Source organism: Liolophura sinensis, chromosome 10 (genome assembly GCF_032854445.1).
Source record: "Liolophura sinensis isolate JHLJ2023 chromosome 10, CUHK_Ljap_v2, whole genome shotgun sequence".
Classification (NCBI taxonomy): domain Eukaryota; kingdom Metazoa; phylum Mollusca; class Polyplacophora; order Chitonida; family Chitonidae; genus Liolophura; species Liolophura sinensis.
In genome coordinates, this window is record NC_088304.1 from 36,123,114 (window position 1) to 36,195,202 (window position 72,089).

At 40.2% G+C, this 72,089-nt stretch overlaps 5 protein-coding genes across 6 annotated transcripts; 2 read left to right on the forward strand and 3 right to left on the reverse strand.

The window, feature by feature from the left end:
• Window positions 1–427: 427 nt before the first annotated feature.
• LOC135476809 (uncharacterized) lies at window positions 428–13,097 on the reverse strand. The gene is made up of 5 exons (XM_064756940.1): window positions 12,785–13,097; window positions 8,235–8,376; window positions 4,895–4,968; window positions 3,142–3,286; window positions 428–1,184 (listed from the first exon to the last, which is right to left on the reverse strand). Exons 1-5 carry the CDS (start codon window positions 12,818–12,820, stop codon window positions 766–768), a joined length of 816 nt encoding a protein of 271 aa, XP_064613010.1. The 5' UTR covers window positions 12,821–13,097; the 3' UTR covers window positions 428–765.
• Window positions 13,098–19,824: 6,727 nt separating this feature from the next.
• LOC135476570 (ribosomal protein S6 kinase-related protein-like) lies at window positions 19,825–35,944 on the reverse strand. The gene is made up of 14 exons (XM_064756635.1): window positions 35,785–35,944; window positions 34,033–34,239; window positions 33,648–33,731; window positions 30,388–30,456; window positions 29,560–29,632; window positions 26,283–26,390; window positions 25,886–25,926; window positions 25,489–25,516; window positions 24,939–25,028; window positions 23,533–23,621; window positions 23,134–23,244; window positions 22,336–22,437; window positions 20,988–21,086; window positions 19,825–19,956 (listed from the first exon to the last, which is right to left on the reverse strand). The coding sequence occupies exons 1-14, from the start codon at window positions 35,842–35,844 to the stop codon at window positions 19,903–19,905; spliced, it is 1,215 nt and encodes a 404-aa protein (XP_064612705.1). The 5' UTR covers window positions 35,845–35,944; the 3' UTR covers window positions 19,825–19,902.
• Window positions 35,945–38,869: 2,925 nt separating this feature from the next.
• LOC135476671 (cytochrome c oxidase subunit 6A2, mitochondrial-like) lies at window positions 38,870–46,240 on the forward strand. Of its 2 annotated transcripts, none has more exons than XM_064756775.1 (3): window positions 38,870–39,013; window positions 45,586–45,731; window positions 45,953–46,240. In XM_064756775.1, exons 1-3 carry the CDS (start codon window positions 38,935–38,937, stop codon window positions 46,031–46,033), a joined length of 306 nt encoding a protein of 101 aa, XP_064612845.1. In that variant the 5' UTR covers window positions 38,870–38,934; the 3' UTR covers window positions 46,034–46,240. The 2 variants fall into 2 exon arrangements, with proteins under 2 accessions (XP_064612845.1, XP_064612844.1); XM_064756774.1 differs by lacking the exons at window positions 45,586–45,731; window positions 45,953–46,240 and adding exons at window positions 41,712–41,860; window positions 42,835–43,129 and having other exon boundaries at window positions 38,880–39,013.
• A 1,541-nt stretch (window positions 46,241–47,781) lies between these two features.
• LOC135477173 (hornerin-like) lies at window positions 47,782–57,351 on the reverse strand. The gene is made up of 3 exons (XM_064757328.1): window positions 57,201–57,351; window positions 49,057–56,328; window positions 47,782–49,004 (listed from the first exon to the last, which is right to left on the reverse strand). The coding sequence occupies exons 1-3, from the start codon at window positions 57,349–57,351 to the stop codon at window positions 47,782–47,784; spliced, it is 8,646 nt and encodes a 2,881-aa protein (XP_064613398.1).
• Window positions 57,352–65,959: 8,608 nt separating this feature from the next.
• On the forward strand, window positions 65,960–71,320 carry LOC135477174 (structural maintenance of chromosomes protein 1A-like). Its single transcript, XM_064757330.1, has 4 exons — window positions 65,960–65,997; window positions 67,585–68,977; window positions 69,963–70,085; window positions 70,870–71,320. The coding sequence occupies exons 2-4, from the start codon at window positions 67,654–67,656 to the stop codon at window positions 71,043–71,045; spliced, it is 1,623 nt and encodes a 540-aa protein (XP_064613400.1). The 5' UTR covers window positions 65,960–65,997; window positions 67,585–67,653; the 3' UTR covers window positions 71,046–71,320.
• Window positions 71,321–72,089: the final 769 nt, after the last annotated feature.

A 72,089-nucleotide genomic window follows, 5' to 3' on the forward strand; every position in this document is an offset into this window, starting at 1 on the left:
ATGGTAGATAGGCGGGTTTTGCACGGCGGGGTACTGGTTGTTGACCAGCTGTTGCTCTTTTCTCGGTTTACATGCCGGCACACGTGATTTTGCTTTGTCTGGCTGCATGATTTTCCTGTCAATGGCAGATAAGAGCTTAGGACAAGAAATTGTCTAAATATCCGTTTACATACATGTGTGTTGTTGGAAGGCGGGTTTTGCACGACGGTGTAGCGTTTGTTCATCTTTTGCTCTCTTTAATTTATATTGCTTACACGCTTGGATTTTGGTTAGTTGAAGAACTGTAATGAACTTTCTTTTGCTAAAGGGTTCAGAAACGATTGCTGTTTGATGGTTGTGTTTATTAACGAAAGATGAATTTGTGTCAAAAAAGGAATTAACCGAAAAAGAGAGTGTTTAGTTTTTTTTTCAAATTATTTATGGCTTTATTATGCTCCTCGACACAAATGTGTTATGCAAACAGTCTTGGTGGACGAGGATGAAAACCCAAATTCTTAGTTGCCTTCAGTAAATCCAGTATTGAATTTCGTTATTGGTTATTGCTTTGTAAAGGTGAAAACATATTTTTAAAAGTCAGTTTTTGTTTTTCCAATACGATTAATACAAAGTGTGCAGCACCTTTTTTGTAATACTATTATACGTATAATTCTACATATCTGTTTAGAAATACATACAATTTCTGCTGTAAAGAAATAAATACATTAACGGATAGTCTATATTCCGCAGTCAACACGAAAACAAATTTTACCTTCTGCAATAAACAAATCACGTCACTAGTTTGGGTTCTGTGTTTTCGAACAAACATTTGGAGCCCGCCAAAATTTCATCGAATACTCGTTGTGTGTCCCTTTGGATGGTTTCCATTGCACTGGGAATTTTCCGTATCTTTGAAATATTTTCTACACAGTTCTTCATTGCCTCTGGTCCTGCGACTGGGCCTAGATCTGCTTTTGTCACCTCCTTTCGTAAAGAGTTCTCGTCGTTGAGTATGAGCTGTACGGATCTGTTGACGTTTGGAGCTCGATCCATGATGTCTTTCGTCAATTTGTTAGCTCTGTTAAACAGTTCCAGAGCAGAAATTACCACTTCCGGGCGCGGACCAGATTCTTTGCTTACTTCGTGTGCGTCGTAGTTTATCTGAATGCAATATTTACTTTTCCTTCCGACGGAGAGTTGAGCGTTTCCTGTAACATGAGCAAAGTTTATGAATGATTGATTGAATGGTGTATTCAAACACATTTTAGTGAACTACCGGACTTTGACTGGCAAATATTACAATGTCCCACATGTCAGGTACAGATTTGTTTATCTCGGAGAGAGCTCAATATGTACATAACTTTGGTAGAGGGCAAGCGTTTTAAGTGAGCTTTATTTGTGAACAGCAGGAAAGGAATAACCAGGCTGAGCAATTACTGTGCGCCTATATGAATCCATTTTCGATAATCGTAACTCAAGCGGAGTAACTACTATCCCTGTAGCCCCCTTTGTTCCGGAAACTGTGGCCTCAGATAACCGGGTACGCGTTTTAGTCGATCTTTGGTAACTAAAATCATGTCAGAAAGACGGGACGGCGATGCATTTTGGGGTCACATCATATATAGTGTTGGTGTCTGGAGGCATGAAAACAACTATCCCAGTCGGGACCACTTGGGGCCCGTTTTACAAACCCCACGTTGCGCTACGTCCACATAAGTACCATGAGGACGTAATACCAGCACAGCACTGGTCGCCATGGAAGTTAAGTGCACCTAACGTTACGCGTGATTTGATAAACGAGCCGCAGAAGCCGTTTATGCATCGGTTCTGGCCTTTCAGATAGAAGCGGGCGCCTTTTTTCTAATGATTTTGGTTGCTTAAATTTTGTCACGAGACTGTCGGAAAAAAATTGTCTATTTTCATTGAAACATCTTATTAATTTTGGGATGCTGTGTAAGTGGAACTATGCTGTCCCTGCCCTATAAGCGAGGGCCTTGGGCTTTCCTGAAGGCTGTAACCTTTCAGATAGCCGGAGACGTGTTTTAGCCGACTATAGCTTGTTTATTTTAGACAATCGCCTATATTTTGCTGTTTGTATAATCAGTCGTACTCGCTACAAAAAATTGCCTTAGTCAGTGACACGTAGCACAAGCTCTACACATGGATATGTTGAAATTTCATTGTATCATGTCATAAATTTCATATGCCGCTGTTTTTTAATTCATAATTATGGCGTCAACCGAGACAATGAGTTCTTGCCGTCGAAGCAGATGTTAAGCAGTTTAATACTATGGATTAGAAAAAGTTCTCTAACTTCATGTTCTTTGTAATGATATGGACGCTTAATATGTCGATTGTGGTTTTACGTTTCATTGAAGAAAGGCAATTCTTGTAGCTGGTATAGCTAATTTTTCAGAAAGCTGAATATAGTCAACTTGTTAAAAGAAACAAACTACAGATTCATAGTTATAAGGTGGGATGAGCAGCTAGGCCTTTCGTCGGCGCCTCATATACTTTTACGGTTTTGAGGTAGCGAAACTACCATCCGGCTGCCTAGGCCTGAGGCTACCCGGAAGTTCTGGCCTATCAGATAGCCGGAGGCACATTTCTAGACGAGCTTTGGTACCTTAACTCATGGTTTACCAATTGTGAGCTATAATTTACCTTCAGGGTTAATAATCACAGACCAATATCCAACACAACATAATCCACTACACTACTAGAGTTCGCATCATTGCCGACTTGATTGTTATATGCCACCATGCTCAGGAATGTTTCACTTGTGCAACTGTGGCCAGCATTGTGGGTGAAGAAACAGGAGTGTCCGTGTAAACCATTGATCCTGCATGGATAAGTCACTGACAAATTTTCCTCATGTGACGAGCAGACATGAACGCGATATTGGTTTAAGACAAAACAAGTGGTTTCCAGGCAACCCTGAACTGAGCAAATAGCCACACGAACTGTGAGGTTGGGGGTGTGGAGGAGGGATGGGATCTACAACCTCCCTGTCCATCTGAACCTACTCCTCGCTTGTCTAGGTAATTCAAAAGCGAGCGCCATACACACTCGCTCAAGACTGAAAGTCAAGGAATAATAAGATAAAATCAAGATCTTTTTTCTTAAAGCTAGATGTGCCCTTCATTTCCGGGATAGATTGCTTACCACATTTGTCCTTCATGGCCTGGATGCAGTCAGCCATGACAGGGATTCCAGCTGTGTCTGCCAGGAACAGCTCCTTAAAGTCGTGGATGATGGATCGTAGAGAGCGATGGTTGGCCAGCACTGTATTGTGAAGTCTCGCGTGGTCCTAAACAAAGACAAACACATGGACAGTAACACACTCAGGTCTAAGCCAGATTGACCGTTAATGTCTTATAAAACACGAGTACTACATCACCAGTTTGCGCACAAATCGTCATCGCAAAGCACTATTGAGCAATAGATTAGACAGCGTGGATCCGAACTATTTCATAAAGGAAAGGGGCCCTATTATTGTCTTCGTCCATTGAGTGGCAACTAGCATCTGGATTACAGTACGATGAAAGACGGAGAAAACAGGTATGAAGAACAACGTGTTGGTTGGGGAGCGTTGCTTTTAAATATCTCTTAATAGCGATATTCATATGTATATTAAACATGGTACTTGTTGCTGCCTCGCATTGCGCTAAACACTGAGATGTTAGCGCAAGAATACTGGACTGGTTGCCTCTGTGTCAGTATAATGTGACTGGGTAAGGTGTCATGTTTGGTGTCCTCGATATACTTTTGTGGCAGCAGCATTTTCGCCGCATGAACTCGCCCTGCCATAAGAAAACACAGTATATGCACATACACCTAATGACTCCCCGCCCTCATATAACCGAAAGATGTTTAAGTACGACGTAAAAATAACAGTGAAATATTCTTGATTACGGCGTGAAACACCAATCGAACAAATAAATAAATGTTTCGTTAAGCATGTTAGCACTGAGTTAAAGTCACACTGAATTTGATGTTGTTTGGCAGGTGTTTTACTGTGTACTGAAAAATATTTGACTGATACGACCAGCATTATGGTGGAAGGAAACTCACACCTCACGGATTACCGACAGACCTTACCACGTACGACCGGAGGTGGACGGCATGAGGTGGACTAAAACTCACAGTGACCGCATAAGTGAGATGCTCCTGCGTCACTGCGCCATGTTGGCACGCTACCCACCTCGGCCACAAAGTCATACTGGAAGAATAGTTCTTAAAATTCAGAGCGCTTTATTATTTTAGAATAACTTCCTGTTTTACCACTAAATAAGAGGCTTCTTATAGAGGCAAAAAATCAACTGTTTCCTGTAATTACCTTTCACAAAATATAAGCCTCATTTGTGCGAGATGGTTCATAACCGGCAATAAAGTTTGTGAACTTTATAATGCAGGCTGGTTTATAAATTTGTAAAATTTTAAATCATTCTAGCACTACCAATAGTACAGGCACAGGTCAGATATTAACTGAAATTCAATAACTTGTCATCTTGCTAAATACAGAAAATTTCACTTGATCAGTAAATATGGATTTTTGGCCATAAATCTCCGGTACGGCCTCTTTAAACCACGCTATGGGAACCCAGTTTATCTAAAGGAGGAAAGCATTTATTCTTTTAAAATGCTTTTGAGTCCTTTCTTACAATGAACCCAGACAAAAACATCTGGGGTTAACATGAACCAGGTATTGTCGATGTTGTTGAAAATGTCTAAAGTGTCACAAAAGCTGCACAGTAGGACTTTTTTACCTTTAGCGATAGAAGAGTTCGAACTCAAAACTTTCTACTGAAGCAAATGCGTGATTAATGCTGAACTCATTTCTCAGGAATCGAATACGTACAAGCTCAATGAAATCAACTGGTTTGTCAAGAACGGCCATGTGAGTTCTGCCACTTACCATAAGAGACTTGTCCAGGGTGCCAAGTGTCGTGGGCTCCAACTCTATATCTGCTAATTCCTCTACTGACGCCACTAATAATATAAACAGCACAACAAAAGCATATGTTAAGATAAAGACACACGAGTAGATTTGCCTTGTTAACATTTTCTTACACGACATCATGAGAATTGGCATTTGAATATCACAATACTGGGTTATCCTACTGCAGTTGTTTATTGTTTTTTTTTTTTGTCCACTGTGCACCTATATCATCTAACCACATTTGGCATTTCTCTGCCAGCGAGGTTGACGCAGCGGTAAAGGTTTCATAAACACATTGCTTTTACATACAAAGTGTAGGACAAGCTTACTCTTTCGATAGCCAGTGGTATTGCGGACCGCGTAAATCCGCCATAGAATTTTCAGCCAATCACTGTTCGTCCCTTATAAGTTTGCACTTTCTTCTTTCGAAGGAAATACATCTACGTTTGGATCTGATTCATTCCTTGACGTACCAACACGTGTGTGGCTCAACTGATCTGACGATGTACTACTGCTCGGTAAGTTAGTACCTTGTTAAATCATTTACCAGCTTCAATCGTGGAGCAATCATTGACGCAATATTAAACGTTAATTGCAATTTATTAGACGTCACTGGTCTAGAATTTCTCAAAATGCTGTGTTATCATCACATTTAACATACAATCACATTAAAACAATGCAAAGGGACCAGAATTCTGGGATGATTAATCCACCAGCAGAATCCTGGCCTATGCAGGAATTCAATATAATTAAAGACGCACAGCATAGAGAGTAAAACCAGATCAGCGATGACAGTGTGATAGCTGGCAAGTGGTCACACGTAAACGGTAAAATACGGTCTCTTGTCAGTTTACCTCAGTCAGGGTTTCGTTCTAAGTGTTCATGTAAATGTATAAATAGTAGCGATTTACACGCCCTTAGCACCACGGCTTAAGCAGAATTAGGTTTGAAAAAAATGTAGAGATGTTTATTGCAATTGATTAGACGTCACTGATATGGGCCAGCAAATCAAGGTAGATGATGGTGGACATGGGTAGCTTGATTAAATGAGGATGACAATTGGAGGAAATTGTCTTCATAGGTACGGTGTGCACTCTATTTTTCCCTACATGCTGCAGTCTATTCTGCTGTACCCCAGACTTGTGCCGTTGGACCAAAGACTCCCTTAGGCATGATCATGATTTTTGTCATGTAAATTAAATTATTAAATATCAAATGACATATGCGATGACAACACAACGCTTTAAGTAATTCTGGTTCAGTGATTTATAAAAGAAAAAGATTCCTTAAAATATAAGGAGTCATGACTGAATAGACCACTTAAAACATGCATACATATACTTTTATTTATTTTTTTAGATTTAAGACGTTGAAACATTTGAATTCCAAGGTGGGCTTTATGGGCCATACTATCAGAAGTTAGGAATTCTGACGTCAGAGAAAGTTTTGCCAACTCTAAAAACGACGCTGAAATGTTGGAATACCCTTGAGTAAAACATTACTGAAATAATGTTCCCAAAAATTCGTTTTTTCGGGGGAAAATGAGGGGGAAAACGTGATTTGACGTCAGAGTTCCTACATACCGTCAGTATGGCTTACAAAGCCCACCTCAGTATTCAACTATTTGAATACCTGTCAACACTCTTAAAAATATCTGAAAAAATAAAGATTTTTACGCATGGTTTCAGTTGTCAGTATGATGAACCTTACTTCAGTTTTAAGCTTTCTTTTACTTATTACATATTATACACATATACTCCTATATTTTCACCGGGGCCTCCGTGGCCGAGTGGTTTGGGGCGCAAGAGCGAGGTAATGACCCATGAGCCTCCCACCAATGCGGTCACTGTGAGTTCAAGTCCAGCTCATGCTGGCTTCTTTTCCCGCTGTACGTGGGAAACCTACGGATAGTCCCGGGTTTCCCACAGGTTTCTAGGTGGTTTTCTCGCACTATTATGTTGGCCGCCGTCGCATGAGTGAAAAACTCTTAAGAAGGGTGTAAAACACCAATCAAATATATATTTTTTCACCTAATTCTGCCTAAGCCATGGTGCTAGGGAAAATGTAAGTTGCTACTTTTCAAGCATGTAAATGTTCATTAACTTCTTTGATTGGTGTTTGACGTTTTGCTGAGGGTTTTTAAGTATTACAGGGTGTTTCACGTATCGCTGAGTGTTTCACGTATCGCTGAGTGGTTTACGTATCGCTGAGTGTTTCACGTTTTGCTGAGGGTTTTTAAGTATTACAGGGTGTTTCACGTATCGCTGAGTGTTTCACGTATCGCTGAGTGTTTCACGTATCGCTGAGTGTTTGACCTTTTGCTGAGGGTTTTTAAGTATTACTGAGTGTTTCACGTATCGCTGAGTGTTTGACGTTTTGCTGAGGGTTTTTAAGTATTACTGAGTGTTTCACGTATCGCTGAGTGTTTCACGTATCGCTGAGTGTTTCACGTATTACTGAGTGTTTCACGTATCGCTGAGTGTTTCACGTATCGCTGAGTGGTTTACGTATTACAGAGTGTTTCACGTATCGCTGAGTGTTTTACGTATTGCTGAGTGTTTTACGTATTACAGAGTGTTTCACGTATCGCTGAGTGTTTTACGTATTACTGAGTGTTTCACGTATCGCTGAGTGTTTCACGTATCGCTGAGTGGTTTACGTATTACAGAGTGTTTCACGTATCGCTGAGTGTTTTACGTATTGCTGAGTGTTTTACGTATTACAGAGTGTTTCACGTATCGCTGAGTGTTTCACGTATCGCTGAGTGGTTTACGTATCGCTGAGTGTTTCACGTATCGCTGAGTGTTTCACGTATCGCTGAGTGGTTTACGTATTACAGAGTGTTTCACGTATCGCTGAGTGGTTTACGTATTACTGAGAGTTTCACGTATTGCTTAGTGTTTTACGTACTGCTGAGTGTTTTACGCATTCCTGAGTGTTTTACGTATTACTGAGTGTTTTACGTATTACTGAGTGTTTTACGTATCGCTGAGTGTTTCACGTATTGCTTAGTGTTTTACGCATTGCTGAGTATAGGTATCGAGTAATTGGTTACACACATTAGACAATGATGACGTCACGTCACGTGAAAAGAACACGTGTAAATAGTGATAGGATCGCGTAGCTTGAATCTGAATTTATCGAGAACAGTTGAGATATGAGAAAGTCTCGAAGAACCACAACCTGAAATAGTCAAGCAGGGAGAAACCACAAATCATGACAGGTCTGTACAGCTGGAACCTAAAATACTCCAGAAAAGAGCAACTATAATTAATGACATATTACTGCAGAGCTGGGGCCATTATAATTCTCTTACCAAACGTTCGTTCCTTTTCTTGTCTTTTCTGCTTCCGGGCGGATTGAACTGGGTCATTAGCCACCTGAGCAATGGGCACTTGGGGTCGAGGGGTCGAGGGTGCCCCCTTAAGCAACGGTGTTGTCGCCTGAGGGTCGTCATTCTGAAAAAAATCCATAGCTGTATTCAAAATTACCACAATAATTGGAGTTTGCTAGGAGAATGCTTTCATCTCATCAATGAGGAACTCATAAAACTTACGCCAACCATTGCAAAACTGATTCAAAACTATGTGCTTTGTTTTTTGTGTACAGGAGGGTTTATGTCTGACAATTCAGCTATGTGCTTTGTTTTTGTGTACAGCAGGGTTCACGTCTGAGAATTCAGTGAATGGGTGTTCATAAAACACTTAGGTGATACACAAGCTTGGCAGCGTAGGAAAACAGAAAGCCACAAGTTTTAGTGTAATTTGGACATCATTTCAACCCGAGGATGGCCCAACCCTGCGGAACCGTAAAAGTGACATGCCCAGAAAGAGTGTAAATAGAAAAAAAATAACAACGAAACTTTCATTTATGTCTTTTTCACAAGACTTAATAAAGATTTCGGGACCACGAGATCAGACCAATAAAAAAACACAGTTATTGTGGTGCGCACGAGATCTTTGTTAGTCGTACGCAGAAATACATTTAATCTGAAGTACTGCTTTGTTTCAGTCACGACGGTATCCTAGTTCGCACTTTGAGAATATTTTACAAAAATGAAATTTACAACAATCATGTTTAGAGACAATTTAAAAAACATACAGACATCTAATTATTATAATGTGTCAAAACCATATTTATGTATTAATTTGGTTGGGACCTTTCCGGCGCCCAAGACATTTTTCGCGTAAAAATATTGTGCTTGTAGATATGTATCTTTTTTTATTTTTATATTTTTCACTGACTGCCTGAACCGCCCTTTAACGAGTACAATATTGCTATTTAAAATTCTTCAGCAAAGAATCACTAATGAAAAAAATCAATAAATAAATAATTTTCTAACACATTTATGACTTCATTTATCAACTGATAAAGCCTTGTGGTCATCTGGTCGTACTTGTAGCGATTTCGAACTCTTTGTGCGACATAACTAGACATCGAACCCGGGCTCCTAGTCTTGGCAATACAGTATAGGGTTGAGCTTTATATCTCGTTAGATGGCGGCCACTCAGAAAATTTACTAATTACTTGCACAATTATATCCAACTGTCCCATAGCACATGAAAATAAAAAAGAAAGATTAGGTATTATCTCTCGTAGATGATGCAAATTAGTTACCTGTTCCCAGTTTCGCGTGACCTGCCCTACGTAATGTTCACGTGACCTGTCCTGCGTAATGTCCACGTGCCCGTGGTTGTAATGACAAGCACGCGATGGGATCACAGCCTTATAAATAGCCTACCTTGGCGAGTATGCTATACCTAAAACACTCATCAGTAAATAGCCATATTTCTGTCATACAGGTTAAGATCTAAACGTCTACACTGACATGTGTTGGAGACAGTATTTGTATATGTATATATTTTAAATAGCCTACCTTGGCGAGTACGCTATACCTAAAACACTCATCAGTAAATAGCCATATTTCTGTCATACAGGTTAAGATCTAAACGTCTACACTGACATGTGTCGGAGACAGTATTTGTATATGTATATATTTTAAATAGCCTACCTTGGCGAGTACGCTATACCTAAAACACTCATCAGTAAATAGCCATATTTCTGTCATACAGGTTAAGATCTAAACGTCTACACTGACATGTGTCGGAGACAGTATTTGTATATGTATATATTTTAAATAGCCTACCTTGGCGAGTATGCTATACCTAAAACACTCATCAGTAAATAGCCATATTTCTGTCATACAGGTTAAGATCTAAACGTCTACATTGACATGTGTCGGAGACAGTATTTGTATATGTATATATTTTAAATAGCCTACCTTGGCGAGTACGCTATACCTAAAACACTCATCAGTAAACAGCCATATTTCTGTCATACAGGTTAAGATCTAAACGTCTACATTGACATGTCTCGGAGACAGCATTCGTATATGTATATATTTTAAATAGCCTACCTTGGCGAGTACGCTATATCTAAAACACTCATCAGTAGATAGCCATATTTCTGTCATACAGGTTAAGATCTAAACGTCTACATTGACATGTGTCGGAGACAGCATTCGTATATGTATATATTTTAAATAGCCTACCTTGGCGAGTACGCTATACCTAAAACACTCATCAGTAAATAGCCATATTTCTGTCATACAGGTTAAGATCTAAACGTCTACACTGACATGTGTCGGAGACAGTAATTGTATATGTATATATTTTAAATAGCCTACCTTGGCGAGTACGCTTTATCTAAAACACTCATCAGTAAATAAGATGTAAACGTCTACATTGACACGTGTCGGAGACAGTATTTGTATATGTATATATTTTAAATAGCCTACCTTGGCGAGTATGCTATACCTAAAACACTCATCAGTAAATAGCCATATTTCTGTCATACAGGTTAAGATCTAAACGTCTACATTGACATGTGTTGGAGACAGTATTTGTATATGTATATATTTTTTTATATTGATTTTGACTATACTGAGAGTCAACAAGCGATGGCTCTGGTTCTATGTGGGTGTTCCCCGTTCGGTCCGTCTCACTTGTCACGTTATATACACAAGCCTTGTTAAACATGGGCAAGTGTGTTTTGATAGATGTAGGAATACTGTAATCATACATGTATCCTTACAATCAGAGTTTTGGTGACGCATTGTCATATATTAACCTTGATTATTGGAGTTAGATATACATTGGTTTCGACTTGTAAAGTAGGAAGACTGCTTATCCATGACGTATATGACATACATGAGTTTTAGACTACACTATGAGTTGTGAAACGGCTATTTGGGTACCGCCTATCCCAGTGATACAAAAGCGGCGTAGAGTTGGTAGCTAGCATTGCAGCTCTGTAATTTGTACTGTATTGGTGTTCGGTGTTGTTGGAGTATAGGCCTATCCGTGTATTTATGGTTGTGGTGTCCATGGATTGGTTTTTGGCGGATGCAGTGCTTGATGAGTTGACGGGTACATGTATAGCTGTAATCGGAGTTGGCTTCAGGTACGACGTGTTAGGAATTGTACTAAAACATAATGCGATTGTTATAATTATTTCTTGATATTTGCCGATTACGGCAGACAGTATCTTCATACTTACAATTACCATTCCGCTATTTATGTTATAAAATGTTTGTCTTCGTTTTGTTACGGGTGTAAACGTACTGGAATTTCAAAATTCTATTAAATTTATTATTTTAGTCTAACATTCTCATCAGCTACCATCCATTTATCTTCGATGTTGCATCTGATTGTATTGTGTTTGTTTCAGGGGTTTTTATTATACCTTAATGGCATAAAACTGCAATATTCGTAACCCTGGCGTTCTCTCCTTCAATGGAGGCTCACGCGTCAGCGACATCCGACACATGCAACTGTATACTGTATGGGGTTTTCTTTCCACGACGATTACATGATAACATGCTACATGCTCGATTCGAAACACCACCCACTGACTACTGTATTTTCACAGATTACATAAATATATTTATAATTTATACGAAACCCGGATTCGCCACATAAATCTGCTTGATCGGAACAAGATTACATGCAAAGGGAAGTTTTCTTACATACACGGTGTTATCTTTTATGACACTCCACCCAATTGGCGAAGGACCCTGAGAGCGCATGTACACAGGCTAGATCAGTCGGTAGGCCATCGGAGGCCGAGCTAGTATAGCCTGTATGTACCTGTGAATATATATCTGTGTTAAGGCTCACACACAAAGCTATCAAATAATAGGGTAGTATGCCACGCTAAGGATTAAATGTACACATTGCCATGCAGTCAATAGCTAGGACTTGTCAAACTGACCCTACAACTCGGGCCAATACATGCAAGTCTCTATGCAACTGAATTTAGATATTCAATGAATTTTTATTCCAAACGTGTAAGTTACACTGGCCTTTAATTGTCACCAGTATAAAAGTGTACCCCTATACGGTGCAGAGTATTTTAGAGGGTAATAAACACGTATGTTTGCTCTGAACACAGCACTTCGTGGTCACGTCAGTGGCATTGCATCTAAAGTAAACTTCAAGCTTACTGATATAATAATTAATGAATTGGTTACTGTGTCTTTTTATTGCGACGCATCGATAGTAAATAAACCCAGGAAACTGTATCTTGAAAAAAGCTGATAACGTTATCTAGTTTGGAAACAACAATGCTACAATCCGAACTATTCGCTCGGCTGGTATATAAATGTTAAGCATGTGAACTTCTTCCATGTATAGTCACGCAGTTATGTGAGCCATGTAGTGAAATGCAGTACTACATTTTGGCCATACAAACCACAGGCAAGGAATTTAAACGTAACTTATTCAGTATTCAATTAGGTAGGCCTACATATTTCTGTTAACAGGCAGAAGTGCCCAGTTACTAGTGATACACACGAGACTTTCTTACCTGCTGGGCAGAGAGACAGGAACAGATGCATCCCATTTTTCACATGACTGTCACATGGCTCTATGCCAGCTTTCGGTCCCACTTCGGCAAATCTCGGTCATGTCCGCTGCGAGCAGAGATAACAAGCGTCACTTACATGTTTAGTATATGTTAACATGAACTCACGCAGGGCGATGTTCACCTTTAGTGCGTGTTATCGTTCTGTCGAGGTCAAACTGTTCCTGCTCTAACCACATGTGTAGCCTTTCACCACTGGAGAACAGTATTCAAATCCATCTCCAACAGGTTAGCCTCTCCACACAGTTATTGTCTACAAATGTTAGGTCTACGTGCAATAGCTGCCTGGTCTCAAATTAGAACTGAAGAAATATCCGGTCCAATCGAATTCTTACTTCGGTGATCTGGGAAGTCAAGTCTTCTCTTTCACTCCGTTGTATGCTGAAACGACAGTTCTGATTGGCTGTATGGTTTGACAATTTTCAGAGTCACTGTACGTACTTGTAAGAGCTAGCGGGCAACAGGTAGCCTACTACAGACAGCAGCTACACCATCCGCGGCAACCATACAATAGTTATTGTGCAATCGAACTGCTTGTATTCATCTACGTCTACACGTGTTAAACCTTTAATATGCAAAACGTCACACGGTGTCACAATTCGGTGATAGTATTCATAAATTTCTATATCTATCCATGCTTCATGGGGAAATGTAAGTCTGTGTTCAGTGGCAACCTGATGTGGCGTCACTAGCTGGTGTCTGTTTCATGAAGGTCACTCAATAGCTATGTTTGCCCTTAACCACCATGGCGACGTATATTGTTGAGGCATGAAGTGCACTTAGCTAAAGGCTACTTAACATTACGTATGATTCATGAAAAAGACCCTACGTCACAATTAGAGCATGGTCAGAAAAGACCGTAAAATCCTATAATTCAGATGCTTTTTATCCCGCTGAAATGAATGTAAAAAAATAATATAAACGACTTTCATGGACAGTGCTAATGGTCTGTCCCCAGACATATTGTTCGTTAGTGTTTTCTTGGCCGTTAAGTTTACCTTTCAACTGGAGAGTTGTTTCAGTTCCAGACTCGAACAGGGGATACTATAACCGCCACGTGCTGTCATGAGGGTTTCGCTGGTACAAATGATTAAAGTGTCGCTAACCCTATCGCTACCACGCTGAGGTTTATCAGCTACCCAAGAAAAGGTTGGTTTATTTCGAGCATTCATTTTGCTTCACCCCTAATTTCTTGGTACGGCGTCAGACACCACTCATTCCATCATGTAGTCAGTGTTTTCAGGACGTTAGTGGCAATAAACTGTCGACAGCAGTGGTATAATCCATTTAACGTGGTTTGACTTGAAGTCTGCTGGAGATCATTCGTGTTCACTGATTTTATGGCAACAAAATCTGCACGTCACCTCTGATATAATCGACCGCCATAAAAGGAAAAACTCTACAGAATAGCTTTAAACAGCTTAAATATCAATTTGAATAAATCACATAAAATTAATGCTATTTATTTCAAAATCTTCAGCTCCGAATTACATAGTTGTAACATAATACGACCCCTGAAACCATCCAGAGGATCAGACAGAACCGTATTGCACATGTTCATCTGCACAAGTTTTTGCATATACACCATAAAAACTAGACAACATGCCATCACTCACATATAAAAAAATTGCTTATTATTCTGTGGTGAAAAAAGGTCTTCCTGATCGCTTTCATCGTAGAAACATCTTGCATAGGTATCTGGAGGCAATCAACATGCAACATGTTACAATCAACATGCAACATGCTACACAGATTTCCTCTCATGGAATACAACAATAAACTTCACATATATTATAAAACTAACTAAACAACGACTGTCTCGTTGAGAATCTACATACCTAGTGATAACTATAATGTCAGGATGTAGCATGTATATGTTAACTTACCAAGGTATATGACATATGACACAGTCGGATTCAAGCTTTTAACAGTTTAGGTCCATACACACTGTGCAACATTAGTCTTGCATGTCTTAGGAGAAAAACTCTGTAAAAATAGGCTACATGCATGTCTTCACATTCATAATACAAGACAAAGTCTCGATTAAGGACTACCTCTAGATAAAGGTTACCAAAAAGGTACTGTAAACAGCAAAGCGACAATAACCGAATACAAAGATTTGATATGAAGAAAGGAATACAACAAATTAAAGATATATCGCTGTTTGCTTTCATGCTTGTTGACTTTGGCATATCTGCTTAACATAAATTAACACTACAAAAGCAATAACGTCAATACCAGAGCTTTGTTTCTACGCATACAAAACATCGAACATAAATGACATCTGGTAAGGCGGACGTTCATGTATATATGGGGCCAACATTCATTTATTTACTATTTATTTAATTAGCGCTTTACGCCGTACGCAAGAATATTTCACTTATACCATGGCGGCCAGCGCAATAGTAGGAAGAATCCTGGCAGACCCTAAGGGCGACACATAACCATCAGCTGGTTTACCCATATTAAGGTTACCCATTCCCATGCCACAAGCACACTTGTATACGGTTACTTGTAGCTTAGCTCTAGTCTTCCAAGACCTTTAAGTACATTATTACCTCTTAAACTTCTGGGCTCTGCTTCACAAAAGTTCTTTTGCCTAAGCAATGTAATACCATACTCACGACATGTCTGACCAAAGTTTTGCCGAGAAGAAGACACCATTTTGGATTTAGGCAAAAAACTGTTGACTTCAGCAATTTATTGGACTTGGAAGTTTTGTAAAGCAAGACTGCCCGACCCTTGGGAATATCCCAGACAAAGACCACACTGTTCAACATTTTCTGCAGGATTTCTTTTGTCCTATAACATTCCTCTTCTTCAATGTTACATGTATGGTTAGCATTTGGAGGATTTTACATTTAACAATACAGAGTATAGGTTTTACCATTTTCTACTACTTTATTATTTCACATGCACAATACTTAAGATGCCAACACAACATGAAAGTCATTATGCTGAAATGTAGAAACAAAAACAACTCCTATGATCACATGATCAGTTTAAATGCAGTTGGTATGTGAGCTCTAACTCTTCAACCTTTTCGTATGTTTGCTTTTCTATTCAAGCATACTCCAACAAAACCACCGTAATTTTGTCTCCAAAATCAAATTAAAAATATGCATAAATTGGGATGAAAATTGTCCTTTCATTTGTGAAAAGGCTGAGGAATTTGGAGACAGTGTGCATGTACATTTCTATCCTTTTAGAAAAAAACAAAACAGGTACATATAAAAGCATACCCTGTAACCCAGGCCATGTGGGTATTGCAAGGGTAAACTGTAAATTCATGGACAATAATATAATAGTAATAATTAAAAATAATTTTAAAAAGTTCTGAAAAACCTTGTCTTTAACAGTGTTGATTTGAGAGTAATTTATAAGAAATACAGGCATAAAATGGTCAGAAACAGAAGTGCTTTGAAATGACAATACTGTAGAAGAGACAAAAATGACATGAAATTTTTCAAATGATGATTTGGATGTGTTACACACCGACAATGTAGAAAAATGTTGACTGATGTCCACAATACTTGTGTAAAAATAATGTAAAGCATGAAATCTAAAAATAAATACATGTACAAACTCAATTTGAAAATAGTGGTAATGATAGTGGAGATTATGATGGTGGAGATGATGGCGAGGTCTAGAACACAGTCATTCAACGAAACAATGAAATCGTCAAAAACACACCAGATATTCCCTGGGAACCTCAGGCAAATTGACAGAATACAAACAGTGTAGCCAACATGTTACCTGCACTTTCTAAATCATGTTAAACAAAACAAAAGCAGTTTGTGCATAAAATTAAAAAGACGATTTTTTAATTGAGCAATAAATAGGAATTAACCTGTACACTCAGGCTAGTAAAAAAATTATTTTGAAATAAGGGCACTTTACGAACAATGATTCTAGATTTATTTGGGGCCCTCGTCCTTAACACTTACTGCCCTCCCTAAGAATTGTCAACCTTTGGAACCAATCGGTCCCTGACATATTTCAAACTCCTTTGTATATTAAAAGGAGATGGTTGTTAGAAAATCGATAGTAAAAATGTTTTCTTTATTGAAGATTTATGTGCACAAATATTTGAACCTCTGCATCTGGCATAGGACAGGTATTTATTCTGAAGCCAGTATCTTACCTTTGAAATAACTGATGATCATTACATGAAAGTACCAATCATGCAAGAAATACAATACACTTTCAATAATACCATGCAGTTGATATATATAAAAATTTGATTTTCTTGTTTTCTGATTTACTGGAGCTCACATATTTCAGAAATTTTTTTTTAAAAAAAGTTGCACAGAAGAAATTCTTTGGGACAACACAAGTTTGGAAAATAAATGAGACAAACAGTTAAGTCACTTCTTTCTAAAACAAAACAAAAAGACCACAAAAACAGCTCAATGTGAAAATTTCAGACTTTTTGAGCGACTTTCAAATGACATTTGATTTAACAAGTTTTTCTGCACAGACTTGGGTAAGAGCGAATGTCTCCAGACTACTGAACTACATATTCTATTCAGTAAACAGTTTTGACATATTTGAGACATATCAAAGATGTAAAGCCTCAATGTGATGTTCCGAAGACACCAATTACAGTAACAACAACAACAACTGACCATCAACAATTTGTTGGCATACAAGTCCATTAATGTAAAATTTAGCCCTAGGTATTTTTTTTTTCAGAGAAGATGTACATATGAGACACTACCTACAGGTAATACGTATGTACAGATACATCCTTGTCAAATCTTTTCTCCTATAAGAAAAAGTTCTAATACACCTGAGTCCAAGCCACATGTATTGTCTGTGCGTGTAATGACTAGAAAAATCACTCATGATTGTCTGTTGGACACTGAGTCAGTTTGTCTGTCTGCATTCCTGAAAGATGCTGATTACCATGTCTGTTGGATAGGGAGTCTGTTTGTCTGTCTGCATTCCTTGGAGACACTGACCATCATGTCTGTCAGACAGTGGGTCTGCTTTTCTTTTAGACCTGCATTCCTTGGAAACATTGATTATCCTGTCTGTCAGACAGTGAGTCGGTTCCTTTAGTATTCCTTTAGTTCATACGCACCAAAGACATCAGACAAGACATAGTATTTTTCTATCCAGTTCATCCAATTACTAATGACACGGCTCTGAATAATTATTTTTCTATCTGAAGATTTCATCATGCTGCCTTTCACAGAACAAACTCACACCTTCTATGAGCAATAAAGCTGAACATTTCATTTTTCTTTTTTTTTTGGTCAGCTAGTGATTCACAGATGTGAAGGAATCACATACATATAACTTCTGGCACCCAAAATCAAGGCATCAGAAATCCCAATTAAACTGAAACTGCAGACTAATACTTGTACAGCTACATTTACCCGCTTTCTCAATTGTTTTCCTTATTTACTCATTCTTCATCCAAAATGAGATAAGTCTTAGAAGTGATTCTTGGTTTGGACTAAAGTTTTCACAGGAGAACTTATGGGGAGGTACATGTATTCCTGAAAAGATTCAAATACATGCATGCATTGGAAGTTGTAAAAGTAGCTGCAAGCAACTACTCAGGGCCACGGCCACTCACCCTCAGGTACATGAAAGTGTTTGCTGTACCACACACAGACCCTGTGACTTGTGCCTTAGTATCCTCAATCTTAGCATAGCAACATAGCCAAACCATCCTCAGTCCAACACATAGTATCCTCAGTCCAACACAGGTATAGTATCCTCAGTCCAACACATAATATCCATATATTACACATATATATCCATAATGTCCAACACAGGTATAGTATCCTCAGTCTAACACATGGCATCCTCAGTCCAACACATAGTGTCCTCAGTTCAATACAGGTATAGTATCCTCAGTCTAACACATAGTATCCTCAGTCCAACTCAGGTATAGTATCCTCAGTCCTACAAAAGTACATGTATAGTATCCTCAGTCTAGCACAGTCCTACATGTACACGGGTATAGTATCCTGAGTCCTCAGTGCAATACAGGCATAGTATCCTCAGTCCAACTTGGGTATAGTATCCTCAATCCTACAAAGGTGATCCTAAGTCCAAAAAACACTTTCCTCAGTCCAACACAGGTATAGTATCCTTAGTCCAAAACAGGTATAGCATCCTGTGTCCAACACATAGTATCCTCAGTCTAACACCGGCATACCATCCTCAGTCCAGCACACAGTATGCTCAGTCCAACACATAGCATCCTCAGTTCAGCACACAGTATGTTCAGTCCAACACATAGTATCCGCAGTCCAGCACATAGCATCCTCAGTCCAGCACACAGTATGCTCAGTCCAAAACAGGTATAGCATCCTGTGTCCAACACATAGCATCCTCAGTCCAACACCGGCATACCATCCTCAGTCCAGCACACAGTATGCTCAGTCCAAAACAGGTATAGCATCCTGTGTCCAACACATAGCATCCTCAGTCCAGCACACAGTATGCTCAGTCCAACACATAGTATCCTCAGTCCAGCAAATAGCATCCTCAGTCCATCACATAGCATCCTCAGTTCAGCACACAGTATGTTCAGTCCAACACATAGTATCCTCAGTCCAGCAAATAGCATCCTCAGTCCATCACATAGTATCCTCAGTCCAAAACAGGTATAGCATCCTGTGTCCAACACATAGTATCCTCAGTCCAACACTGGCATAGCATCCTCAGTTCAGCACACAGTATGCTCAGTCCAACACATAGTATCCTCAGTCTAACAATGGCAGTCTAACTTAGTATCATCAGCCAACCACTGGCACGGATTCCCAGGCCCAGTGCATCCTCAGACACAACACAGCACTCAGAAAATGTAACAACCTTGTTTTTCTCAGCCAAACTGGAGGAACTGTATCCTGTGGCACACATAGGTTTGGTGCATACATCTGTATTTTTAAGACAAATTTAGTCCATGAATCCTCAGTCTAAAACCAGGCACTATTCCCTCAGACAAATAAATGCACTGTATCCTTCAACACACAATGTACCAGCATATCCTCAGTCTTACACATTGACTTTGTACTCAGTCAGATTACATCCCTTCATTTTCAGACAAATACAGGCTCTACATCCTCAGGTAAATTCCATTCAAAGCCTTCAAACTGAAATACACAGACATGAGACAGAACATTACAAGATTTATTTCACAGTTATTATCTTTTAAACTGCAGGATTTAACAATTTCTTTTCTTCTGACATTTTGTACGTGAATGTACATAAACATGTATAAAACAATCATCAGATACACAAATTATTCAGACGAACCTTCACTGGCTCCTTTGGCTGGAATACAGCTCTGGGCAGTTTGAAGTAAGAAAGTTGATAGGTAAATGAGGAAGGCCACGGATTTACTCTGGACTCTCCAGTTCTCTCCACACAGAAGCCTCAAGGCTGTTATCAGGTTGTGTAATTATAAATGAAAAATTCTGGGAACTCTACTACAGGTAGGTTGTAATCTTGTTTGTAATCTACAGGTAGGTTGTAAACTTGTTTGCAATCTACAGGTAGGTTGTAATCTTAAGTTGTGGTCGCTTGTTATCACATATTTTTTTGTTTCTATTATATTACCAAATCAAATAAATGAAGCAAATTATTCTGTTATTTACTTATTTGATTGGTGTTTTACTCCATACTCAAGAATATTTCACTCATACAACGACGGCCAGCATTATGGCTGGAGGAAACCATGCTAACCCACGACCATCCGTAGGTTGCTGGTGGACCTCACGGACAGCCAGCGAGGAAACCAGCTAGACTTGAGCTCACAGCAATTGCATTGGTGAGAGGCACCACTCAGGCTTGCTAACCCCCTCGACCACGAAGGCCCAAATTATTCTGTCAAAATAATTGACTGATACTGCAGGTTGAAATTTTATAGTACAATCCACTACAGGATCCTCACTGGAACCATGTAGCTTTGCTGGCTGAAACTACAAGCAATAATTTAAGTAAAAACAATGCACATAATGTATACTTCTACTGTCTGTAGAACTATAACTAAATAATTTGTTAACATCATCACTGTTAGCAAGCCCAAAAAAAAAAACTACAAAAAAAAAAAAAACACTCATGTAAATTGCTAACTACATGTATTCAATGTGAGGTGTACATGAATCTATAACTGGGAACATACATCATCTGTGTCTGCGGTACCGGAACAGCTGCCATTTTCCAGAGCTTGTGTCATGGCTAATGAGAAGAAATCTTCAGGGACTACGTCTTTAGGACACACCTGGAAACAAATTAAAACAGAATTGCTGGCATAAGACAGGCCTCGTGGAATGCATTCATGTAAACATACAGCTGCTCTACAAAAATACATGTAGCCTGATCCGACTGCACTAGCTGTTTGATTACAGACAAACAGATGGCCGAACAAACAGATGGCCGAACAAACAGACGGCCAAACAAACAGATGGCCAGACAAATGGATGGCCAAACAGACGGATGGACAGACAAACAGATGGCCAGACAAACAGATGGCCAGACAAACAGATGGCCAGACAAACAGATGGACAGACAAACAGATGGCCAGACAAATGGATGGCCAAACAGACGGCCAGACAAACGGATGGACAGACAAACAGATGGACAGACAAACAGCCTCTCGCATTTTTTGCCCAAGGGACAAAGAGAATGTACTTTGCTACTATGCAACATCTGACACACTTTAAAATACTTTTATTTAATACTTAATATTTTGTTCAGCACTATTAAATCATGCAGTTAGATAGAGTATAATATTACTAATTACATGCAGTGCAATTATTTATTTACTGATTACTACGGTATAATGTCATTATCACATAATCAAATATTTGTTTTAAAATAACAGTGGTCAAGTTTGTTCGGAGAAAAATGGGAGTTCCCAGAGGAAACTGCAGTGCTCTGAATAAACCAGAGTTCCCAGGGGAAACTGCAGTGCTCTGAATAAACTAGAGTGCCCAGAGGAAACTGCAGTGCTCTGAATAAACTAGTGTGCCCATAGGAAACTGCAGTGCTCTGAATAAACTAGAGTGCCCAGAGGAAACTGCAGTGCCCTGAATAAACTAGGATGCCCGTAGGAAACTGCAGTGCTCTGAATAAACTAGAGTGCCAGGAGGAAACTGCAGTGCTCTGAATAAACTAGAATGCCCAGAGGAAACTGCAGTGCTCTGAATAAACTAGAGTTCTTGGATGAAACTACAGTGCTCTGAATAAACTAGAGTGCCCAGAGGAAACTGCAGTGCTCTGAATAAACTAGCGTGCCCTGAGGATACTGAAGTGCACAAAAAGAAATGGAGAGTCACTCTAGAGGCCACTTTAGTACCCAAAGAAAACTGGATGGCACAGAGAAAACATCTGGCCTTCTCACTTAAAGCTGAAACTGAAGGATTAAGAGCTAGAATTGAGCAACTCTATCTGACCCGCTTAATAAGAGCACTAGACCAGTTCGATTGTTTCCAGCTGAAAGACAATACACCTCTGACAGCATAACTTACCTTCCTCTCTATGAGGTCTGTAAAGTTGAGCTCCTTGAAAAAGGAAAGATGCTGTAATTCATAGACATCCGTCAACCTCTGGAGGGGACTTTTTGTTAGCAACTATCAACAAAGAAATACAAATTGATCTTTTCGATTTATTTCTTTGATTGCTGTTTTGTAGATGTGCTCAGCTCAAGAATTTTTCGTTTATTTTTTAAAAGAAAATAATTATTTATCAATGAGATAACATATACCGTGAATCTGACGCAAAAGTATCTCAAATCACGTTAACAGGACCACCTGCATTCAGATGCACTACAGTTAACATGCACTCATACAAACTCTGCTCTCTACTTGTAGCAAAACAACACAAAACAAACTTTTCTCATCTTTCACCGAGTCATTGAGGCATGAAATTGCCACAGACTTTCAGGGGAGATAATTTTCTGGAGCACAAACCTCTGATAGTCTATAATATGGTGAATCCACTTTTTTCTTTCAAGATGAATAAGAATCTAGTTATTAAGAAAATATGGGGACAGATTCATATATCTATAAATGATTGAATCTCTGTATGTGTGTGCTTGGTAATTAGTTTATTTACCACTTTACTATGAGATGTCAAAATAAGGGTTAAATCAAAGGAAAAGTCGACAAACAGATGTCCCGTGCTATTATGTCAGTCCATCCTTGTGAGTTTCTCCACAACTTCTTGGTATTGTTATGTCGAGCAGTACAAAACTTTTCAAAAAAGAAAAAGTAGCAGCTGGAGAAGTGGTCTGATGAGATTTGCCTTACCCTTGAGATTTGCCTTACCCTTGAGATGGCTTCCTGGGCCTGGTAGTTGAGGTGGTATGGCACTTTGAATTCCCACTCAAACACTTTAGAGGCCATCAGTTTGTGATTCTCAGCTCCATCCACAGGATACTGGCAGGAAAATCAAGGCTTTTATATCACCTCATGTGTATATTTCATTTTGGTGTACCTGTGATAATACTGGTAGATCACTGTAGGTACATGCAGTACACATGCACTGTAACATTACAGCAAAAAACAATCTGCACCTTGTTTTTGTACACTAGCCTGTCACTATCTCCACTACAGCAAAGGACTTGTGGCCTTTCTACCTTTAGGAATATGCCCATCATTTAGATGATTTAGAGTTCACCACAGAATGACAAACCAAAGGTGACAATCGCCCATGTCTTAACTCACCTTACCAGCTAGCATGACAAACATGAGAATACCCAGAGACCACCAATCTGCTGCATGTCCATATGGGTAAACTGCCAGCACCTCCGGGGCTGAAACACACGTCAATATCAATCAGCACACAGTTACAACACCGTGACCACTACACCTGAACAAGGCACAAGACTATGCATTTATAATGCAGCTTCAAATTCCATGCTTGATCTCAAGATGGAGCTAAGTAAGGATGACTTTCAAACTATTAGGTTCAGACAACTTCTCACACCCATCTGTGTACTGTAACATAACGAACAGTTCTCACACCAATCCATGTACTGTAATGTTCCACACACAGTTCTCAAAAATGAACTGTAATGTTCCACACACGGTTCTCAAAAATGCTGTAATGTTCCACACATAGTTCGCACAATTACCCATGTACTGTAATGTTCCACGCACAGTTCTAATACCCATACCCATCCATGTACTCTAATGTTCCACACACGGTTATCATACTCACTCATGCACTGTAATGTTCCACACACCGTTATCATACTCACCCATGCACTGTAATGTTCCACACACGGTTATCATACTCATCCATGTACTGTAATGTTCCACACACAGTTATCACACTCATCCAAGTACTGTAATGTTCCACACATGGTTATCATACTCACCCATGTACTGTAATGTTCCACACACTGTTATCATACTCATCCATGTACTGTAATGTTCCACACACAGCTCTCGCACTCACCCAAGTACTGTAATGCTCCACACACTGTTATCATACTCATCCATGTACTGTAATGTTCCACACACAGTTCTCACACTCACACAAATACTGTAATGTTCCACACACAGTTCTCACACTCACTGCTGTACTGTAATGTTCCACACACGGTTATCATACTCACCCATGTACTGTAGTGTTCCACACACAGTTCTCACACTCACCCAAGTACTGTAACGTTCCACACACGGTTACCACACTTACCCATGTACTGTAATATTCCACATACGGTTATCATACTCATCCATGTACTGTAATGTTCCACACACAGTTCTCACACTTACTCATGCACTGTAATGTTCCACACACAACTCTCGCACTCACCCAAGTACTATACACACGGCTATCACACTCACCTACGTACTGTAATGTTCCACACATGGTGCTCACACTCACCCACGTACTGTAATGTTCCACACAGTTCTTACACTCACCCATGTACTGTAATGTTCCACACACGGTTACCACACTTACCCATGTACTGCAATGTTCCACACACAGTTATCACACTCACCCATGTACTGTAACGTTCCACACACAGTTCTCACACTCACCCCTGTACTGTAATGTTTCACACACAGTTCTTACACTCACACATGTACTGTGATGTTCCACACACGGTTACCACACTCACCCATGTACTGCAATGTTCCACACACAGTTCTGGTCTTTTCTCCAACCATCAACCACTTTGCCAAGCCAAAGTCTGTCACCTGCACATGACCTATGAACATAGATGGAGAAGAAAAGCTTGTACATGTTACAAACAGTGTGATGCAGAGCACCCATGCTAGATTATATTTTTCAAGTTTCCTATACATGCATGAATAATTTCACAGTTTACCAGCAATTCTGTATTGCATCAATACAGTGCATACATCTAAACTTTTGATCAGAGTTGAAAGTTAGGTTGTGCACTTGATTTATGGTCACAGAGATGGACATACACCTAAAAATTCTAACACTAAATTATACTGATTTCATAAAAACGTATTTGCATTTTAATATCATCACCAAGATCGCATCAAAAATAATACTTTACGAAAATCTTAGCCCGTAAAAATGCACTAAAAAAATGACCTTAAAATGATGTATCTGATGGCAATACATGTTTTTCTGCAATATGTGTCACTTTATCCTACACCTGAGGGGAACCACAGTAATTAGACGCCATTGAAACTTACCATCTTCGTTGAACAGGATGTTTTCCATCTGAAAGCAGAGATAACATGCTATATATTTAAGGGTGTATTTAGCGTCTGTCTATGGGGTTACATGTACAGGGACTAGGTCGAGGGAACAACAATCAATGAGCTGTAGAAATTAAACAACACTGTTTACATTCATTCTGACAAATCAATGTTGAATTAATAACACTCTCAACTGTATACATTATGAGCACCAACAGCTGAGGTTTTGGTTTTGTTGAATTGTGGTTTGCACAAATCTGGGTTTACAGTTAATTATCATGTCTCTCAGGTGGTCTGATTTAATGTACATGTACAGATGGTTTACAACATTTGCTCTCAAGTCTTGAGGTGCAAACCTATACTGTTAACTTAAGAGTACAGTACATTGTACCTTGATATCCCTGTAGATGACACCTGCTTTGTGAAGGTAATCTGAAAGGAAACCACAAAAAATACATCAGGATTTTTCACATCCATTTTCCACATTGCACCTGGTGTTTGTCTTTCAGAAGCACACAAAGGTCGTAAAATATTTTCAAATGACACTTTTGGTGCCATCACTGATGTTTTGTGATAAGAAATTGACCCCAACTCAAAAAAAAAAATAACTGTTTATTACAAGGCAGAAGAATCCATCAGAATAAAGTGAAATGTATCACTAGTAAAAAAAACTTTAGGAGAAATACATGAAATTCATGAAAATGGATCAAAAATGGATCACAAGAGGGCTGCACGAACCCCGATAGATCTGACATGATCTGCGCACGGCCATGGCTGTTATTCCTTACCTAGGACCATTGCCATTTCTGCCACCAAGTACTTGACAAATACAGGAGGGAATCTCTCATGGTACCTCCACAGTGTAAACACATCCCCATACGGTTTGTAGTCCAACACTGCCCAATATATAACACACATCAGCAATAAGCAATAAGTCCACAGTGTAAACACATCCCCGTATGGCTTGTAGTCCAACACTGCCCAATATATAACAGAAATCAGCAATAAGCAATAAGTCCACAGTGTAAACACATCCCCGTACGGCTTGAAGTCCAACACTGCCCAATACATAACACACATCAGCAATAAGCAATAAGTCCACAGTGTAAACACATCCCCGTACGGCTTGTAGTCCAACACTGCCCAATATATAACACACATCAGCAATAAGCAATAAGTCCACAGTGTAAACACATCCCCTTACGGCTTGTAGTCCAACACTGCCCAATACATAACACACATCAGCAATAAGCAATAAGTCCACAGTGTAAACACATCCCCGTACGGCTTGTAGTCCAACACTGCCCAATATATAACACACCTCAGCAATGAGCAATAAGTCCACAGTGTAAACACATCCCCGTACGGCTTGTAGTCCAACACTGCCCAATATATAACACACATCAGCAATAAGCAATAAGTCCACAGTGTAAACACATCCCCGTACGGCTTGTAGTCCAACACTGCCCAATACATAACACACATCAGCAATAAGCAACTCAAATATCAGTGCTATCCAATCATTTGACTGTGTGCCACTTCTTTATTACTTCATTACTAGTTGTACTTTTCAAGGTAACAACATCTCAAGTTTTGTGAGGATAAGTACATGTACTTATGGATGAACGATTATGACTTAGTTGTGGGTAATATTTCAGCAAATGGTGGCCAAAATCAGTTAATATGGTGGCACACATGAAGTGTATACGCATATATACATGATGATGTGAGTTAACGACTGTGCTCACCTACCTGTGTTCAGGACTGTGCTAACATGATCTTGCTCATGAAAAAGTATGTATAGGTTCATGGAAACTCACTAAAATGTACATGTATGGTCATGTGCCTGCTCACCAAAATGTGTGTACATCCGAGTTGACATGGATGCTCACCAAAATGTATGTAAAGGTGTGTTGGCATGGTTGCTCACCAAAGTGTGTCTTCATGTGTGCTGATATTTTGCTCACCAAAATATATGTACAGGGGTGGTGACTTGGTAGTTCACAAAAACGTATGAACAACAGTGTTAACATACCTGCTCACCAAAATGTGTCGATGTGGCTGCTCACCAAAATGTACTTACAGCTGTGTTGACATGGCTGCTCACCAAAATGTACATACAGCTGTGCAGATATGGCTGCCCACCAAATCTATGTTCATGCACAGCTGTGTTGACATGGATGCTCACCAAAATGTATGTTCATGCACAGTTGTGTTGACATGGATGCTCACCAAAATGTATGTTCATGCACAGCTGTGTTGACATGTATTCTCACCAAAATGTATGTTCATGCACAGCTGCGTTGACATGGATGGTAACCAAAATGTATGTTCATGCACAGCTGTGTTGACATGGATTCTCACCAAAATGTATGTTCATGCACAGCTGCGTTGACATGGATTCTCACCAAAATGTATGTTCATGCACAGCTGCGTTGACATGGATTCTCACCAAAATGTATGTTCATGCACAGCTCTGTTGACATGGAGGCTCACCAAAATGTATGTTCATGCACAGCTATGTTGACATGGAGGCTCACCAAAATGTATGTTCATGCACAGCTGTGTTGACATGGATTCTCACCAAAATGTATGTTCATGTACAGCTGTGTTGACATGGATTCTCACCAAAATGTATGTTCATGTACAGCTGTGTTGACATGGATGCTCACCAAAATGTATGTTCATGTACAGCTGCGTTGACATGGATTCTCACCAAAATGTATGTTCATGTACAGCTGCGTTGACATGGAGGCTCACCAAAATGTATGTTCATGCACAGCTCTGTTGACATGGATTCTCACCAAAATGTATGTTCATGTACAGCTATGTTGACATGGATTCTCACCAAAATGTATGTTCATGCACAGCTGTGTTGACATGGATGCTCACCAAAATGTATGTTCATGCACAGTTGTGTTGACATGGATGCTCACCAAAATGTATGATCATGCACAGCTCTGTTGACATGGATGCTCACCAAATTGTATGTTCATGCACAGCTGTGTTGACATGGATGCTCACCAAAATGTATGTTCATGCACAGCTCTGTTGACATGGATGCTCACCAAATTGTATGTTCATGCACAGCTGTGTTGACATGGATTCTCACCAAAATGTATGTTCATGCACAGCTGTGTTGACATGGATTCTCACCAAAATGTATGTTCATGCACAGCTCTGTTGACATGGATGCTAACCAAAATGTATGTTCATGCACAGCTCTGTTGACATGGCTTCTCACCAAAATGTATGTTCATGTACAGCTATGTTGACATGGATTCTCACCAAAATGTATGTTCATGCACAGCTATGTTGACATGGATTCTCACCAAAATGTATGTTCATGTACAGCTATGTTGACATGGATGCTAACCAAAATGTATGTTCATGTACAGCTGTGTTGACATGGATGCTCACCAAAATGTATGTTCATGCACAGCTGTGTTGACATGGATGCTCACCAAATTGTATGTTCATGCACAGCTGTGTTGACATGGATGCTCACCAAAATGTATGTTCATGCACAGCTATGTTGACATGGATGCTCACCAAAATGTATGTTCATGTACAGCTGTGTTGACATGGATTCTCACCAAAATGTATGTTCATGCACAGCTATGTTGACATGGATTCTCACCAAAATGTATGTTCATGTACAGCTACGTTGACATGGATGCTAACCAAAATGTATGTTCATGTACAGCTGTGTTGACATGGATTCTCACCAAAATGTATGTTCATGCACAGCTGTGTTGACATGGATGCTCACCAAATTGTATGTTCATGCACAGCTGTGTTGACATTGAGGGGCACCAAAATGTATGTTCAAGCACAGCTGTGTTGACATGGATTCTCACCAAAATGTATGTTCATGTACAGCTATGTTGACATGGATCTTCAAAAAATGTATATTCATCTACAGCTGTGTTGACACTGCTGCTCACCAAATTGAATGTTCATGTACAGCTGTGTTAAGAGGGCGGCTCACCAAAATGTATGTTCATGTCCTGCAGTGTTATGTGCGCTGCAGTTTAGCAGGATAGCAGGGGTAACAATACTTACCTATGTAGAGTTGTTTTTTAGACTGCCAGTATTCCTGTGTTTTCACCAAAAACGGGTGATCACCTAGCATAGACTGAAAAGAGGAAAGTACAGAATCAGGTATCAGAAATGTTGTTGACTGACATTTTACTCTGTCAAAAATCTTACTCTCGGACAAGGTAGACACAAGCCATAGATCCATGAACAAATGCATTTATTTACTTATTTATTTATTTGATTGGCATTTTATGCCATACTCTAGAATACTTCACTTATACGATGGGATTGGAGGAAACCAGGCAGAGCCCAGGGGAAGCCCACGATCATCCGCAGGCTGCTGACAGACCTTCCCACATTTGGCTGGAGAGGAAACCAGCAACAGCTGGACTTGAACTCACAGCGACTGCATTGGTGAGAGACTCCTGGGTCATTACACTGCGCTAGCGCGATAACTAACTGAACTGAACAGGTACATAAAAATTGAATCTTACCTATTTACATGTATGACACTTTCCCTGTTGCCGCTAATACATCTATTCCGTTATTTCAGACTAATGGATCTACCGGGGACGGTTCTTTAAAAGTATACTAAAAGTTAGATCAGGCTTACACCTTAATACCACGCCTGACATAACACAAAACTAATGGCACTTATGTCCAGACTAAAGTTGATACCAGGCCTAAATGCAAATACACTTTTGAACTGGGGCGTGTTTAGTTGGCTTCACAGACAGTAGATGTCAGTTTGTAAATAGCAAAATTTCATTAAGTTGACCACTTACAGCGTAATAAAATACAGATATGACTGCAATCTACAACAGAGGTAATAACTCTTGTTAGGATACCAACCTGTATAGCAGCTTCATCTTTACACTGCTGAACAGCTCCCTCTATGATGATTGAGGTCTTGTTCATGATCTACAAATACCACACCCAACACATGAAGCAGCAACTACACTGTGACCTTAATGTCGCATTAATAAACATTCAACATTGTCTGCCATGTCCGCTTATAGCATTACAAGTGAGCCCAACACCACCTTCATCTCTTCCATGGCCGTCTCCCATGGAACAGCAGGCTAAAACGTATAAATTCAACGGGGTAGAGAGTACCCGTGATGGGTTTATACCAGCAGGGTTTTACCTGGCTGTAATTTTTGTGGGGTCCAATGGACCCCATTCAAAAAAAAAAGTGGGGTCCCACATACCATAATGGGGGTCCAATGAATTTTAAATATATAAATGACCTATAAAAACACATATATATATTAATGACCTTTGTGCTCTGTTTATTTTTTTCAATGTTACAAAGACTTTTTTTTCTCTATCATTAAAGTCAAACTCTCAATTTATGTTATGATTATCACTTATATAGTCACTGAGTGGCCTTGAGTGACAGTCTGACTAGCTGTACACTGAGAGAACTTATTAATGAGGAAGTCTTTTTTTCATGTCAGTGAAAATTTTGGCTGCTCTGGCAAAGTCAAAGTGCTCCACACTGCCACCGTTCAGTTTGATAAACATCAGCCTGTTTAGACGTTCTGGGGTTATCCGGTTCCTGGATTTGTTCTTGATTGCATTTTGGATGGAAAATCCCCTCTCACATGGGGCAGAGGAAACTGGAAACACCAATGCAATTTTGCCAAGTAACACAAAGTCAGGAAACTCTTCATTAAACCCTCTGATCAACACTTTCACAAAAGCTTCAAATGAAAGCACTTGGTATGACTTAGCTAAGTGTTTGAACTGTAGAAAGCTAGCTTCCATTCTCTCTTTGCTAACAAGCTCTTGGTAAAACTCTACTAACACACCAAACTGTTGCACGCCATAATCTAAGAGGTTAAGGTCACTAGGGTATCGCCCTGGGTTGAACAGGACATCAAAACATTCAAGCTTGTCTAACATGTCACTGGGAAACCTGTCATCAAGGTTACTGCTGAGCTTATCCAGGTAGGTATTTCTGATATCATTAAACCTTTGCCAGAGAATGTTATTATCTGTAACATTCACATCATGGTACTTGGCTGCCTCTCCTGTTGTTGGCATCTCGCCCAAAGCATTGAGGACTTCCGTAACCTTGCTGGACCCTTTTCTCACGTCAGTCGATGTGTTCTTGGCAGAAGTAACACTGTGTTTGATATGAGAAAGGTTGACGGCATCTTTCTGGAACGTAAGACTTAGAATTCCAATGGCTGTTAAAATGTCAATGAGGAGGGCTGTGAACAACAGGAACAATGAATTGCCAATAAATTTTGATAGTCCTACTGCTTTCGGTGATTTATCCGCATCAAGGGAGAGCATAATGGCACAATAACTGTCTAGAATCATTTTCACAGCAGACTCAATAGAAAGCCAACGAACAGATGTGGGTTCCACAATTTGTTTTGCCTTGCCGTTAAGAACAGTTTGTAGTTGTCTTAGCTTATCGTATCTGACAGAAGAATCCCTGTAAAACTGATAGAGTGAGTGGATCATGGCATGATAGTTCTTGCAATACTCAATCGACTTTCCTGCCTGGGATACAGCTAAATTCAAACGGTGAGCCACGCAGTGGATATGGACAATATTCTTATTTCGATGGCCCAGTTTTGCGCCGAGTCCATTGTGACGACCAGTCATTACAGCCGCTCCGTCAGTTCCCAGACCAAGGACTTTCTGCATGTCATCCTGGCAAATGTTTTTCCTTTCCAAAACTGAGACAATGGCAGTTTCAATACCAGCAGCGGTACCGTCTGTTATACGTTCATTGCCTATAAACGACACATGCACTTCTCCATTGTCAATGTATCTAACATAAATGGCAATTTTTTTTTCCACTGATACGTCACAAGTCTCATCCAACATTATGCCAATGAAGTCACTTGCCTGTAATTTGTCAAGAATGCTTTCCTCCGCGACTTGTTCTATACACTCCTCCATTTCGGAGACAATTTGCGGCCGTTTGTAGTACTGCTTCACTTTTACACCATTCAAAACTTGCAAGTCCATTAGGTCTCGAAAATTATCAGCGGCAATGTTATTTTTGGCCATCACAAAAACAGTTCTTAGCTGAATCATTTCGCTGTTCATTTTTTCGTCGTACGTATTTTGGCTGACTTCGCGAACTTTTTTCATGGCCGCATCTGTGTGAGAGCGCGTATGTAAAATCTTTACAGCCTCGATGTGTTGTTTAGAATCTTGATGGCGGGACAATGCGCTGAGTTGAAAGTTACAACAGCCCTGGTTTGTTGTGAAGGAACTGTCAAAATTTGCATTTTTACAAGTGTTACATATCATACCCGAGGCCTGGGATTCGGAGTTGGCCCTACTCAACCATGGAAATTTCATTTGCCATTCGGTTTGAAACGATCGAGTGCGAGCCTGTTTAGGTGCCGATACCGCGTCTGTGTCAGTGTGTGAAGTTTTTTCAGCTTCAGCCGGCTCAGGTGATTCAGAATCACGCATGACAACAGTGTGGCTAGACTCGGATCCACGTCAGAGACGCGTGTTTTTTGCGTCCGGTAAATCCCTGTACCAGTATGACATACTGTGGAGTTACTGCCAAGGACAAAATTAATCTCTTCCACTGACATTTATCTATTGTCTAACTGTATCATCAAATTAAAGACACCAGAAATGACACCACAGCTTATTCTGATGTGAGATCATATATACTCACTTCATCTAGGTCTAAAAGCAGATATGTTTAAGATCACCACTTGGAGAAAGTGATTGTCCATGGCAGTCCACATCAATGTTACATAACACTGGATAATAAAGGTGCTCTCCAAAATGGTCACGCCCATATTTTCAGGCTTTGTATGTCAATCATCATTCCTACTTGAGTAACCGAAATCCTTGACAATGCCTTCAGTTTTGCCTCACCAAATGACAGATTATCTAACACTTCAAAACTTGACTCTTCCTAACTTCCAGCAAATGTACAGAATATTAATGTCAACATGTATGTTGTCTTTGAGAGACAGAGGAAGGCACAAGTAAACTCATCTTCTATACTGGTAACCCATGGTTTCACATTCACATTTTCCTGATGTGCCTTTGTTCTCACATGACTAATATCAGTATTTAATTGTTGGAATTACAGGCTGCTTACATAGTAAAGGCTTTACCTTCATTGCATATATAGCCTTTTCATCCTCACGTCGTACTTTGAGAACATTCCCAAAAGCACCTTTGGCAATAACACCTACCACCTGAAGGGTACAAAAACACACAGGCAAATTAGACGGGGATACTTGTTCTTGCTGATTATATTTACAAAATAAAGCAAAGTATGTATTGTTGCAAAACTGACACCTTCAATGGAAGTCCATTTCGAGTCAGGAATTGAGCTTGATAATCACGGTACAATATTATAACTTCTGTACTTGAGATTCACAACAATGCCATGTCAGAACATGTGAATTTTATAATCTCATTAACTTAATAATTTGGACTCTTTTTGCCCTAAACTTGGGTGCCAACAAGAGGTACAAAAAATTGTCCTCACAGTACCTCATAGCCCAGTTCATCCAAGTCTCCCTGCAAAGGAAATTCCGGCAGGAAGAGCGCCTCCACCAGAGGGATGCGCCTCTGAGTCGTGGATACTTTTGGTGCCTCTCTGAATTTTGCCTTGCGGATATCATGACTTGATCCCAATTTAAACAGCCGCTGGCTACTGCGAGATTTAGATCTCATAAAGTCACCATCAGCTGACAGAAACTGGAAATGAAAGAACACAGAAGTATTAATGGGATACTAAAACAGTGGTTAATTTCAATAATATCAAAAAAAAAAAAAAAAATGGCATCTCTGGTGAAAATAAACTTGCCTCAAGTGGGTAATAGAGGGGTCAAAATGATATCTTGAGTTCTTCAGATTGAGAACCTGGTTCAAACCCAGCACGTTCCTTTACATCTTTTTCAGGTTTTTTCTTCTTTTTTCGTTCATATTTTTACTCTTCAGCATATAATTTATGCAGAGCGCACAGTGCCAACCACAGGAATTGCTGTCCACAACAGCTACATGTACATGTATATATACAGCCTAACACTGCTATCTGGGAGCAATATTTATTTTCTTTTTACTGGTCTTTACACAAGCCCCAATGGACATTATACACAGATGCCTGCAGTTCAAATCCAGGTAATTCTTGCCAATCTCTTTTTCCCATTATCATGAAATTTATAGACATCAGGCTACCAGAAGTCGTTCTTTCACTTTTCTATACCTTTCCATGTTATCTTTCACCCCATTGTCTGCTTGCGGCTGCCTCATGGGAGTGATGTGCCCGCATGTGTGTGCTCTCAAATAATTTCCGATTATTATCAGACCTAGTTCTCAAATAATCTTCTCTTGTTTATTTTCCTATACCTTCCCTTTTCATCTTTTACCTCCTCATCTCCTTGCCACTGCCCTAGGCCAGAGAACTGTTTGTATCGTTTACAGTTACATGTAGCCTACAAGATTACACACATTGTGCAATCAACACTTTCTGATAATTATGCTGGCATGACTGATAGCACAAAACCCTTCCTGTATTTCAGTCACACAAAATTCACTAAAAATGCCATGAAGTCAAATTTCTTAACCTTTTCAAAATAACCACAGTCACTGCTGATTAGGTTTGCCAGCAGCCAGCAGATGGTCGTGGATTTTCCCCCACGCTCTGCCCGCTTTCCTCCCACCATAATCGAGGCCTTCCACCGTAAAGAACCAATGTTTTGTGGGTTTGTTGTTGATGACTTCGGAAGGACCCGCAAGCAACCAAATGATTTTCTTGCTAGGTACCGCAGGTTTTCGAGCACTTCCGAAAGCAACGTGGCAGTTGTGTCATGTGCCTAGCACCGATGACCATGTAGTTTTCAGCTCTGCTGGATTTACTAGCGATTGGAAGAGGGAACATCTGGCCGAGATGAGCATTTCGGTCAACTACGAATACGGACAGACAATTTTTATCCGCCCCAACATTGATGATGGACAGCATGTAAAGCAGGTACAGTTATATGACAGGTAGCATTGTTTGCATCAGGGCCGTTATCCTATAGTATGAAGAGACGGTCGGTCAGAGCTAGTTAGAAGTCTAATTTCTGATTTAATGAAATCGTCCTATTATCGTTACAGCCACTCATCACATGATGTGGAAGTTTTGTGGAGCTGTCAGACTGTTGTCAGAGTGTCACTACGCATTCGTGCAGAACTTATCAAGTATTAATATAAATATAGTCAGAACTGTTAGGCCTTATCATGTTGTAGTTGTTGTATTACCTGGGTGTCCGGCAGAGACAATGACTTTCTCAGCGGCAGCTTGTTGTTACTGTTCCCCATTCTACATCGTCTCGATGACGAAACGCCCAACCATCACTAAATCCCACAGATGCCCTATCAAATCATCACGAACTTCGACTCGTCTTCCTTCAAAACTTATTTTACCGCTTTCATTTCTCTTTGTAACACCCAGCTCACTTCCGGGCGACCTCATTCGCAGAGCAATACAATGGCGAAAAGCTCTGTCCTTTGAAAAAATTGCGGAAGCATGTTTGCGCCGTGGGCCTAAAGAACAAGCGCACAGAAAAGAACTTGTATTTTGTAGTCTTCTTTTTCGTGAATAATTAATATTAATTAAAGATTATTTTAGGTGCCAAAAAGCCATTTTTCTATGTTGATTTATCGACTATATTTTCCCTAGCGGTATGTATAAAAAAGAGCCATCCCTGCTTTTGAATACGACCTATTGTGGTCACCAGGGGGCGCTCGTGTCGGTAGTAAATATGTCTATAAATAAACTTTCAAAATAATTCAAACGCATTCATTTATTGTATTTCATGTCAGGCTTTCTATATTTTTTTAAATACAAACCGTTATTTTTTTATTCTTTAGAAACAAAATAACCGTGGCCATAAAGCAGAACCCATATTTGTTGTGTGTTGCGATCTAGATAGAGGTTACGTACAATGTATATAGAGAGTACTGTACAAAACGTTCATCACATGCTGCAAATCCCGTACACTTGTTGTTTATCTGTTGACACAGCTGTTGCACAGATGTTTTTCGAAACATTGTCATCGTTTGTCAAATCGCTCTGTTGAATTGCTAGTTCGATTATTTATTTTTTCTCTATATGCCTGTTCGGTCAAAGGGAACATATCTGTATATACGTTTCATATATATGAACTGATCGATATGCAGCCAATTGCATATATAATTATATCGGAGTATGGAATATGAAATGATCGAATTAACCTCTCCCCCCCCCCCCCACCCCTCCACCATTCAGTACAACCTTTTACCTTATTAAAATCTGAGTACGAAGATTTGAAATTTGACACAACTACAGAAATAATTCAACTTACCGGTACTTTGCCAGAACTTTTTAAACTGTGCCAGTGAGGGTAGTACATATCCATATTTTCTCAATACAACTAGGCCCATGAGCTGTTTACGTACTCATGTGTGCTAAGCAGAACCTACGATTTATCATCAGATTGCTGTGACTATGACCAATATCAAGAAAAAAATTCTGCACCGACACGCAAGTTATTTTAGGCTATACATGTAGTTGCATGCCACATATAGATAACTGCAGCCAAGATCTGGCACTATGTACCTGATAATTCATCTACACATAGCATGCACGTCTGAACGCCTCTGTGTCCAATCATTATAATTGTATCCACAGTTCAGTGAATATACCACAACTACAGTAGTTTGACACAGGTTAGCCATGCAAGGCGTGACGTTACATATCTTTTATTCAGATAAAAACAAATACAGATCTATCTATACACATGCTCGAGTAAATTTGTTTAATACTTATATAGATGCATTGAAGACAGTATCATGGTATAGCCGCACATGTGCGTGTGCGCGATATGTCAGTTACACAGCGCTAGCTAGGCTACATATCTACGTGTTTATTCTCATTACTTATTTTCACAACATATTTATTTATTTATTTATTTGGTATACGCTGTACGCAAGAATAGTTCACTTATACTATGGCGGCCAGTATTATGGTGGCAGTAAACCAGGCGGAGCCAAGGGGAAACTGGCGATTATCCGCAGGTTGCTGGCATTTCACAATATAGCCAATGGCCATAAAAACCATAGAGTAAATAAGTGCACGGGCCCTATATCACCTGGAATCCTGATGCCCGAAACACCCATCTTCCATCTCCCAAAATTTCAAAAGCAAAAATAAATAATCAGACTGTCATCATTATTAAGCATGTGCATGTTTAGATGATATAAAAGATACAAGCAACGTTTCAGGGAAATTGGTGCAACACTTTAGCAAGAGTTACATAGTCAATGTCTGTGTGAATGAAAGTCCATTATTGCACTATAGTACCTGAACGGGAGTACTTACGAAACTAATCACCCGATTGTAATTTAACTTAAGCATGCACAAGTTTATATAAGATATATAAAGTAAGATAAATACCGTGGTAGATAGTAAGCTATATACAGTAGTAGTAGTAATAATAATAATAATAATAATAATAATAATAATAATAATAATAATAATAACAGAGGGCCCCCGTGGCCCATTTGGTTAGCGCGCTAGCGCAGTGTAATATCTGAAGAGCCTCTCACGAATACAGTCACTGTGAGTTCAAGTCCAGCTCATGCCGTGAGTGGGAAGACCTGTCAGAAACCTGCGGATGGTCGTGGATTTCCTCCAGGCTCTGCCCGGTTTCCTCCCACCATAATGCTGACCGCAGTCGCATGAGTGAAATATTTTTGAGTACGGCGTAAAATACCAATGAAATGAATAAATAAAATAATAATAATAACAATAATAATAATCAAACTGTCATTATTATTAAGCATGTGGATGTTGATTTAAAAAATAAAGGCAACCTTTCAGGATGAGTGGTGGCAGAAGCTAGTTGCGTAGACAAAATCTGTGTACATAAAAATCCTTGATTGCTCTAAGCACCTCGACGGGAGTAGGCCTACATATAATTACGAAAACAATTGTCCGATTGCCATAAAACCTATAATAAGCAATAATTTCATGTAGGCATGTACAATCAGCACATTAAACTATGTAGGCTAATAACCGTGCGCTCGGAAAATTGCCTGTCCGCGTTCATGAAATATTTAAATCTAGGCTATGTACAATGTTCATGTAATCTTGCATAATTATTCATGGCAATAGTTTACGACGGGTATAGCCTAACAATCATATTACTTCTGTATACATTTTATTTCGTCATGATTGATGCTAAATCTGTTTAGAAACAAATTGCTGTAGTGGGTATATAAATAAGATTGCCAAGAATAGTTATAGGCTCGTATCTTATACGTCTAAGTGGGACGAGCCAGCCATTAGCAAGCGCCACCTATTGGAAGTCATGGTACAATTTATTGAGTTGAAGGTCAGCCCTGCCAGTCCGTCATTTATCGAACATCATGGCGTCTCGATTGGGAAACCTGCGACTGATGCGCTCTTTCGCATCGGCACACGGGGGCCATGGTGGGCAACACGCAGGTTTGAAAATGTTCCATTACGTTAGAGTTTGTTTCCTGAAGACACAAACGAGTTAAATGCAGCACGGATTGCAACGAAGAACTTTGTCACTCTAATATGTTGTAGTTGTAACCGCATTTCCGCTAACGTTGGTCACGTAGTGGTCTCATTCACTGTTCCGGTCACATCTGTGTTGTCACACGCAACAGCAAGCAGATTGGCAACTAAATATGCTTGTTTTCTGCGTACGTCTCATGCTTGTGGTCTGGTCTCCTTCCGTGAGGTGATTGCAACCCGGTTCACTTTTGCCGCCAGTTGACCTTGAAAACGAATATTGGACCTCTAATGGTTTCGGGCCATTTCATACCCAACTCACCGCGTTCCATAGTCACCTCGCTCATTAATCATCTCGTACCATAGCAGTGTATGGTCAACTTTTTGTACAAACTAAGTGGCTGATTATGATATTCTTGTACTAAAATGTGTCATCAGTGTTATCACATTTAACTGTTGCTATGGATATTTTAAACTTGAAGGGATTAACAGTGAAGCAATGTGGCGGATTTTACAGAATTTCTTTACATATAGTTATGTAATGAAAGCCTCCAGGCTGTTGCCTTCTTTTTACTACAATGTAAGAAATTTTAGATAGTCTGTAGTTATTAGTTCAAGGTTTAATGAGTTGATAGAATATTGGTCTAATGACCATGTTTTATCAGTACTGAATTCCCTTTCCATTGTGTTTGCATCTCTGTCCATCCACTTGTATATATGTATCTATGTGAAACCCTCCCTCTTACACCTGTTTTTATAAAGAAGACAAACCCAGATAATGATCTGACAACAGAGCGTTTGAAGTTTGAGATTAAAACTGCTTTTGCTAGTAAAAAGGAAGCACTTTCTACTTGGCATTTTCAGTTGCTCTGTTCTTTTTACCATAAGTTACTGTGAATGGGGATACGATCCCCAATGCAGAATTTCATTGAAACAGATAATTAATGTAGTAATCATGGTGCTGCTTGGATAAACCACAGGTTGTCAAGTGAATATTAACCCACTGCTCCTGTGTACTGCAGGACACTATTGAGTACAGACTGATTAAATTATACTTATTGGGAAGCCCTGAAATGGCCAATCCAGCCTATATAGTTTTGTCTCCAAATCAAATTATAAACGTGCGTAAATTGCATTGAAAGCTGCTCTCTCATATGTAGGAAGGTTGAGAAATTAGGGTAGGTGACTTGGTAATAAGTGACCTGATGTAGCCTTAAATAATGTAGCAGATATCGAAGGACCAGACAGACTAGATAGTCCAATGTTTCTGAACTTCAGAGGATGCTATCTTTAGGATAATAAAGAACCCCCCAAAAAAAATTGGACCCAAAACTGACTGTGGATGTGGTGAGGACTGTCAGCTGTTTAATTTTGAGGATAAGCTGAGTAATTTAGCACCAGCAATATTGTTTGGAAACTGGGGGCATTCTAAATGGAGCAACTTCAAACTAGCAATATTGTTTGGAAACTGGGGTCATTCTAAATGGAGCAACTTCAAACTAGCAATATTGTTTGGAAACTGGGGTCATTCTAAATGGAGCAACTTCAAACTAGAACTGTAGCATGCTGTTAGGCTTATCACAATATCTGCTGTCACATCTAGTCAGAAAATTTGGGCCAGGTAGAAAGGTGTTGTTAACTATATGTCACTCTCCTTTTATGGTAGTGGTAACCTCTTAAATGTAGGTAGAGGTAACCAACATGTAGCTAGCTTTTCCTAAACCACACCACCGCATTCAGCATGTTAGGGGTATAGATGGGTTGTTTTGTTGATTGCTTTTGTGGATAGTCATCTAATCTGATTTTATAAGGAGCCTTTTGAGACTCCATTCCAATGTATTAGTGGTACCATCCCCACTCCATGCCTAACACCATTCTTTGTGCTGTCTCCCTTCACCTGTACTTTTAACCCCTCCCTCTAACTGATCTGCTCCACTGATTTTTTTGTCGTGTGATTTTTCCGAGCGCTCATTTCATTATGCTGCATTCTTCTCCAGTCGCTATGTAGATAGCACTGTGTAAGTATATAGCGTAAATGTTTAGTCTTATGCTAACATTACGCCGCTAATCTGCTACTTTGCAGTCAAAATTTCTGTTGCTCTTGTTTTTGTTCCATTCCTTGCCTTGCACCAGAGTTTCCTTTATATCTTTCCATATTTAGCAGGGCCAGTGCATTATTCTTTAATGTTCTCATTTCATTTCTTATTTGCATGTGCATTGTGTACTTTCTCCTATTTGTTCACTGCATGTGCATGTGTGGTTTTGAACACGTCCTCATGCATGGGCCTAGTTTTGTTCAGTAATAGATGTTCATTTTAACCTGTGTATGATATTATTTTATGTATTTATGCGTTTTGTGTCTTACCAAAAATGTAACACTTTTTTTAGCTTGAACTTGATATTTTTAGTGGAAAAATTATGACTACAAATTAGACAACATCCTCATAAATGCAGCCATGTATATAAACTACAAACCTCACCTGCTTCCTTAACCCATAAGAGAAATAAATACTGAAGCCCTTGTCACTGAGTATCCAGAAAATAAAAGAAATCAGTTTAACGATTGTGTCTAAAGTTTAGCATGCAGTGGGCATTAAAGGTATTATTGTCTCTGTTGAAACATAGAAAGGCTATCTAATCTTTTGACTGGGTTCTTGTCTATCAGGTGGCTCTGCAAATCTGTGGAAGATGCTCACCTTCGGTGTAGCCCTCCCTGGAGTGGCACTCTGCTATTACAATGCCTACTACAGGCTTGGACATGAGCACCCCCCACGGGATTTTGTTGCCTATGAGCATCTTCGCCTCCGGTCCAAGGTATGTGCCGTACAGGCTGCTGCAGGGTATAATCAACAGAATGTGATTAATGCAGTTATCTCCCTTGAGTGGAAGTCAGTTGCAAATTCTATATACAGGGGTTGCATGACCTGCTGATGGAAGCCACATCGGAGTACTATGGCTGTAGAAGCCCATGTTAACAGGACTCCAGTATGGTTACCTGGCTATTGTTTTGCCAAGATGATGACGTCAAGTGCAACCTCTCTTTACACCACATATAACATGGGTGACCAAATGTGTATTTACATGTAAGCAATATGTACCCAACCCAGTTACTGTGTCTCCCAGACAAGACTGTTGCAAAAGAAGGAATGAACTCCACCATTGCCATGCCTATGGCTGCATTTAGTTAACTAAAATTCAAGAATTGGTAGTAAATTTTCCAATTGGCACATAAATCATGAATAGGAAACTTGCTGTATTTTAATTGAAAGGCTATAATTAAAATATAGGTTAAGTTCTGATTGTTTTTTTTTTAAGGGTCATTGTTTATTTACCAAAGATGCAGACTTTCTTGTATTTCATTCACCTCCTGATTAATACAAAACTATTAATGTATAATTGAGGTTATGAAAGTCTTTGAGTTTGCAAATCCACGAGGTCATGAGGCTTCGTATTGTAACTGTGCGAGTCTCTCTATACTTCATGATCATTTTTCCAAACCAGCTGTTTCTATAGACACAATTAAGTCATAAAATGTCACTTTTGATGCTGAAGTTTTCAGTTTGTCCAGTAGGAATTCATGCTACTTTTCAAACAAACCTCAGAACATGTATAAGGCCAATAGAAATGTCAGAATCTGGCTAAAAGAATAACCTAGTCATGGGTGAAATTTGTGCCAAATATTTAACAGAGTAGTCAGTATATATGTATCAATCAGTGTCAAACCTCCACAGGAAAACCTTTGAATGTGCCTATGATCTATATTATTTATGAACCTTCTTTGGTTACAGGCATTCCCATGGGGAGACGGTAACCACACGCTGTTCCACAACCCACATACCAACCCTTTGCCTGATGGATTTGAGGATGAACATTGAGCTTGGCTTAGTTAAGACAATTAGTGTGTGCTTTATTTCGGACAGATATCAGAATTGTCACAAACCCTGTTCATCGAACACGGACCAGTAAAGGGTGTGGACACTGTAGACTGTGTGAAGATCCTCAATTTCCAAAATGTAAAAACCAAAAAAAAAAGAAAAGAAAAAATTGTCATTGCATCTTATTTAATAAACTTTTAAAATGTCACTGTGTTTAAAGTGTTATATGTGAAGATGAACTAAAAGTGATAAAAAGCTACGTGTGAGAATTTATTGGATGGGGCATATGATGAGCCAGAAAAACAGCAGTAACCGTCTTAAATTCACAATTACTTGAAATATTTAAAAAGTTTGGCTGATATTTGAGACACGTCATTTAAAAGATATGAACTTTTTTTTTTGCAGGGAAATTTCCCTATCACTAATTAAATAGTTTTGAAACAGCTGTATTTTTCAATTTAATTTATTTATTTCATTATGGTTTTACTCTGTGCTCAACAATATTTCACTTATACGGCGGTGAGCTGTATTATAGGGGGAAGAAACCCAGAACTATCCGAAAGTTGCTGGTAGATTGGAGAGGACACCTGCATGAGTGGAACACTTAATGACCACACTGATGAGCGGCTCCTAAGTCCTTATTCTGTGCTAACCGCTCGACCAGGGTGGCATCTTTGCACTTTGACGGTGGTCAGAGACACGAAGAGCGCAGCCCAGACCATACAATCGCTTCATGTCAATCTGTTCAATCTGGAATTTAGAAGTAAAAAAAGTTTCGGGAAATATGTCTTTTGGTTCTGAAAGCTCCATTCTCAGTAGGTTATATATTTACTACCTTCCAAGCAAAACTCGAAACCAGCACAACTCTCATAATCTGGCGAAGTAAGTTAAATAGTTACCGGCGAAATTTGAAGTCAAATGCACTAATAAATCAGATTTGAAAATGAATGTTTGCTTCTGGTACATGTAGATAGACACATGTTATGAAGTGTATCTGTCATGACAAAGTGGTAAAGCACAACCCCGGGCGTGAAAAGGCAAATGTTAGAGTCTGTTCTTGTGTTTTAAGGCTTTAGGGCAGTCCATTCATTCCTCAAAGATCACTTGTCCTTCACCAATGTCACGTGCAATTTTGTAGGCGAAGGTTTGTCAGTAATTGATTATCTTGGGGCACTCTGGGTTCCTCATTCCATTAAACTGGTCTCTCTTGTACAAGTGTGGCGTTGAACAAATTAATTAAAATAGATAAACGTATTTCTGATACTCTGTGTCGCCAGAGTTCTCAAGTGGAAGGTAGGGGCTTTGTGGAAGCTATGGACTTTGTGGAATCGGCAATTTTATTCCGAAATCCGTCATGTCTACGTAGTGCTGAGACTTAGATCCACATTAATCAAATTGAGAGGTTGCCATGGGAATCGCTTTGCTAGTACTCCTTTAGTAACTTCAGAACAGGTGTACATGTACTGGATATATGTGTTTGGGCTGTATAACTCGTCGACGTAGAGCTGCAGGAAAAAATGGATACACATATTGGTTGGACAGCGTTTCGCTACGTGTATATACAAAACCAAGATTGCCATAAAACCTTTTGCTTTATTTTTTTCCCTTCTGAATTCTTAAATGACGCATATGCGCGTGTTTATGCGGCTTTGAGTCTACAGATGTAGTACGAACTTAGATAGCCAGCTTATTGCTGATACAAAAATCCGGTGTCACGATCTGTAAATATCACCTAAATAATGTTAGCATGGTGGTTCACCTTTCAGAACTTCAGTGTAAGTACAATGACACAGACACGTCACTAATTCGTGTGCTTTCACGTTAAACATGTGATAAGCACACGAATTAATGACGGCATGCCGTAAGCCACTGGAAAAGAGAGACTCACCGTCATATACATGTAGGCCAATTTCACACAGGTTAACGTATTCCTTACATCACTGCCACCACTAGCAAATAATGTGCAGAAATCTTTAATAACGCCGAGGTCACTGGGGTCATGTTGATGAGGCGTGAAGTGATGTCGGATAACACAAAAACTCTGTCTTAACCTTTGACCCCTTTACACACATGTATTCTGGTTATCTAAATTATGGACGACATGATTCTAACCAACACCTGAATCAATGTGGTGAATGCTGATTAAATAGCTCGGCGCAGTTAAGGACACCAGTGGTTAGACTAAGCTCAAACATACCTGCGTGCTTTGCACAGGCTCCAAAGATCAAGCTTGTCTGGTTGTGGCAGTGACATAAAGCGTGCGTAGCAAGTGGCACTTGCGTTCCTGGGAGTATGACAGGTTAAACGCCGCTTTACTGCTACTACTTACATATCTTGAACACAGTGTTGGACAAAACAATATTGTTTCAGTCTTTGTGTCTGTTAATTCTTGAAATGTATCTGTTCTCAGTTCTGAAGCGTGCACAATATCCGTTCACCTATCCTAAGGTGTATTTTTTGGTTTATGTTGATTACAGGCTAAGCGCATCCAAAGCCGGCGTGTGTTCCACAGCGTTCAAAGGTGAAACGTGTCTGGTGTTATAGAACAGTTAGGTAGCACGAACAGCTGCGCGTACGCTGTGTGGAGTAGGGTGACTTTCAGTAAAAAAGTCGCCACAAGTTTAATGTCGTTCTGTCTGTCTTTTTTTGTTTTTGTACCTGTAGGCAGCGCCCGTCTGTGGCAGATCTTGACCCTCACCGTGGCGCTACCCGGCGTGGGCATCTGCTGGCTGAGCGCTTATGTCATCAGCCCTGAGCATCATGTCCAGCCCGAGTTCAAACCGTGCTCCTGGTTACGTCTCCGAAATAAGGTAAATGACTACATTCTTAGAAAACCTGCTTGAAGTATATCTTTGTTAACGGTCGTTTCCACCGCTTTCGCTAATTAAATGGAGAAAATTTTAGATTCATATCTGTGTATTTATAGTGGTAAAATGAAACTGAGTTTTGAAGAACTTATAAGGATGATATAACATGATAAATTTTAAGAACCAAGAGCGTGTTCACATCCCCTTATCTTGTCATATTTCAGGCATTCCCTTGGGGTGATGGAAACCACACCTTGTTCCACAACCCACACCTTAATCCCCTGCCGGACGGTTACGAGGAGTAGCATTGACAGTGAGCTTTCACTGTTTCACGGATGTCTTGTTTGCTATACACTCCTCATTAGCTGGGACATTTTCTTCTCAGCTTTATCAGAACATCCGTAAAGAAAGTTTGAGATGCCTAGTCTTAACTGAGTGCATTGAGTTGGAATTCTGTATTTCTATCAATAAACCAGGTTTCATCATTTTTATTTCATGATCACCACCTTCGATACCATGAGTTCTCCATTCTGCTTTCATCAGATTACAATTTGATCTTTAACAACATTTTTCATTGTCTACAGCCTTTCTTTTTTAAATATGGATTATTAAAGGCTGGTTTGAATTTGAACAGAAATCGTGTCTGTTTAATGATGAAACGTCAATTTATTTAGGAAAGATCGATCTTCGAACTTCCGTTTGACACCCTGGTAACATCTAATCACGCTACTCGCTGCCTCCGAAGGTTTAAGGGCATTGGCCAAAAAAGGTCACGTTTTCGAATCCAACTCTCGATGCTTACTGGGCTGTAGGATCGAGGTTGGGGGAGTTGGGGTGGGTGGGGATGTTGGCGTAGATTGCCCATATAGCTGGGGTCTGTCGGTGGATTACTCCGGGCGCTCTGGTCTTCTGCCCATAATCCTTGTCGCTGTCATACAAGTAAAAGATTCGGTAGTGTAATGATAAAGACAACAACATGGAGAGTGAAACCAGAACAGTGACAAAAGCGTGATAATGGTCAAATGGTCACATGTATTGCCAGCAAAATACACATCTTGTTAATTTACTTCAGTTAGGGTTTTATTTCTACTGCCCATTCATATGTTTAAAAAGTAAAGCGACGCCTGCACGCCCTAACACCGTGGTGTAAGCAGAATTACTTTAAGAAAAGCAGTGATGTTGATGACTGAAAATGCTGTGCTGTTATTACATTTGATGTACAGACGCATTAAAACAATGCAAATGGACAAGGCCTGGGAACAATTTTCTAACCAGCAGAATCCTTGTTCCTGCAGAAATACGTTAAAGGCAACATATGCCGTTAATCAGTAATAAAATAAATACATTATTTTTTTTTCTCATGAACTCAACAATATCTGACCGAGTCTTACGCCTGTACAGGTGCTTTTTTTTACTCCAGGCATTCTCAATGCGGAATTTCGTTACAAAGAACAATTGCAATGAATGTTCGTATGATTAGCATTTACGACTACACAAGTTCTATGTTCCGCTGGACATTATCAGCAAGCACAAGGAAGCAAACACACTACTTTTAAAACGGTTCATGTTCACCTATGGTACTGCAAACTACAGGCAGTTTTAGATTTAGTTGGAATCTTGTTGGTTTAATGAAGAAAAATCTCGTAAGTGAAGACTAAACATGAAACATGAAGAAAAACCTTTTGAAACGGAACGATAATATTTTCTACTTTATGGATTATCACGTTTTTTGAGAGTACATACATATAACTTACAGCGAGATGAGTACGAGATAAATGTGAGATGATGTGGAAAATCACTGCGTGTTCGTGAATAATTCTCAATAATAGCAGAAACATGCTTATATCATAATGAAATTTCTTCACATTCTTCTCACGGCTGTTACCCATAAATCTTATGTACATATATACTTGTACTACGAAACACATGGCACTTTGAGTTACGATATGATTTCAGAGGCTGATATTGCTTCAGTCTGAAACCTTTACGCATTAAATAACACTGTTATTGGGTACCCAGTTGTTATTACATTTATAACGGTATATACTTAGTATTACCCGTAATATGGCATATGTTCCATAGGTCTTTGAATGATGGTGTTGTTTACGGGTTGTTGCCCATCCATCATTGCATCGTGTGGTTGAATATTGTTTGTGTCAGATGAAGGATTTGTTAACGCAATAGGTCGATCTACGATCTTAACTGGACTGTCATAAATATGACCCATGGAACTGGCGACGTGTGGCTTTGTCTGCCTCCGGCTCATCACACCTTTATTGTCAAAGTGCGACCCAATATTTATAACCGTGTTAATACTGACTACACCTGCTCTTTCCCTGAAACCCGACACTTGACTTCCAGAATTCATTTCACTGCCTGAGAAGGTTTCTGACCTGTCAACAACTTTTTCTGACAAGCCGTTGGGGTTCATAATACCAGGGTTGTTCAAATGCATTTTTTTCGCCAAACTACTGCTATCAAAATTTAGGAAGATGTTGATTTGATTTTTGGAGTTTGTTAATGTTCCATCTACGGGACTTAATATACTGCTGTCATGGGTATACGGGGTTTCATTGCTTGGACAGTCCGGCTTATGAACACCTTCGTCCACATCTTTATGGTTTCCCTCATTTTCACCAAAATTCTCATTGTGTTCTTCTCCACTTGAGTTTGTGTCCCTAGATTGTGAGTTATCATCTTGCTTACTTTCAGAAGAAGTTTCACCGTGTGAGTCATTAGGTTTTGAGTTACGTTCTTTACTTTCAGCTGAGTCCTTGACCCCACTTTCAGCAGAATCCTTCTTGCCACCACTTTCATTTTCTGACGAAGTCTCTCCGCTTGAGTCATTAGGTTTTGTGTCACGTTCCTTACTTTCAGCTGAGCCTTCCTTGACACCACTTTCAGCAGAATCCTCCTTGCCACCACTCTCGTTTTCTGAAGAAGTCTCTCCGCTTGAGTCATTAAGTTTTGAGTCACGTTCCTTACTTTCAGCTGAGCCTTCCTTGACACCACTTTCAGCAGAATCCTTCTTGCCACCACTCTCATTTTCTGAAGAAGTCTCTCCACTTAAGTCATTAGGTTTTGAGTCACGTTCCTTACTTTCAGCTGAGCCTTCCTTCACACCACTTTCAGCAGAATCCTCCTTGCCACCACTCTCGTTTTCTGAAGAAGTCTTTCCGCTTGAGTCATTAAGTTTTGAGTCACGTTCCTTACTTTCAGCTAAGCCTTCCTTGACACCACTTTCAGCAGAATCCTTCTTGCCACCACTCTCGTTTTCTGAAGAAGTCTCTCCGCTTGAGTCATTAAGTTTTGAGTCACGTTCCCTTACTTTCAGCTGAGCCTTCCTTGACACCACTTTCAGCAGAATCCTTCTTGCCACCACTCTCGTTTTCTGAAGAAGTCTCTCCGCTTGAGTCATTAAGTTTTGAGTCACGTTCCTTACTTTCAGCTGAGCCTTCCTTGACACCACTTTCAGCAGAATCCTCCTTGCCACCACTCTCATTTTCTGAAGAAGTCTCTCCGCTTGAGTCATTAAGTTTTGAATCACGTTCCTGACTTTCAGCTGAGCCTTCCTTGACACCACTTTCAGCAGAATCTTTCTTGCCACCACTTGCATTTTCCGAAGAAGTCTCTCCGCTTGTGTCATTAAGTTTTGAGTTGTGATCCTTACTTTCAGCAGAATCCTTCTCTACACCAATTCCATTTTCTAATGAAGTTTCTCTGCTTATACCAGAATGTTTTGAGTTTCTCTCCTCCTTCCTTTCAGCAGAGTCCTTGATTCCTCCACTTCCATTTTCTGAGGAAGTTTCTCCTTGTGTGTCTGTAGGTTTTGAGTTATGTTCTTCATTTTCAGCAGAACCCTTGGCACCACTTTCACTAGAATCTTTATTGCCACCATCTGGATTTGCTAAAGAAGTTTCTCCGCTTGTGTCTGTAGGTTTTGAGTCACGTTCATTGCCTTCAACTGACTCTTTCTTGACATCACTTTCAGCAGAATCCTTCTTGCCACCACTCTCATTTTCTGAAGAAGTCTCTCCGCTTGAGTCATTAGGTTTTGAGTCACGTTCCTTACTTTCAGCTGAGCCTGCCTTGACACCACTTTCAGCAGAACCCTTTTTGCCATCACTTTCATTTTCTGAAGAAGTCTCCCCGCTTGTGTCAGTGTGTTTTGAGTTGTTTTCCTTACTTTCAGCAGAATCCTTCTCGACACCACTTCCATTTTCTAAAGAAGTCTCGCCGCTTGTGCCAGTGGGTATTGAGTTTATCTGTTTCTTACTCTCTGCAGAATCTTTTTTGCCACCCCTTCCATTTTCTAATGATGTTTCAGCGTGTGTGTCAGTAGGTTTTGAGTTGTGTTCGTTACCTTCAGTCTCCTTCTCGACACCACTTCCATTTCCTGAAGAAGTTTCTTCGCTGGAGTTTCTCTCTTCTTTCCTTTCAACAGAATCCTTCTTGCCATGAGTTACATTTTCTCCATTCATGTCGGCAGGCTTTGGGTTATCTTCTTCCGTATTTACACGAGATCCCTCATTGCTGTCCTTTTCATTTCCGTCTTCGTCATTTTCTGCAGAATCATTATTGATGTTGTCTCCTTTTACCGAGGAAGATGGTTCATTTGTGCTTTCATCTTTGTTTTTCGTGTTGTTGTTTTCCATATTTTCGCCCGATTCCTTATCTTCGTTCTCTCGGTTGTGTCCAACTTGATTGTCATTGGGATCACTAGCCGGAATGTGATCTCCTGTACTAGTGACGTTGTCTTCTTCTGAACTGCCATCTGCGTTGTTTTGGCTGTGTTCACTTTGATAATCAGTAGGATGACCAACTGGAGTGTGATCTCCTATACCAATGACGCTGTCTTCTCCTGAACTGTTCTCTCCGTTGTGTTGGTTGTGTTCACCTTTACTGTTCTTAGGATGACTAACTGGAATGTTATCTCCTGTACCAGTGACGCTGTTTTCTTTTGAACTCTCCTCTCCGTTGTGTTGGCTGTGTTCACCTTGATTGTCATTAGGGTCACCAGCTGGCGTGTGATCTCCTCTACCAGTGACGTTGTCTTCTGAACTGTTCTCTCCGTTGTGTGGGTTGTGTTCACCTTTACTGTTCTTAGGATGACTAACTGGAATGTGATCTCCTGTACCAGTGACGCTGTTTTCTTTTGAACTCTCCTCTCCGTTGTGTTGGCTGTGTTCACCTTGATTGTCATTAGGGTCACCAGCTGGCGTGTGATCTCCTCTACCAGTGACGTTGTCTTCTGAACTGTCCTTTCCGTTGTGTCGGTTGTGTTCGCCTTGATTGTCATTAGGATCACCAACTGGAGTGTGATTTTCTGAACCTGTGACACCGTCTTCTTCTGAACTCCCCTCTCCGTTTTGTCGGTTGTGTTCGCCTTCATTGGCAATAGGATCACCAGCTGGAGTGTAATCTCTTGTACCTTTGACACCGTCTTCTGTACCGTCATCCCCGCTCTGTTGGTTGTGTTCATCTTGATTGTCACTAGAATGACCAGCTGGAGTGTGATCACCTGTACCTCTGACACCTTCTGAACTGTCCTCTCCATTCTGTTGGTTGTGTTCACCTGGATTGTCATTACGATGACCAACAGGAGTGTGGTCTCCTGTACCTGTGACACTGTTTTCTCCTGAATTGCTATCTGCATTCTCTTGATTATGTTTACTTTGATTGTCATTAGGATGACTAATTAGAGTGTGGTCTCCTGTATCTGCGATACTGTCTTCTTCTGAGCGGCCGTCTCCATCCGGTTGTTTGTGTTCACCTTGATTATCATTAGGATGACCAACCGGAGTGTGATCTCTACCAGTGACACCTTCTTCTGAACTGTCATCTCCGTTCTGATGGTTGTGTTCATCTTGATTGTCACTAGAATGACCAGCTGGAGTGTGATCACCTGTACCTCTCACACCTTCTTCTGAACTGTCCTCTCCATTCTGTTGGTTGTGTTCACCTGGATTGTCATTACGATGACCAACAGGAGTGTGGTCTCCTGTACCTGTGACACTGTTTTCTTCTGAATTGCTATCTGCATTCTCTTGAATATGTTTACTTTGATTGTCATTAGGATGACTAATTAGAGTGTGGTCTCCTGTATCTGCGATACTGTCTTCTTCTGAGCGGCCATCTCCATCCTGTTGGTTGTGTTCACCTTGATTATCATTAGGATGACCAACAGGAGTGTGGTCTCCTGTACCTGTGACACTGTTTTCTTCTGAATTGCCATCTGCATTCTCTTGGTCGTGTTTACTTTGATTGTCATTAGGATGACCAATTAGAGTGTGGTCTCCTGTATCTGCGATACTGTCTTCTGAGCGGCCATCTCCATTCTGTTGGTTGTGTTCACCTTGATTATCATTAGGATGACCAACAGGAGTGTGGTCTCCTGTACCAGTGACACTGTTTTCTTCTGAATTGCCATCTGCATTCTCTTGGTTGTGTTCACCTTGATTATCATTAGGATGACCAGCCGGAGTGTGATCTCTACCAGTGACGCCTTCTTCTGAACTGTCCTCTCCATTCTGTTGGTTGTGTTCACCTGGATCGTCATTACGATGACCAACAGGAGTGTGGTCTCCTGTACCTATGACACTGTTTTCTCCTGAATTGCTATCTGCATTCTCTTGAATATGTTTACTTTGATTGTCATTAGGATGACCAATTAGAGTGTGGTCTCCTGTATCTGCGATACTGTCTTCTGAGCGGCCATCTCCATTCTGTTGGTTGTGTTCACCTTGATTGTCATTACGATGACCAACAGGAGTGTGGTCTCCTGTACCTGTGACACTGTTTTCTTCTGAATCGCCATCTGCATTCTCTTGGTCGTGTTTACTTTGATTGTCATTAGGATGACCAATTAGAGTGTGGTCTCCTGTATCTGCGATACTGTCTTCGTTTGAGCTGCCATCTCCATTCTGTTGGTTGTGTTCACCTGGATTGTCATTACGATGACCAACAGGAGTGTGGTCTCCTGTACCTGTGACACTGTTTTCTTCTGAATTGCTTTCTGCATTCTCTTGATTATGTTTACTTTGATTGTCATTAGGATGACTAATTAGAGTGTGGTCTCCTGTATCTGCGATACTGTCTTCTTCTGAGCGGCCATCTCCATCCTGTTGGTTGTGTTCACCTTGAAAATCATTAGGATGACCAACAGGAGTGTGGTCTCCTGTATCTGTGATACTGTTTTCTTCTGAGCGGCCATCTCCATCCTGTTGGTTGTGTTCACCTTGATTATCATTAGGATGACCAACAGGAGTGTGGTCTCCTGTACCTGTGACACTGTTTTCTTCTGAATTGCCATCTGCATTCTCTTGGTCGTGTTTACTTTGATTGTCATTAGGATGACCAATTAGAGTGTGGTCTCCTGTATCTGCGATACTGTCTTCGTCTGAGCGGCCATCTCCATTCTGTTGGTTGTGTTCACCTTGATTATCATTAGGATGACCAACAGGAGTGTGATCTCTACCAGTGACGCCTTCTTCTGAACTGTCATCTCCGTTCTGATGGTTGTGTTCACCTTGATTGTCACTAGAATGACCAGCTGGAGTGTGATCCCCTTTAGCAGTGACACCGTCTTCTTCTGAACTGTCATCTCCGTTCTGTTGGTTGTGTTCACCTTGATTGTCACTAGAATGACTTACTGGAATGTGATGCATTGTACCAATTACGCCATCTCCTTCTGAACTGCCATCTCTGTTCTGTTGGTTGTGTTCACCTTGATTGTCACCAGAATGACCGGTTGGAGTGTGATTTCCTGTACTCCTGACATGGTCTTCGTCTGAACTGTCCTCTCCGTTCTGTTGGATGTCCTCACTTTCATTGTAATTAGGAAGACCAACTGGAGTGTGCTCTCCTGTACTTTTGACATCTTCTTCTTCTGAACTGCCATCTCCGTTGTGTTGAATGTGTTCATCTTGATTGTCACCAGAATGACCGGCTAGAGTGTGGTCTCCTGTACCAGTGACATCGTCTTCTTCTAAACTGCCATCTCCGTTGTGTTGATTGTGTTCACCTTGATTGTCATTAGGATGGCTTACTGTAGTGTGGTCTCCTGTACCTGTGACACCTTCTTCTTTTGAAATTCCATCTTCGTTGGGTTGTTTGCCTTCCCCTTGATTGTCAATAAGATGACCTGGTGGAGTGTGATTCTCTGTACCCGATTCTGTGATACCGTGTTCTTCTGAATTGCTGTCTTTGTTGTGTCGGTTGTGTTCACCTTGATTGGCATCAGGATGACCAGCTAGAATGTGATCTCCTGTACCAGTGATGCCATCTCCTTCTGGACCGCCATCTCCTTCTGGACCGCCATCTCGGTTGTGTTGAATGTGTTCACCTTGATTGTCACCAGAATGACCGGCTGGAGTGTAGTCTCCTGAACCAGAGACGCCGTCTCCTTCTGGACCGCCATCCCCATTGTGTTGGATGTCTTCACTTTGATTGTCAGCAGGATGGCTTTCTGGAGTGTAGTCTCCTGTAACTGTGACACCTTCTTTTTCTGAACTGTCATCTACCTTGTGTTGATTGTGTTGGCTTACTGAAGAATGGTCTCCTGTACCTGTTACAAGCAGTTTTTCTAAACTGCTATCTCTGTTCTGTTGGTTGTGTTCACCTTGATTGTCCTCAGGATGACCAGCTGAAATGTGATTTCCCGTACCAGTGACGCCTTCTCTGTCTGGACCGCCATCTCTGTTGTGTTGATTGACTTCACCTTGATTGTCATCAGGATGGCTTACTGAAGTGTGGTCTCCTGTACCTGCGACGTCTTCTTCTGAACTGCTATCTCCGTTGTGTCGGTTGTGTTCACCTTGACTGTCATCAGGATGACCAGCTAGAATGTGATCTCCAGGACCAGTGACGCCATCTCCTTCTGGACCGCCATTTCCGTTGTGTTCATTGTGTTCAGCTTGATTGCCATTGCGTTGGCTTTCTGAAGTGTGGTCTCTTGTACTTGTGACACCTTCTTCTTCTGAACTGCCATCTCCCTTGTGTTGATTGTGTTCAGCTTGTTTGTCTTTACGTTGGCTTACTGAAGAATGGTTTTCTGTACCTGTGACAAGGTCTTTTTCTAAACTGCTATCTCCGTTCTGTTGGTTGTGCTTACCTTGACTGTCATCAGGGCGACCTGCTAAAATGTGATCTCCCGTACCTGTGACGCCTTCTCTTTCTGGGCCGCCATCTCTGTTGTGTTGATTGACTTCACCTTGATTGTCACCAGAATGACCGGCTGGAGTGTGGTCTCCTGTACCAGTTACGCCATCTCCTTCTGAACTGCCATGTCCGATGTGTTGATTGTGTTCACCTTGATTGTCATTACGTTGGCTTACTGGAGTGTGGTCTCCTGTACCTGTGACACGTTCTTCTTTTGAAACGGTATCTCCGTTGTGTCGCTTTTGTTCACCTTGATTGTCATTAGGATGACCAGGTGGAGTGTGATTTTCTGTACCTTTGACACCGTCTTCTTCTGAACTCCCATCTCCGTTGTGCTGGTTGTGTTCACTCTGATTGTGATTACGCTGGCCAGCTGGAGTATGATCGCCCGTGCGAATGGGGTGGTTTTCTTTTGGACTGCCATCTCCGTTGGGTTGGTTGTGTTCACCTTGATTGTGACCAGAATGACCAACTGCAGTGCGATTTCCTGTACTTGTGATACTGTCTTCTTCTGAACTGTTGCCTCCGTTCTGCCGTTTGTCTTTAGCTTGACTCTTGACCGGATGACCAACTGAAGCGTGATCTCTTGTACCAGAGACGCTTTCTTCTTCTGAACTGCCATCTTTGTCTTGGTACTCGTGTTCATTGTAACGAGGAAAACCAACAGGAATAAGAATGGCTTCTTCTGAACTATGCGCTTCGTTTGCTTGATTCTGTTGATTTTGTGTTTTTCCAGTGTGGGAATTAATTACATTGCTTTTTGTGGCCTGAACTGGAGGATATGGATAATACCCGCTTCCCACAGGAGTAGGAAACTGCTTATTTGTGATGGCGCCGGAGTTTTCTGACGTACCGTCTTCAGAGTCGTCATCTGCAAAGCGGCTGTTTGTTAGAAAAGTTATTTCTCGTTCATTTGTGCTCTTGTCTCCTTCTGTATATTTACTTTGTACTTTGGTTCCGTCTGGCTGTTGTGTATTCTTTTGTTTCTGGGGAACAGCTTGTTCTTCAGTATAGCCATTTTCACTCTCCTGAGTATTGCTTTGTCCTTCATTCCTACTTTGCTGCCGAGTAGCGCCTTTTCTCTGACTGCTGCCGTGTACTTGAACATAAGAGCTAGTACCAGTTACCGGTGCATCACTATTTACGGCATGTTCCTTCTTATCTGTTGTGGCTGGACCGTCTGAGTTTTGTTTTACTACTTCATTTGGCTTGTTGGTGATTAGGATGGCCCGTATCGCTCGCCGCGCTCTTGCATTTTCTGCCAGTTTCTCGCTCACTTTGGGAAGACGGCGACTCCTCGTGGAAGTGAAGGCTCCATGACGCAGGCGGACATCCACCGCTTTGCCGAGAGATCGTCCATGTACTGTGGTCGTTTCATGGTGGATCGCCTTAGCCGATAGTATGGCGTCTAATGTTGACGGAACGTGGTGCTCTTGATCATCTGCAAATACAACACAACTTTACAACTCTTGAGTGAAGACATGGTCAATTGTGTATGCAATGTTAGTGGGAGAAAGAAATCTACATTTTGTTGAAAGTATGCAGTTTTCACTCTGTTATTGAAAAAAGTGTTATTGTGGACAACCACCATCAAAGATTTACAGTTGCATCAAGGCAGCGTTAACCTGTCCGAGTCAGAGAGGGACACCGTGGACGCAATGAAACCTAGCTTGTGGTAAAATTTCTAAACTTAGATTTGATCATAAATGCTATAAATTTCTTTTTGATCCTGTAAGATTAAGTCAACGCTAAGTATGAATAGAAAAAGCGCAGTAAATTGTTTTGACGTTAAGGCTATTAAATCTGATTTTAAGACGTCTTCCTGATTCAGACTAACTATGATCTGCTCTTGATTACATGTAGCATTAGTTTACGCCTCGCTGTTTTTTTTTTTTTTTTTGAATCGGTGAATAGTACAAATGACAAGGATCGTTGAAGCCATGTCTGTATTAATTCAGATTATTTGATTGGTCTTTAAGCAACAAGGAGATTAAATTGGATTGGAGTTTGACGGTATTCGTTTGTTGGCGGTTAGGTTTATATGATTTGAGGAAAAAAGCATCACCTTTTCCAGGTACCTGAAAAGCGGCCTGATTGAAAGCCGCAGGCAAATAAGGAAGAGCGGAGTATAACTCCCGGCCTCCACATATTCGTGGCTAACGCCCTACATGTTTAAACAAATAATGAAAAATAATAATAATGTATAAATTCAACAAACATGACCAAAACCTAACCCTAGGGTCATGACCCCTGTCTCTGCCAACTACCCCACCCCCACCCCACCTCTTGCAGTACTCGTACTTTGTGACATACCGTTTCTAACATATTGTGCAGGATGGGTCTGCCTGGTTTGTCGTAATGGTCCAGGTGTTACACAGTGGATGGCCAGTAAAACAACAGCGATTTTGATGTAACTCATCGTAGTCCGCAGGACATAACACGAGGAGCTGAAATTGGGAGACATCATGAACAATATAAGTATTTACCCCTTGGGCCGGTTCACCAAGAGATTGCAGCTACGATCGACTATAGACTTTAATACGCTGAACCTTTAGCACAAAGAAATCGTAAAAGGCGATTGCAAAATTTTGAAGTTACAATAGCGATGGGAGGCCAAATTTGACTCGTACATAAAGGTGGCCTGTGTAAATGAACAATGTACCGATCATTAACTTTTCTTACCTTCATCTTCAAAAGAGTTTTACGTACATCATACTGTTGCTTAAAATCTCTGCATAAAAGAGTGTGTCGATTTTAGTGATTTAAATCGACTTTTACGATCCCTTTGTGCGAGCGCCCCTTATCAATATCGGAAAGGCCAGTCTGTACCTCATTTCACACAGTAGTGCAGATATGATTAAGAACCATAAACTACAAGTTTTCCATATTCTAAAATTTATCCTTTTTATCTGAAAGCCCACTTTTATTTACTTGTATATAAACCACAAGACACCCACAGTATTGGAACTGGTTAAAATGAAATGAAACTAGTGAGGCTGCAAACTGTTATCCAGCTCTAGATGAGGTCGTTACGGCTTTTAAGTCAGGTAACTGGGGAATGACGTTGGTTTACTCGTGGACTCCGCTTTAATCCACCCTTAAAGCTACATGTAACACATTTTGTATACGGAAATTCTTGACTATCGCTTTATACATTGAAAAAGAATTAACATGGGTCTACATGTACTTCTGCACAGAATTAAAACCGCTCTTATTCAAAAATGGATAATAGCAAAGTATTGATTCCGTTGTTATTATTATAGAATAATTTGTTTACTTCCGAGTTTTATGCCGTACTCTAGAATATTCCAATTATACGACGTCGGCCAGAATTATGGTGGGAGGCCAGAAATGGAACTCATAATGACAGATTCTGTTAAATATGTGGCTGGTGTTTATTCTGTGCTCAAGAATATCTGAGTTCTATGACAATTTTATGCTTGTAAGGAATTGCTGTGGCCAGACTAAACCAAACAGCAATATCGGGCAAAGCCCCTTAATTAAAGCCAAGGCCTAATTAGCGAGAGCCGGATGCGAACCCACGACCTCAGTGATGGAAGCACCGATTGACTTTGACAAAATCATCGCTTTATTCGACTGACGAATTGAGGGCTCAGGTAATGGCATAAGTGAAGTAAAAAATATTTGTAAAATTGTATTTGATAGCGAGGCGTGTCACTTTGTTTGTCAGGGAATTCCCTGTATGCCAGGGCCTACTTGCACAAAACGATTGTAGCTGCAATCCATTGTGTACCATACGGTTGAATTTACAGTTGATTGTAAAAATAATTTACACCGCTCAAACAAGTGAAAAGTGGCCTGGGTAAATGGTCAATGTATCTGTCAATAACTTTTCTTCCCTTCATTTTCAAAAGAGTTCTTCATCATAATGATTCGGCAGCTAGCAACAACATGTGAAAAAATGTTCGTAACATCTTTGTAAGATTTGTACTTTTAGTAAAATTAATTACATTGCATATTTTCGCAAACCGAGTCGAAAAGTACTAACAGTCTATCTAAGCCAAGTATTTGTGCTCAACATTAATTTTGGGGCTAATTCTTTATAACTTACAATTATTGTAGCTTACAATCCCTACGTACAAAAGGGTGTCAGTTGTAAACTATGGACACGATCTAGATCTTAGAGATTTACAATTATCTTAGGCTTACGATTTCTTTGTGCAAACGACCCCAGCTGTATATGTAAGGAAATAAATACACTTACCTCTATCTCTCGTAGGAAGCAGAGGCCATTCACAGACGCTCAGCCCTGGCGGTTTTCACATTCAATACTGTCCTATTATTTTAAATGTGATCAGTTTTATCAGAGGCCTGTACTGGACACAAAAAATGCTCAAGAAATGTGTTTTAGTAAGGTATCGATAATAGACGTTAGTTAATTAAATCAGAAAGCTGATCAGATTGATTATCGGTTGATAAAATGGCGGTGTCCTTAAATGCCCATCCCTCGGACGAGTCCGATCAAATGGCATAGCGAATTTACCACGATTTTTTTAGGAGTTTTTACATTTTTAAATGGCTTTTGAGATTTATCACAAACGTCCTGTTTACAAATGTGGGACCAATATGTGCCTTTGCATCTGCTTGTTTTCATTACAGAGTATACGACCTACAAACGATGCTAATCTATTGTAATGAGCTTTATCAAATTTCTCCTGATCTTGAGGTTAACGGCAACAGTGCCGAACATTCGATTGTATGTCTGATTATATCTATGTATATGGATATAGGATATAGCATTAAATATATTTTTGACGTCATTTAACAGTAAGCAGCGGGAAAAATGTTAGTCATCTTACTATGGGTATTAAGTTGACAACCAAGTGAAAAATTCTTTTAACAATAACCAAATAAATAAATAAACAAATAAAAATAATTAAAGAAATAAATTTATATACTGAATCTATGTGTCGAAACAGATATGCGTATACCAGCCGTCAACCAATAAGGACACCCCAAGTCTATAATCGCCAGGCCAACACAAACCACCGAAGAACTAAAGAAAGCATATAAAGTATGAAAATAGGACGGAATAATGCAAAGAGAATCAGTCTGTTTAGACCATATTAGACCTATAACCCAAACTGAAACAACCACAATAATCGTCTTTGTATGTGCCCTATTCGTTATGGCATAATTTCTAGCCGTTGGAATTTATAAGAAGCACTTTCAGATGCTTTTGGTTCCTCTTCATTCTTTTCATTGTAGTAAAAGTAAAATACCGGGTGGTATAGTTCATGATTCTCGTACAGCCATAATATATTGTTCTGAATTCTTTAAATTAATCGTCTCCGCCTCAGTGGATATGGAAAGATCGACGTATTTTATTATGACAAACCTTGTTTTCTATCTGCTTCTATCTTACTCATTCTGGAAAAGTTTGAATTAAACTTCTTCGATGATTGGAGATATTAAATGCACTGAAATTTGAGCATAGCAAAAACTGATTATGTCAAATGAAAATCATTCTCGCAACTGACCGTCAGCAAACACAAAAACGAAAAAAAAAATTGTCAAATAAGAATGTTTAATTACATTCATGTGAATAAACCGTTCTGGAACAGATAATCTTACATTTCCTATGTGCAGTGCATGGGCATTTAGCTCGCGTTCATATAGACCTCCTTCGTGTTTATTTCAGTTTTATTCCACCCGACATTCTGCAGCGTCATGACTTCAGTAACCACGTGTTAGTTTCCGAACTGCCAATTAACTGGTTTCAAATATTTAATCTTTCTGTGACGTCTTTACTGCGTTCCCCGGGAATAGAATGAGAAGTAACGTTGTCACGAGAAGGGGTGGTGACACATCGGATGTGTTGGATCCATTCACTCATCTGTGATGGTGCGAAGCACTGTTTGAGAGGTCACCTGTTAACGCCATGAATTCAAGCCGCATTCATGCGTATTATTTACATACATTAATGACGTCGTATGTCGGGTCGGCACAGAATCGGAATGAAGGCTTATTTATATCCGCCTGATGTGCAGAGGTGGGGTCATAAATCACATGTCAAATAACCAAACGCCAATAAAATAAAAAAGATAAACAAAAAAATTTCCGTTTGACGTGATTTAAAAGTTTACGGGACACTGATCCGCCCACCTGTCAGAGTGTACGGGAATAAGAAAAAAGCATCCATGTTTAGCTAACTATTCAAATATCTTCTTAGATTCAATTGTCGGAGAAGAAACCAATTTTTTCATAATATTAATCTAAACTAAAACAATTATGTAAATTTAGAACACAGTATACAGACAGCAGAATATAACGATGGAAGGTATGAGTTGGCTCAGCCGCCTTGCATAGTTGTTTTCATCGCAGTGAATCCCCACTTGACCTGTCGAGATAGGCTCGAATCCAACTCTCGCTGGTTTGGTTGAGGCTTTCAGCTTGGGTGTTTGTCAGACACTTGGTAAGGGGCGCTGGGTCACACTCCGGGCACCCCGTTTTCCTAAACCCATACTCCCATGAGATATCATGTTAATGTACATATTTCTTACAAACAAATAGCGTGGAGTTGGCGTATCAATGAAACGAATCAGGTAAATACAACAGCGATCATTTAGAGTCTAACTCGTAAAACAAACCCAGAATCAAGTGGGTAATGGCTAAAGTGAGAAGACCAAGCAGATCAGATCATCTGTGTGTTGTGGAACAAATCGCACACAAAATATTAATCTGTTAATTTTAACAGAAAGTGTGTTATTTGAGTCATGCTGGATTGCCCTCTTTTATTATAACACACTATTCTGTCATATTCAACATAATATCCTGTCAGCCTAATAGAATATTTGAAGTAATAGAAACTGTGAGCTATATTTAACAGAAGAATCTTCTAGCAGAATACATTCTAACGCCACTCAAACAACTACGTTTGAGTGCAGCATTCTTTAAGTGCGGGATGAAGCGTGTTTAATTTATATGTTTAGTATATTCCGTTGCACATGACCCAACAAGTTGAAGTTGAATCGCAGGACCTTTGTGCTAGGCGTATCCAATTTTTGCCAGGCCCAATAAAGTCCGTAATATAGCGATAAACTCAGGTTTCTAATTTTAACGACAGGAAGTCGAAACTAGATTTGTGGAATTGGTCATTGGCATTTGCGTCAACCGTGGACTATGGTTTTAAAAATACTCATGACAGCCTTTCAATTAAGAGAGAAAGACTTGAGAATTTGAATGAATTTGGATTATACTCAGTCATTTATAGAGAGAAATCCGCTATTGTGCGAGAAATGGTTATGGGAACGAGACATAACCCACTTGGGGCCTCCGTGGCTCAGTCGGTTAGCGCGCTAGCGCAGCGTAGTGACCCAGAAGCCTCTCACCAATGCGGTCGCTTTGAGTTCAAGACCAGCTCATGCTGGCTTCCTCTACGGCCGTACGTGGGAAGGTCTGGCAGCAACCTGCGGATGGTCGTGGGTTTCCGCCGGGCTCTGCCCGGTTTCCACCCACCATAATGCTGGCCGCCGTCGTATAAGTGAAATATTCTTGAGTACGGCGTAAAACACCAATCCAATCCATAACCCACTTCACTGTATCGGGGACAGACAAAGCGCATACATATACGATAGATATCAAAAGAAGTAGATAAAGATGTTTTTGATTATCTACTGATAATCGATCACAAGATATAGAGAGATATCGATCAGGGACTGTTAAAAAGAAAAGTAAGAATGTGTGTCAGTGAGTTTACAGTGTAATGTGAAATTATCTGAGTCGGCCATTATTTGACAGTTTTTTCTCTTGTTATGCTTAACCTTCTTGCAAATACACAAATAAGTTGGATATATAGTGTACATGTAACTGCATTAAACACTAAAGGGGTAAAAATGGCGTGCTTTGAATTTTACCTCAGGGAAATACTCTTTTAATAAATGATAAGATTCTATGCATAAACAGGGAAATGAAAAGGTATAAAATACACTCAGTGACTCACTGCACATGTGTCCATTTGGATTAGCGTTCTCAGTATAGTATAGACTCACTGCACATGTGTCCATCTGGATTAGCGTTCTCAGTATAGTATAGACTCACTGCACATGTGTCCATTTGGATTAGCGTTCTCAGTATAGCATAGATTTACATATTAAACATACTATAGCAAAACCTTTTAAACATCCTTGGTTTATGCTGACACCCTTGCTACATCAGCGCAGATCAAACTAGATGGTATCTAGGAATCTATTTTAACCGCAAGCTGTGTTATCTACCGAAGTACTGCCTGGAGCTATAGTTCAAATCGTTTTGACGACTCAATCCAGGATAAACTGTTAATTCCATTTATAACTTTTTGGCTTCCCTTCGCTTTTTCAGTTTTAAAAATACCTTGCAGAATTCAGCGTTTCTAACATAAAGTACATGTCATTAGTTAAGCATTTAAGAGTTAGAATAAAACCCTGACTCAGGTAAACTGATTAGAGGCCGTACTTCACCTGTTACGTGTGACCGTTTGCCAACTATGACGCTGTTAGGTGTGACCATTTGCCACCGATCACAGTCGTCACTGCTCTGATTTTACGCCCTATGCTGATGTATTGCATCACCTATACAAAGCAGGTCTTCGCGGTGTCAGTGAAAAATCATTGAGCCAGGCTACCAAAGCGCCCGACTGTAGGAGTTGCATGAAGGCAAAACCTTAGCTCAGTTGATGAAGTACAAAAAAGTTACCTTAATATGGATTCTAATATAAAAAAGACACGTGAGCGTCACGAATTGTACAATTAACGGTAATTAATAGTGGAGAGTGTCCCTCGTGGTATTGTGCTCTGCACATATGCAAAACCGACTGACTGTGGCTCACGAAACTATGCAACACAGGCTTAAGGCTACGTGTATACTTTCCAATAGTAATCGATCAGAAATTAATTATATATTTGCTGAGAAGGTTAAGGCGCTAGCTCAATACGGCCGCAATGAGGTGGCGTGTTCACACCAAGTCATTGGGTCAGTCGAGAGGTTTGTCAACTGTATGTCGAAGGCCGGTGGTTTTACTCCGGGCACCACTTTTTCCCACACTCATAAACTTGACCACCGTAGTGTAACTGAAAAATGAATCTTCATTATGTAAATAACTGATTAAATAACTAATAGTATTTACAACAACCTTTGGTGGCCGACAGTTTCTAGGTGTTGTTTGTGAAAAACTATTAGGTCTATGTCTACATGAAATTATATTTATAATAATAGTAAACATCATATTAATTGTGTAATTTGATTTGTACGGTAACCCGACCAATCCGTCAATCCGTCTCACGATTCACCCAGTAGACCTGAGTCCATAACCCATATGATCCATCATTCCGTTGTTGCTGTTGTTGTTGTTGTTTTGTTGATACCAGATCGTCACAGTTGAGTGGAGCCTAATAACAGGAGGATCATGTACGAGTCGACATTAGCAGCCGATCAAGCATGTCGGGGAATGTGATATCTTTATCGACTCAGATATTCCATGATTTATTACCCACATGAATGTGCTTCAAGGGCCAGAGTTGAAACAGGAATGATAGTTGTGTCCAGCCACATGAATACATATCTGACGTTTCCACAGGACACGCATAGTGGTAATGGTTATTGCACAAACTTGTTCATGGACAAAATCATCTTTTCACTGAATATTTAAAAATGCTGGACATAGGTCTCTATAACAGGCAGAGGTTTATACACGCTTGTTGTGATTTTAGCTCAGTGTGTGAGAACAAGTTAGAGAATAAACATATGTAGTGCTCTATATTCACTCTGTTTCATCCTCCAAGCTTGATAAAATTAGATTTCAATTTGCGCACAAGATATATATCAACATGCCAATTAAGTCCAACGTGTAGATCCACGTGTCAGTCTTTCGCTAATATTTGCTTCGAAATAAAATTATTCTGTACCCAAAATATTTCTTGAATACACCAATCAATTATACCTAAGGAAAGACCACACCTTGATATACATATAGGTAAATGTCCATATATAGCTGTGTGAAGTTTGGGTCACAACTTTAATGCACGTGTTTGGCTGCTTACAGTAGCCCTCTGCTCAGATGTTTTAGACTGTCTACAAACGCCCCTGCCGTTGACCGGGAAACGTCCGCCTTCTAACAATGGCGGCTAGAAAAGCTAGACAAGTACATAGATCTGTAAGGGTACAAAACAGAGACGGCCTTCACAAGGCGCTCGTGCAAAGTACACAAAACCGCCTTCTGTGCGCGTTTATAGATGTGTGTAGGGCCAACGAGTTTCTCAGTGCAACGGTTTTCGGGCTTAAGGTAATTATGAGCATAACTTTGACAGATTTCTTGATAACCTGTGGAGGGTTTGCTCGGAGTCATTTTACACTGTATTGGAAATACGACTACATGTACATCCGGGCACTTCTTCTTGCCAGGACCGTACACTTCTCAATTAACGGCATAGTTTATGTGCTTATATATGCAGTTCCAGTTTATATTTTAGCTCTCGGTTTGAAGGTGTATCGCTTTGTGGCTAGTCACAAATTAGTATTTTGTTTTTATTCCAGAGTTTACATGGATACATGATTTATGCATGAAACCGGCCTCAGAGAGGATTTACAGAGGGTGTTGTGTAGAAGCAAAACACAAGTAAGTGTTCATTAGCTGTACCGATCAAAGTCATTCAGAATTTGTTAATGTTACATCCCGTGCACAGCTTTGCCACGGTCGAAAAAACATTCCGGTAAGTTGTCAAGTTATGAAATGTACACTACAGATCCATTAAGTTGTCATTTAACAAAGTGTGTTTCTTTTGAAATTGACATCTTAATGCACGCGTTAGTTGTACATTGTCCTCGTTAGACACGAGATGTTTGTTCTGGCTAAGTACTTTTAAATCAGAACGTCATTATTAATCGTCTGTCGTATTTAGTGAGTGGAAATGTTTTGCCAGTAACAGAACCGCCGGCTTTTAACATGCCTGTGACTCATCATCGATATGTTTTGTTTACTTGGAGGTCAATACCTCTGCAGGCAGGGTTATGTATTTACCGGTATTTATTTGTCTCAATGTGTGTGTCTCTCAGCATATTCACGGGAAAAGTCATTTATTGATATGGATGAAACCTGGAATTAGGGTCGTATATCGTAAGTCCTGGAATTGTATATTTGTTGGAAATCGTCACCGGCTGGAGGGCAGCATTCCTATGTTGGGAACATCCATTGTGTACATCTAAAATGCCTAGTTCGGTTAATTTTACCTGAACAGTAGCGTGCCAGTTGAGCTGTGTTTTCAAATGTATTGCATCCTTCAATATGCAATGTGTAGTTCGCTACACAAAGGTCAGTGCCAATACACAACGTCGACATGGACAGAGAGTCACTATATTCCGTGCACATTACAAGCCTGGTAGACGTCAGTACAGGGACTGTCAGTACATTCCATGTACACTACAAGCCTCATACACCACTGTGTAGAGATTGTCAGTGCATTCCATGTACATTACAAGCTTGGTACACGTCTGTATAGGGACTGTCAGTACATTCCATGTACACTACAAGCCTCATACACGACTTTGTAGAGACGGTCAGTGTATTCCAAGTACACTACAAGCTTGGTACGCGTCTGTATAGGGACTGTCAGTACATTCCATGTACACTACAAGCCTCATACACGACTGTGTAGAGATTGTCAGTGTATTCCAAGTACACTACAAGCTTGGTACGCGTCTGTATAGGGACTGTCAGTACATTCCATGTACACTACAAGCCTCATACACCACTGTGTAGAGACGGTCAGTGTATTCCATGTACACTACAAACCTCATACACGTCTGTATAGGGATCGTCAGTGTATTCCATGTACACTACAAGCCCCATACAAGAGTGTGTAGAGACGGTCAGTGTTTTCTTTGCACACTACAAGCCTCATACAGGACTGTGTAGAGACTGTCAGTACATTCCACATACACCACAAGCCTCATACACGATCGTGTAGAGATTGTCAGTGTATTCCATGTACACTACAAGTCTCATACAAGACTTTGTAGAGACTGTCAGTATAATCCATGTACACTACAAGTCTCATACACCACTGTGTATAGGGCTGTCAGTGTATTCCATGTACACTACAAGCCCCATACAAGAGTGTGTAGAGACGGTCACTGTATTTCACATACACCACAAGCCTCATACACGACTGTGTAGAGACGGTCAGTGTATTCCATGTACATTACAAGCCTCATACACCACTGTGTGGAGACTGTCAGTACATTCCATGCACACTACAAGCCTTATACAAGGTTGTGTAGAGACTGTCAGTGTATTTCATGTACACCACAAGCCTCATACACCACTGTGTAGAGACTGTCAGTGTATTCCATGAATATATATGCCAGATACCAGCCTGATAGACTTGTTTGTCTGAAAGTAAATGGACTTTCAGTATATTCAAACTGTGCACTTTTTCATGACGATAATTTTACGAATTATTTTAATTTTAATAAATGAAAATTTTACGAGCAAAAACTCTCCGTTTGGTTAAAAATCGATCACGGTGAGCACGTCTGCGTGCATAGATCTTCAGTGTAGTCCGTACCTAGTAGACCTATACGTTAAATGACTGGTACACTTGTTATTGACTGATGCATTCATTATTCTAGGTAACGCAAACCATACATGATCATACATAATTCATTTCGCCAAAGTGTAAGTTCAGTATGTTTTCCATTGCAGGCAAACAATCCCGACCATTAGATCATGTGCCTGTGAACAAGTGCTGCGTATGTATAAGGACTGTTGACCATGGTGGACTCAGCGGAAAGGCGCGTTCGTCGACACGCGCCGGTGTCGTTGGAAGCAGAGAGGCGGCGTGTTATGATCACAGTGCATCGCGTGGAGAAAGATCTCCACCGATTCTGGGAGAGTTGGCTGAAAACGGCGAAAGCTGATTTCGTAGAAATCTGGCTTGATTTTATCCTGAGAGTTGATCAAAAACTCGGAAACAAAAGGCCACCCAAAGACGCCAGCGAGTTTGACAGTCATTTACGACGATTCGAATACGATCCAGAGTTTTCACAGAGACCGGAAGTCAACCAGTTAAAACAGATCTGCGCAAGATCTCTAACATTTGACGAGATCGTTTTGAAATCAAGGGCTAGACTCCAACAGGCGGTGGAAGATCACTTAGCCAAGTATTGTTTGAGTTTTGTGGCAGAAGTGGACGACATGGATATTCCGAGCGTGTTAGAGTACGAGAATAATATCAGCGAATGGCGAGGGACAATTTATAAAAGTTTTGACGAGGTCGATAAAGTTTATAGTGAGCTAAGAAAATACAGTGATAATTTCTGCGCGTACGTTGAAAATTACGCAAAGGTTCTTTCCATAATGGAAAGGACATGCGATGCTTTTAGGCCAATATTTGAGCCGGTCAAGAACTGGGTGATGACTGACGAAAATTACCCACGACGTCTGCAAGACGACATCAACAAATTAAACAAACGTAAACTGGATATTCAGCAAGTCGGTAGACGCATCCACAGAAACGTCGGCGCTGACAAGAGCCGAATCAACCGGCGAAGATATCAGTCTCTTCAGATTGAAAAGCAAATGCAGGACCTACTCGAAGAAAGGCGGTTTTATCGGAAGAAGGAAATAACGGCACGCGAAAACTTTGCGAAAATCGACGCCGACCTGGAGAGAAAGAAAGGCGATTTAAGAGATATCGCTGAACAGTACAAAAGCAGACGACACATCGTCTCTGATCGAACTCTACAAATGTGGACGGACATGGCAGAACGGATACAAGAAGATATCGGCGTTTTGAAGCTTAAGTTGGAGAAGACGAGGTCTCAGGTGGCCCATCTCCAAAAAGAGCGTTACTTTGTACAGAAGAGAATCCATAAAGTTCAAGGTGATCTTGAGGACAGCGTCAAGCGTAAAGAAGCTGTGACGAATAATGTGGCCTCAGAAGAGGACGATATTCGATACACTCAGGAGGAACTGAAAACGATCGCGACGAAATTGGAAGTTCTGGCGAAAATACGAGAGATTAAACTGCACTCGGACACGGTGAAGAAGATTTACTTCTACGGTTACAGCCCCGGAGGAAAACTCATAATCAAAGGTAAATTTGAGTCATTCACTTTAACTTGAAATGAAAACATTTCCAGCGTTACTGGACTGCATGTTTAAAATTCTGTAAATGTATATGTACATGTTGGAGGCAGATGCAATGGCTCTCCTGACGTGTGCCCGATCTCCACCTAGTATCAGAACCAGATATCACGAAACGTTGTTAAACCAATAAATTGGTAAGTGGGCAGTTTGTGGCTCTACTCCAAAATGTGTTCCGCGAAAAGTCGTAAAACTACATACATGTTCTTCAGCCAAATTTATCCAAAAAATATTCTTTGGAAAAGTAGGATTATTACTAGAATATTTGACTTATATGACGGCGACCAGCATTATGGTGGTATGAAACCTGGCAGTGCATGGAGGGAACCCAGTAGGCCTACCACGTACGACCGGAGAGGAAACCATCATGAGGTCACATCGATCGCTTCTGGATCTCTTCTGGGAGGCTTCTGGGTCATTGTGCTGCGTTAGTATGCCAACAACCAGGCCACAGAGGCCCCCAATTCATTATTGGTGTGTAAGGAAAGCAACAAGCACAGTGACATTTTAGTCGATATACATGTCTATACATATCTTCTCAAGGTTCGACCAGCGTACCCTTTAGGCATAATACTTACATCATTCAATTTAATAACATTTCAGCATTCCACCACCCTTTTTCCTTTGATCAAAGTTGTTTTGCTTCCTCATTGTAATAGTATGTCCTATTTGGAAAATGATTATGTACCTTTTTGGGTGATCGCAAAGTGATTGCTACGGTAACGAGTCATTCGACGTTCGATATTAAGCGACAACTTTTGTCTGCAATAACAGTGTATTAGCAATGTACCAGCTTACAATGCTCACGTTGACTAAAATGTTTAATAACTTGCAACCTCTATAAATGATCTGACAGGAATTGAAGTCATGATTTCAATTTCTCTTCAATCAAATAAGCGTTTAAGAGTAATAACAAAATTGCTTCTGTTTGACAGATCCCTTGGAAGAAGCCTTCAAACTGACAGCTTCGGAGATCGGCAAAGAATGGAGTCTGTTGTACCAGCGGTTGCCATTTAAACCTGACAGAGACATCGTGTCTCGTGCACATGATATTGAAAGTAAACATGTATATTGTTCTGACTCAAATGATTAGTATTAATAAGTATAGTATTAAACAAATTACCTATAATATAAATAAATGTATACATAAGTGAATAGTAACAAAGTATTGATAATTGTTACAGTGAATTGATAAAACTTGTCATCAATCACTGTTCGCATTTATTTTGTCCTATAATATATTATGTCTGAAGATGGCAGTGTAGTTTAATCCCTATTGTAAGACTGCAAAGATTCAGAAAAACCCGAGGGATTAAAGCTACTCGTATTCATAACTTGCCAACCAGACTATTGCTCTTGGGATAGAACATTGGTCTGGGGAAATTGCCTCACTACTGTGAAAGTTATTTGAAAGGTAATATACATATTTTGTTGGAGCATTCATGATATACTTTCCTGTAAATGCACCAAAACCGAAAAGAGTGTGATGAATACCTATGGTCATAGAATGCAGGAAGCAGCCTCTATACTACTGTGGGGAGGCAATGATATTCCATCGATTGTGGGCTTATCAGGAAAACGATGTTCACACTTGTGTACCCATGGCTATTTAGCTGTTTATGCTACTTACTGCTACGTAACACTACTGTGTGACAAGGACACATCACCAAACGATGTTGATGTTAGTTCATTTTGTTTCCAGCCATTGCCGAAATACTTGAACTATGTATAGGCAGTTTGGAGACAATGGTGTGTGCAAGGTTTAGAAATGTTTAATATTCATATTGTCAGTGAGGTAATACATGTTTTGTAAGATAATTGGTTTTGTTTTTATTTTGGTAGCAATCGACATCACCTCGCGCCGCCTGGACGCCGATTTTGCCACCCTATCGCTGAAGAGTTTGGACAAATGGCGGCGTCTCAGTGAGTACGTCACCGTCAACGCTTTAGTTGGCACTCTGAGGAGAATTAACAAGGGGCACGTGGCACAAAAGATAGAACGTATCCTACTGGCGTAGGGATAGATACATGTCCTATTCATCTGTGATTCCTCATAACCACATGGCTTGAACAATTGGATCATGTTTTACCTATGACGACATTGCGCAAATCTTTGGACGATGTTGGTGGAAAGCTAAATGAAGATTATTTTTACAAAATAAGAAGATAATACAGAGACGTGGCCATAAAGCAGATTTTGTTTTTACATCGTAATGTCATAACTAAGCTTATAATTTATCACATCAGAGATGTATTTTTTTATATTTAAAGCAAACCAACTATATACAATCACCAGGGGAAACTGCTGATTCGTGATGTTCCGCAAATATGGATATAAGGCGTAACTGTCAGTGTGTCTAACATAATAGACTCAACAATACCTGTTTGGTGTATGTAATTCAGTGGGGTGGATGGTGGTAAAATCATTGGTAAATTGTTTTGAATTCCATTTTAACGGCCTTTGTTGTTGTTTTTTTTTTTCAACAATTTGCTAAAATTCTCTAAAAATTTGCTAAAAAGCTTAACTTTTCTCGGTTTCATTATGCCTCTTTTGTGACTCTAATTTGTCACATCACTGTATATCAAGAAGACAGTACGGTGATGACCGAATCCGGGCGAGGTCAGTATATCGTATGTGTATATAGCATTGTGTCAGATGTCTTCGACATAACGTTACCGCCAGGCACCTCAAAGCACCGTGACATTGCAAACGGCTTGCTACACAGTAACAACGTCATTCAATAACAACAGAAGTACATAAATAGATAGAACAGTATGCTCCCTTAAATCGCTCCCCATCTAGGAACTCCAGTAATGCACCCGCGATGAGTCGGATAGCAGACTTGTTATGATACTTGTTGCTGCCTTGGTTGGTGTTCAGCACTGAGAGGCCAGAGCTGGTTGGCCCATTATCGGTATAATGTGATTGGTTGAGATGTCATGTCTGGTGTCTGCGGCAGCACTTTGGTATCATGGACTCGCTCTGTCACAGAAAGACACTGCATATATACACAGGCCTAATGACTTCTCCTCGTCATATGACGGAAAAATTTGGAAGTACA

Excerpts from the sequence above, each read along its gene's own strand:
- LOC135476809 (XM_064756940.1), bottom strand. The coding sequence starts at position 12,820 with ATGGGATGCATCTGTTCCTGTCTCTCTGCCCAGCAG. Across the intron at positions 3,287-4,894 it reads CCCTGGACAAGTCTCTTATG|GACCACGCGAGACTTCACAA; the intron begins GTAAGTGGCAGA and ends GTCTTTGTTTAG. Across the intron at positions 1,185-3,141 it reads GGCCATGAAGGACAAATGTG|GAAACGCTCAACTCTCCGTC; the intron begins GTAAGCAATCTA and ends CTCATGTTACAG.
- LOC135477173 (XM_064757328.1), bottom strand. The coding sequence starts at position 57,351 with ATGTCTCCCAATTTCAGCTCCTCGTGTTATGTCCTGCGGACTACGATG. Across the intron at positions 56,329-57,200 it reads TGCACAATATGTTAGAAACG|ATGATCAAGAGCACCACGTT; the intron begins GTATGTCACAAA and ends TTGTATTTGCAG. Across the intron at positions 49,005-49,056 it reads CAAGGAAGGCTCAGCTGAAA|AAAACGAGAGTGGTGGCAAG; the intron begins GTAAGGGAACGT and ends AGACTTCTTCAG.
- LOC135476570 (XM_064756635.1), bottom strand. The coding sequence starts at position 35,844 with ATGGGGAACAGTAACAACAAGCTGCCGCTGAGAAAGTCATTGTCTCTG. Across the intron at positions 26,391-29,559 it reads TAAAAAACAACTCTACATAG|TGTTGGACTACAAACCGTAT; the intron begins GTAAGTATTGTT and ends TATATTGGGCAG. Across the intron at positions 25,029-25,488 it reads CATCCTGTTCAACGAAGATG|GTCATGTGCAGGTGACAGAC; the intron begins GTAAGTTTCAAT and ends CTATGTTCATAG.
- LOC135477174 (XM_064757330.1), top strand. The coding sequence starts at position 67,654 with ATGGTGGACTCAGCGGAAAGGCGCGTTCGTCGACACGCGCCGGTGTCG. Across the intron at positions 68,978-69,962 it reads AGGAAAACTCATAATCAAAG|ATCCCTTGGAAGAAGCCTTC; the intron begins GTAAATTTGAGT and ends TCTGTTTGACAG. Across the intron at positions 70,086-70,869 it reads TCGTGCACATGATATTGAAA|CAATCGACATCACCTCGCGC; the intron begins GTAAACATGTAT and ends TTATTTTGGTAG.
- LOC135476671 (XM_064756774.1), top strand. The coding sequence starts at position 38,935 with ATGGCGTCTCGATTGGGAAACCTGCGACTGATGCGCTCTTTCGCATCG. Across the intron at positions 39,014-41,711 it reads CCATGGTGGGCAACACGCAG|GTGGCTCTGCAAATCTGTGG; the intron begins GTTTGAAAATGT and ends CTTGTCTATCAG. Across the intron at positions 41,861-42,834 it reads ATCTTCGCCTCCGGTCCAAG|GCATTCCCATGGGGAGACGG; the intron begins GTATGTGCCGTA and ends CTTTGGTTACAG.